Source organism: Oncorhynchus nerka, linkage group LG10 (assembly GCF_034236695.1).
Source record: "Oncorhynchus nerka isolate Pitt River linkage group LG10, Oner_Uvic_2.0, whole genome shotgun sequence".
Taxonomy (NCBI): domain Eukaryota; kingdom Metazoa; phylum Chordata; class Actinopteri; order Salmoniformes; family Salmonidae; genus Oncorhynchus; species Oncorhynchus nerka.
Genome location: NC_088405.1, coordinates 53,058,583 through 53,119,318, shown reverse-complemented (window position 1 = coordinate 53,119,318; position 60,736 = coordinate 53,058,583). Strand labels below are relative to the sequence as shown.

The following is a 60,736-nucleotide window of genomic DNA, read 5'->3' as shown; positions in this document are numbered from 1 at the left end:
GTCAAAGAAGCAAAGAGAAACGACAGCCCATCCTTACTTTAAGACATGAAGGTCAGTCAATGAGTAAAATGTAATGTTTCTTCAAGTACAGTCGCAAAAAACATCAAGCGCTATGATGAAACCTGCTCTCATGAGGACCGCCACAGGAAAGGAAGACCCAGAGTTACCTCTGCTGCAGAGGATAAGTTCATTAGAGTTAACTGCACCTCAAAAATTGCAACCCAAATAAATGCTTCAAAGAGTTCAAGTAACTGACACGTCTCAACATCAACTGTTTTGAGGAGACTGCATAAATCAGGCCTTCATGGTCAAATTGATGCAAAAGAAACCACTACTAAAGGACACCAATATGAAGAAGAGACTTGCTTGGAAATTTGTCCTTCGGTCTGATGAGTCCAAATTTGAGATTTTTGGTTCCAAACGCCGTGTCCTTGTGAGACGCAGAGTAGGTGAACGGATGAGCTCTGCATGTGTAGTTCCCACCATGAAGCAAGGAGGAGGAGGTGTGGGGGTGCTTTGCTGGTGTCGTGATTTATTTACAATTCAAGGCACACTTAACCAGCATGGCTACCACATCATTCTGCAGCGATGCTCCATCCCATCTGGCTTGCGCTTAGTGGGACAATCATTTGTTTTCAACAGGAAAACACCTCCAGGCGGTGTAAGGGCTATTTGACCAAGAAGGTGAGTGATGGAGTGCTGCATCAGATGACCTGACCTCCACAATCACCCGACCTCAACCCAATTGAGATGGTTTGGGATGAGTTGAACCTCAGAGTGAAGGAAAAGCAGCCAACAACTGCTTAGCATATGTGGGAACTCCTTCAAGACTGTTGGGAAAGCATTCCAGGTGAAGCTGGTTGAGAGAATGCCAAGAGTGTGCAAATCTGTCATCAAGGCAAAGGGTGGCAACTTTGAAGAATCTAAAATGTGAAATATTTTTTGATTTGTTTAACACTATTTTGGTTACTACATGATTCCATATGTGTTATTTCATAGTTTTGATGTCTTCACTATTATTCTACAATGTAGAAAATAGTAAAAATAAAGAAAAACCCTTGAATGAGTAGGTGTTCTAAAACCTTTGACTGGTACTGTATGTTCATCACAATAATGAATGTATAATTAAATGTCATTTCACCAATAACAAATGTATAAATTAAAATAAACGTTTTATTTTAAGCTAATATGATATAGTATTTTTACTTATATTCACTGATTTGACAGACACATGCATGTATACATTCATTTTCATGCACATTTAAATTCATACTACTCACATTAACTAAATGTATAAACCAGTGAACAAAAAACAACTGTCCATTACAGTTCGGGTTGCAAACGGAGAGTATATTACTGGAAACTTTCAAAGTTGACCAGTAAACTACCACCATTTTTTTAGTAACTTTTTAAAGGATTAAATGTAATTTATCACAAGACATCTAGTGGCCCTTTTTGGGTACTTCAGATTACCACAGGTGTCTGTCATTATCTCTGGCCATCTGTGTGGCCTTACGACATGTAAAACATTTAAAATACTCAAATAAGATGATTCTAAAATTATACAAATCTGTAAAACATTATCCTAAATATAAACCAGCAATTTAATGAATGCCATTGGTGTTTAATATGAGAGTTTCAGCATCAAATATCCATTATATTTTCTTTACACACTTTTATTTATTTTACTATTTCAATATGTATTTGTAGATTTTTTGGCACCAAACTGGTGGCAGTTGTGAAAAAAGTCAATTGTTGGAAGAGTTGCAGAGTTTCAGAGTTAATTGAAATGAATGTCATTGGTCGATTAGATGCTGTTAAAAATTAAATTGGGCGATTTTCTCTTGAACCATAGTCTATCCACTAGAAATTCATGGACAATATGGACACATATATATGAAGAAAAAAATGATTACTACATATGGCTACATTTTTTCAAAAGTTATTCAAGTATAAATGACCAAAGTTACCATTGCCATAGATGACCTGTTAATGAATGTGGCATTTCTGGTGAATTACCAGTATGCAACCCTAATCACAATAGAAACACTCCCATGAACACTACCACCAACTTCCCATCTGAATGCAGATTTCTAATAAAAAGCAGGTTTACTCAATAGTCTCTTTTCTTCAGTTTGGCTTGACAGTCCAAAACTCCCACAATGCACTCTGGTAGACACCAATGGTTAAGGTCATAATCCAATGGGTGGCAGAATACAACGGCTTGATGATGATGCTGTTGTCAGTGTGAATAACCTATTAGATCATGTATGGTAGTATAATTCTGCAGTATAATTCTGCAATACAGTTCTGTAGTATAGCTATGTAGTGCAGTTATGCAGTGTAGTTCTGTAGTATAGTTCTGTAGAATAGTTTTCTAGTATAGTTATGCAGTGTAGTTATCTAGTATAGTTATGGAATATAGTTCTCTAGCTCTATGGTTATGTAGTATGGTTCTCTAGTATGGTTCTCTAGTATGGTTTTTCAGAGTAGTTCTGCAGTGTAGTTCTGCAGTATAGTTCTCTAGTGTAGTTCTGCAGTGTAGTTCTGCAGTGTAGTTCTGCAGTGTAGTTCTATCAATATTTATTAGTAGAGTACACACTCATGAGTACAAGCTCCAGTAGATGATGTTGAACATCAGGTAGGTCATGGGGAAGACGACTCTGGAGTAGGAGTCAATCATGTAGCTGTTACTCATGATGAAGCTGAGGTTGTGTTTGATGGATTTTTTGCGTCGTAGCCTGGTGCCCTCTGTGGGTGGGGGCTCTGCAGCAGAGTTCCTCGACGTGGCCGTCCGACTCCGCTCTGTGTTGGGGGTGCTGGGGAGCTCTGGGAAGGGTGTCAGGTCAATGTCATTGTCATGGTAACATCCGTCAAAAGCCATAGTTTGAGTGGCATTGAAATCTGCAGGGATCTGTGGAGAGAGGAGGGAGTTTACGGTATATGATTTTCTGACAGTGGAACACATTAAGACCAGTAGGGGGAGATACAGACATAGTTTGTGTCACAGCCTAATGTGGTGCCATTATCGTGGCTCTGACATTGTGGTAGCATGGGTATATTCCATGTTTTATAACACACCAATTTACAAGAACCCAACTGTGACTTATTTGACCCCACACTCTATAAGTTTCAGTGACCTTTCCCCCTTTGAGCTTCTTCATCTCCTCCACAGTGGTGAAGTAGTTGACAGCGGCGTACTCAATGACGGACAGGAAGACGAACAGAAAGCTGGCCCACAGGTAGATGTCCACAGCTTTTACATAAGACACCTGAGGCATGGAGGCTGACACGCCTGTGATGATGGTGGACATGGTCAGAACTGTTGTGATACCTGGAGGGGGAGAGAAAAAAAAGGGAGATTAGTTGATTATTATGTTGATAAGGTATACATCTTGATCAATCCGTTTCTTTTTATTTAAAGCCTTATTTTACCACCACAACCTTTCGGCCTTTGATGATGAAAAGAGGGTGGGGCAAATGCATGGAAAATAATTAGCTGTGTGAGGGTTTAGCATAGATGGATGGAAGGTCAAACAAGGGCTAGAGAAAACCGTGTAGCAGCTACATCCCACTGGGCACAAACTGGTTGAATAAACGCTGTTCCAACGTCATTTGTAAATGTATCGTGACGTGGAATCTACGTTAAATATACATTGGATTGGAAAAAAAGGCATCAACTTTTGTTTTGAGGCTGATATTTAAAAATACAGGATTATGTCAACATAGACAAACCTTGTATAAAATAGGTTGAATTTGTATCTTTGAAACAACGTCAGACCTTTAACCGTCAGATCCACTATAAAAAAAAATACATAAACTGGGAGAATTGATCTATATCTACAGCAAACTTTTTCTCCGCAATTTTGTGATATCCAATTGGTAGTTAACGTCTTGGCCCATCCCGGCAACTCCCGTATGGACTTGGGAGAGGCGAAGGTCGAGAACCATGCGTCCTCCGAAACACGACCCTGCCAAGCTGCACTGTTTCTTGACACCGCTAGCTTAACCTGGACGCCAGGCGCACCAAAGTGTTGGAGGAAACACCGTGCAACTGGCGACCGAAGTCAGCTTGCTGGCCCACCACAAGGAGTCGCTAGAGCTTAATGGGACAAGGACATCCCGGCTGGCCAAACCCTCCCCTAACCCAGACGACGCCGGGCCAATCATGGGTCTCCTGGTCACGGCTGGCTCAGATGGAACTATCCAAGTAGTAGACACATTTAAATGTTGATATTTGGTTGTGGTGTCAACCAAAGACAATTCAATATTACTTTTCTAATAAAGTAAATAGCCTAAAGTTAAGGCTATCTTACAAGCAATTACTTTTATTTATTTAACCTTTATTTAACCAGGCAAGTCAATTAAGAACAAAACTAATGTGACATTCAACCTTAAAATATGTTTTTGTGGACTGTCGTATACTGTAGTATTAACTGTAATGTTTTTGTGTTATTGTTTTTGTGTTATTATCTTTGCCATAGAAGTGTGGACTTTCCCCTTGAGGAAACCTACTGGAGAAATAGTGAAAGAGCACATTTTCCATAACCTGTAGGTAGGATTGGAGTCTGAACGAATAGTTCAGTGCCTCTGCTCTTTTCTATAACGTGTATGGAACACAATCTATGGTCTATACTTGGCATGTACTTATGGGTGCCACAAATTGTGATATGGCGGAGGGGAATAGGCAGGGTATATGCAAATTCAATATTGTGGTATTTACTTTAGTTAAAGAAGTGTAGTGTTTTTGAGGACATTACCGTAGTATTTAGTACAGTGTTTTTAGGGGGATAATACTGTAGTATTTACAATAGTATTCCACTACAACATTATATAGTACTAAACATGATCGAAGGATACTACTAGTATTTTACAGTATACTACAGTTTACTACATCATTCTACAGTAAGTACTGTAGTATTGAGTGTTGCAGAGTGAAATAAGGCCAGCCTTTGTTACGGCATCCTGATCCTCCAGCAACCTGCCGTACTCCAAGCACACTCCCCTCACACACACACACACACCCTGCTGCATTAGCAAAGTCAACATCTATTCACAAATCTAAGTGCAGCATTTACTCTATCCTTTTATCTCGCTCTCTCTTGCTCTTGCTCTTCCCTCGCCCTCCCCCTTTTCTCTTTCTTTCCGACACAATTGCACAAACAAGCTCTGGCACACATGCACACACAGGGACCTCGCCTGGTGCAGGTGCCTTGAGTCATGCGCAGAACTGAAATGCTTTGTCACTGTGCTCAGTTTCAGTTGTCCTCTCTCTGGGTTAATGAGTCTCTGAGCAGTTCTGCAGCAGGCTCAAAGCAGCAGGCTCACATTCACTCGCCCACATAAAAGGAACACAACAGGAAATTGTTGCACAACCCTCCCCCCTTTTCACCTTACAGTAATCACAGAGATGTGACATGGCTGAGGAAGGTAAAGCCCCCACCACCCACTTTACTTTCTGGAGATGAATCAAGTATGTTGTGCAGAAAATGATGGCTTTGTGATCCGTCTCTGCTCAGTCTTTAAGCTTTGATTATTTTACGGAGATCCCCCCCCTCGAAACCCCACATACAAGTGAGAGTATCAGTACTGTACCCAGTGACACTCTGGCAGGCACAGCCCTCCTGTCAATCCAGAAGGACACCCAGGAGAGCATCACCATCAGCATGGTGGGGAAATAGGTCTGCAGCATGAAGAAGAAGATGTGCCTTCTGAGGATGAAGTTTATGTAGAGCCTGTTATACCAACCTGAGAATGAGAGAGCGAGAGAGAGAAGGGCTCTGATATCTCATTTTTGGAGGAACAGTTTACTCACCATCCTTCTGGGTAATCAGAGGTCATGATGAGACACAGGAGGGTAATCTAGTCAAAATTATAGTCACATGGGACCTCACATGGCTATGATGTAATGGACACTGGAACTACTGAGAGTTGGGCAGAATTCCACACTGACACTCTGTGGAGGAAAATCTCCTAACCTCTCCCTGTCCTCAGACTGTCAGAGTGGAATCAGAAGCAGGAGGGTTTGGGGTGTTGGCTTTGGATCTTACAGAGCCGTTTTACGTAATAATACGGAGGAGTTGGACAGCGGAGAAGGACAGAGAAACAGCACCGTAGGCCCCAATGCACCAGGCTACAAAACAAGCACACATACCCGTGCTGCTGTAGAAGGCAAGCCCGTAGGAAGGGTGGAATTCTTCAATAAAAAACTGCGAGAGAACGATCTCATCAGTCCTTAATGAATCGTTCCCGTTCTTCCAGTAGAGCATGAGGTCGTTCTCATTGTACGCATCTTCAAGAGAGGAGAGAACAGGGGGAGAAGGTGACTCCTTCATGTGGCCTCTCTTAGAAGAATCATGGGCTATGTCCCTCAGAGGAGAGGAGACACTGAGATTCACTACTACCACTACTACCACCTCTCGTCTGAGACCAGACCCATGCTTTCTGTGCGTGCGTGTTCGTTTGCCGATCATTTGTGTGTGTCCGTGCGTGTGTCTGTCTGTCTGTTTGTCTGTGTGTCTGTGTTCTAATCTGGGTAAGGTGCACTGCCTCCTGAGGCTGGGTTTAACACAATCATGACAATTGCAACATCAGTGTGACAGAATGTCTCTGATGAGAAATGACCGACTTCAATTCAACTGTAGCTGCTGCTCCTTATACGGATAAATCAGGACAGGTAAATCCTGCATCAAAAAGACATGCATTACAGACACAAACTGACCTCACCCCGACTTTTGAATGTTATTTCACCTATATGAAAAGAGGAGGGTCAATGCTACCATATTGCGTGCTTATTGTGTTGCACGTAGACATATGTTAGGTATATGTGAGGACGTACATGGCATTACACCCAGGGCAACCACATAGCCTTATTGTTTTATACTCACAGCTCTCCAGTTCCAGAGAGCATTTCTGTGTGTCCAAAGGAAAACTACTGAAGTCCATGGCGCAAAGAGCAGTCACAGTGATCCTGAAACACAGGGCCTAGTTAATGATACAGCAGTTGCAGAAAACATACCGTGGCAACATAACGTGGTCTGCAGAGAGATCAGAACTCTCTGTGATAGGCGATGCACTTCCTCTTTTCTTGTTGATATTGTAGGCTGAAAGACACAAGATGGTCTACTCCCCCCATGTTTTTTATGTGTACAAAGCACCAATACTATAGAATAGTACACGCTAAAGGCCTTATGGTCCCTGTGTTAAAGGAGGGCCATTCTCCGTGTACCTGACACTGTAGAGAATGTTGCCATCAGGGTACACCCTCAGCATGATGTTCTCCATGGTCGTGTCATGGATGAAGGAACGTTTGGAGTGGACAAAGAACACATCCGGCACCCAGATCTTCTTCACCAGCCGAGCGTCAAATGTCCGGCTCTTTTTGCTGCTGGAAGGAAAGGCCAGCCGGTCGTCCTGCCAGTAGTGTCTCAGGTACAGAGTCATGGTGAAGTCCTGCACAAACACACCAAAGCTCAGGTCCAATGGACAAACTGTCACATAATCAAAACGTGGGCAATTGTGCAATGATGGCAGTAAGACTCAATAACGGTTCACCCAGATTCTTTGTATATAGGGTGACGAGCGGCAGGATCCTGCAGGTTAATAGTGTTTACAGTGCTAGTGTTAATTGGGACCAGAACATCAGTGATCCATTGAAGTTAGAGTCTAGAACATAGTGGAAACAATAACACAACAGTAAACGGTTTTGGTAAAAAGCCGAGGGAGGGGCTTGGAGAAATGTGACCACTCTTAAATGGACGCAAGGACCGACCATCCGTGATATCAAAATGATAGTTTTAAACGTGTTTGGAGGCTATGTAGTGTTTGTTTACATGTACATTGTTTACAAACATTGGAGTAAAACCATGCATTATTCTGGGTTCTGACGGTGTATGACAGTATGACTAAGCTTATGAGGCATTTATAAGTTATAATCTTCAAGAATTAACAGGTATAAAAAATATATATATGTAGCAACTAAGTATTCTAGCTTCAAAATCAATACATGTTTTGACTGTTATGCCCCGACAGTAAATTGGGGGCATTAGAGTGGAGCGGGGTTCCAGTATGAGAGAGAGCATGAGAAGTTGTCTCACTGTGAGCGAGAAAGAGAGTGAATGGCAGTGTGTTAGTCACACACACACACACACACATCGTTTACGATGGTTATAGACACTTACCATGTTGACTTCAGATATACTGTCAATGCTTTCCACCTGCACGTCTATGCCCACAGGAATAGCTGCCCCTACAGGGGTGAATAAACAGCCCGAATCAGTAAACAGCTTGAGATGTCATACGTCTACCCTGACAGGGCAAGCACATTGAATGTTAGGCTTTTGGCCGTGTCATAGTCATATGGTAGTCATGATGCAAGGCCTTAGAATGTCTGACTCAGCCGGGAACGATCTTTTATGACCCAGTCTCACTGGTTTCGATTAGCCCAAGACCTATCATCCATATATCATCTCATCTGTCTGCATGTGGTCTTACTTACACCAGTTTTTATATTTATTTGATTTAAATATCCTCTTTAAGACCTAAATATTTGTAAATCCACCCAAACACTATAAAGTTAAGACAAAACAAATAGTCAGTAAGAGAAAACCCCCAAATAATGGTTTCACAGAGGATCTTGGCGCTATGCTGGGCCTCAAAGGACATCCTGAAACCCTGTGGTCACACTGGAGGCTGTGGTGTTGAAGGACTACATCAGCTAAGCCCTATGTTGTGATTATCCTGTCCATTTCCGTGTACATGCAGGGTCATGACATCACTCTTCACGCTAAACACAGCTGCAGGCTAATGGGGTCCCACACAACGTCCAAGACACACCAGTAGTCCCACGCCTCCCCTCCAGACAGACACAGCCTTCTCCTTACTCAGGGACGCAAGAGACGCCGTGTCACCAATCTCACGAATGCCTTTTCTCTCCTTATCTCCTTTCCTTCATAAATCCTAACCGTATAATACCTGTTGCATTAATCTACAATCAAGTCACAGCCATCTATAATCACAGCCTTGTTCGGGAGGTTTTCCTGATCATGTGACCAGTCCAGAAATGGCTAAAAAAGGGTTCTTCGGCTGTCCTTAATTTAGACCACACAGACACAAACACAGACAACGCACAGGGATAGTTCGGAATAGAAAATGTCCAAATGGAAACACAAATGGACAGAAATCCATAACACGTCATCACACTAGATTTACAAATATGTACCTAAACAGCTATTAGTACTGCCTACGACATAGAATGTTATGTAAATACATGTTTCAATGACAGTTGATTTACAGTGGGACCCCACACACTGACACACATGCAAGCATTCAGAAACGTGATCAATAGTTCATTATAAACTGAGTGGTTTGAGCCCTGAACGCTGATTGGCTGAAAGGCATGGTATGTCAGACTGTATACCACGGGTATGACGAAACATTCATTTTTACTGCTCTAATTACGTCGGTAAGCAGTTTATAATAGCGATAAGGCACCTCGGGGTCTGTGGTATATTGCCAAAATACCACGGCTAAGGGCTATATCCACCAATAGAGTAGTGGCCTGAGGGGACACACTTAATGTGTTGTGAAAAGTGTTATGAAATGGAATGTCACGTAATATTTTGAATTGTATATAACTGCCTTAATGTTGCTGGACCCCACGAAGAGTAGATGCCTTGGCAACACCTAATGGGGATCCTTAATAAATACAAATACAAAATCCAGGCACTCCAGGTTGCATCGAGCATAAGAACAGCCCTTAGCCATGTTATATTGGCCATATACCACACCCAATCGGGCCTTATTGCTTAAATCTAACATTGTCTGATCATCACCCAATGAACACACTGTTGTAGTACTGTATGCATGGAACTCTTTGCTGTCCTGGACTTTCCAATAAGATGCAGCATTTGGTATTGTTTCAGAAAGCGTGGCTTATAATCCAGATTACTCTAGTTCTAAAAACATCTGTGTACTCGGCCGCAGGCTGTCATTGTCTGCTAGGCTCTGCAGACAATCTGGGTCAGTGACTTTTTTGGGGGGGATGGGGTGTTATCGAAGATGACACTATAACCTACATTCTGTTCCAGGAGAGAGAATACAAGCTAGCGTCAAATGCTGCCTATTACAGAACCTAAACTCTATGGCACGTTATGGACTATCTATAATTTTATATCTGTAACAAATGACGGTAGGTAGAGCTCTATTACCCCCCCTTCCCACCCCTCTCTTTCCTCTTCCCTCTCTCTGATAATGACCCTTGATTTTCCCCATTCAGGCCTAATTAATGAGTCCAACCCAACACATGGTGGGAAAAAGCACACACATACCCAGTCACATCCAAACCGCACATTATCATAGTTCAACCACATGAAAATACATTGATTGCCCATCAGGCCAAAGGATATTGGGTGGGTGGTCTTACCTCCAAAGCCAGGCCGCATTGCAAAGTCATGGTCCTCGATACGGAGCAGCTGTTCAGATTTAATTAGCAGGGACTTGGTGCTGTCAGACTTTTTCATCTTATAGTCTATTCGTCTACGGAGCAAAGAGGACACAGATCAGCATATCAGATGTTTTATTTCCTAAGAAATACACACTCACACCAAATGGCAAGCGCACGTGCACACACACACACACACACACACACACAACACACACACACACACACACACACTAAAGGAAGCAACATCTGCTCTGGGGTTTTTGCTGTTGAGAATAATTAACTGCACTTTAATTAACCATCTGATTAAAACCAAAAGTAAGAGTATACGTGACGCTCTTCACTAATGATTTAGCAGCAAACTGAGTCAGTGCTATGACGGTACAATAATTGGTCCTGGGAGATTATATAGACTTCCCAAAGCTCTCATATAACAGTTAGTCTGGGTCAAAGGACATAATGAATATCTCCAATTTGGTTGACAACACACTCATTACTCGCAAAGTTTCTAAATAGCATCATACGATAAACTTCCGTAAACTGATACTTTTTCATAATACATAAACATATCTGCTCCAACAAATCATTCCCATACCACCCAAACACAATCATCTCCCCTATTATTGCAAATGATACTCAAGTGTACAGTCCAACCCCTTATTAACACAACTCCCCCCTATCATTTCCCACAAACTACTGCTTTTCTCTTACGTGGTGCCCCCAACAAAACACAGCTTCCCTGACATTACCTCTAAGCCCCTGTGGTCACCTCAGCTGCCCTTTATCCAGAATGCACTGCTGTAATGTCATCCGTCCCAGCACACATTGGAGATCGCGCATGCCACCATGGTAAATTCACCATCAATATTCTATTTTTTTCTTGAATTCATAAAGATTAGATTAATGCCAACAATCCACGAATAGTACTGATGAACAATACATCTCCCCAAAATAACCTTTTAACCATATCAATCAGAAAACAGATCAACAGAACAGTAACATCCTGTGGTGTGCGTATTACCAAATGTAACTTTCTACCAGAACTAAACACAATCCGGTTTCAAACCAAACAGAACAGACAAGCAAACTGAACCCTTGACAAGAACATAACACAACTCCAGTGGGACCGCACCCCTAAACTCTGGCTCACCCTCCGTGTTGGTTCTTGCTGTTCTCCCCAAGGTACACGTCCTTGTGCCTCCTCTTGTTGGGTTGGTGGCTGCCGTTGTGCAGAGTGACAGGCCACAGCCAGGCCAGGCACATCAGCCTGAAGGCCAGGAGCACCAGGTTCATGTCTGAGGCTGGAAGAGCAGAAGCAACCAGGAGGTGCTCCCACTGCGTCTTGAGTCTATCTCACAGAAATCCTCCAGGTCAGTGGGACGCCACTACTGTCCCCATCCGGCGGCCCATCCATATCCCAGCAGCAACCATATACACCTCACCAAAAACACATGCAGAGCTCTGAAAGATCGGTGTTATCCAACCCTCTGTTACATGCTGCACGTTGATCCAAGCATCCAATGATCGGCTCCAGTGCCACAAACTGTTCCCCCAGCTTGTGTTTTCGCCTGCCCGTGCCCTAGTGCCAGTTCCCCTGACTCGTGTTTCTATGCTACTCAGGGCACATCCTGTTGTTCCTGCCCTCCTCTCTCCACTCCCTCTGATTAAAATCAAATATCAATATATTCATATAATGACAAAGGAATGACGTTAATTCCTCTGTAATCTTCTTATCTGTAGTCGCTGAAATCTTTCAGTAACCTACAAACTGGAGCCAGGGGAGGGCGGGGTGTGGATAATACAACCAACAGTTTCTAAACATGATTCCCCCCCTCCCAGATAAAAATAAAAAGCCTGTAGCCCACATTCAGTGTATGCATCAAGGGTTTTCCATGGAATTGCACGGAGATTGCGACGGCAACATGAATAGATTTCAACACGCAGTGATCAGAACTATTGGGACAGCGACACATTTGTGTTGTTGTTTTGGCTCTGTACTCCAGCAGTTTGGATTTGAACTGATACCAAAAGTATTGGGACAAATTCACTTATAGGTGTATTAAACTAGCCAGCTTGTGACTCTACAAACTTGTTTCTAAACACTTCTACGTTAAATGTTGACTCTACAATGATTACTGATAGTCCTGAATTAATTATGAATAATGATGAGTGAGAAAGTTGCAGATGCACAAATATCATACCTCATTCTATTGTTATTTACAATAAAGGTGATTCCAAAATGACACAATACATTATTTACCATACATTTCTATTGGGCACAATAGAAAAATATCTGTAACACAACCAAAACAAACAGCAAATGCATCCAACAAGTGTGTAGAGTCACAATCTTGATGTAATCATTGCGTGCTAGGAATATGGGACCAAATACTACACTTTTGACTACTTAAATACACCTAGAAGTGAATTTGTCCCAATACTTTATGCTCCTAAAAATGGGGGGACGATGTATAAAAAGTGCTGTAATCTATAAACGGTTCACCCGATATGGATACAAATACCCTCAAATTAAAACTCACAGTCTGCACTTTAACCCCATAGTCCAAAGTGCTGGAGTAAAGCGACAAAACAACACAAAATGTGTCACTGTCCCAATACTTTTGGAGTTCACTGTATGTCTGTTCCACATGCTTATTCTGAACTGATTTGTATAGAAGCTGCTATGCTTTTCTGGATAGCTTCTATGGATTTATTTAAACCATTGATCATAAAAGAGGTTAAAATATGCCAATATTTTCAGTTGCTTTCCAGTCTGCACAACAAAACTATTTATTGTACTCCTGTAAACCTATCCTATTTTCCAGTGTCTCCCAAATGCCAGTGGTTTTAACCTCACTGTCATGCAATCTGCTAACTCCAAATATTTACATCATATCACTTCATCCTCCTAGATCCTCCTCTTAACATCCGCAAAGCATCAACATCCAGCTAATCTGGAAGAATGGGGATAGATTGCCAAATGCCAACCATCGAATGTTGAGCATCTGTTAGCCAAAATGAGGTAAGGGAGAGATAGAGGAGCTATTTTTGAGATAATGAGCACGGATAATGAAAGAGGAACAGAGACCTCTAAATTGGTGGATTATTACAGGAATATTAATAGTAATAAGTAATAGTGCTTACAGGGGCATAGGCACAGGTGGGCCTGGGCCCACTGGGGTGCCAGGCCCACCCAATCAGATTTTTTTCTCTACTTGACAGTGTTCCAAATGGGACATAATTAGTATTTTTACTTAAACACAGTACTTTACTTGTGCCCTCAAAGCTCATCACTAAGCTAAGGACCCTGGGGCTAAACACCTCCCTCTGCAACTGGATCATGGACTTCCTGACGGGCCACCCCCCAGGTGGTAAGGGTAGGTAACAACACATCCGCCACGCTGATCTTCAACACGGGGGCCCCTCACCCCTCAGGGGTGAGTGCTCAGTCCCCTCCTGTACTCCCTGTTCACTCATGATTGCATGGCCAGGCACGACTCCAACACCATCATCAAGTTTGCCGATGACACAACGGTGGTAGGCCTGATCATCAACAACGATGAGACAGCCTATACAGGGAGGAGGTCAGATACCTGGCCGTGTGGTGCCAGGACAAAAACATCTGCCTTAACGTGATCAAGAAAAAGGAGATGATTGTGGACTACAGGAAAAGGAGCACGCCCCCATTCTCATCGATGGGGCTGCAATGGAGCAGGTTGAGAGCTTCAAGTTCCTTGGTGTCCACATCACAAACAAACTAGCATGGTCCAAACACACAGTCACGCCCTGACCATAGAGATACTTTTATTCTCTGTGTTTGTTTGGTCAGGGTGTGACTCGGGTGGGAGAGTCTATGCTTTCTGGTTCTTTGTTTTCGGCCGGGTATGATTCTCAATCAGGGACAACGGTCTATCGCTGCACCTTGGTCCGGTCATTTTCAAGACGACGTTCGTGACAGAACAACCCACCACAAACGGACCAAGCGGCGTGGTCGGGAGGAGCAGACAGAGTGGACATGGGAAGACATTCTGGAAGGAAAGGGATCCTGGACGTGGGAGGAGATCCTGGCTGGAAATGATCGCCTGCCGTGGAAGCAGGTGGAAGCAGCGAGGAAGGCGGAGGCAGCTAGTAAAGGGGCCCAGCGTTACACAAGGGTCACGGCTGGCAAGGAAGACTGGGAGGCCACTCCAAAAAAAGAATTTGGGGGGGCACACGGGGAGGTTGGCGGAACTAACGCCCCGTGCTCACGGTAGGGAGCGTGGTACTGGTCAAGCACCGTGTTATGTGGTGAAGCGCACGGTGTCTCCAGTGTGCGTTCACAGGTCGCTATATTCCAGCTCCTCGCATTGGCCGGGCTAGAGTGGGCATCCAGCCAGGACGGATGGTGCCGGCTCAGCGCTCCTGGCCTCCAGTGCGTCTCTTCGGCCCAGGATATCCTGCGCCGGCTCTGCGCACTGTCTCTCAGGTGCGTCTGCACAGCCCAGTGCGTCCTGTGCTAGCATTTGCCGGGCGAAAGTAACCATCCAGCCAGGACGGGTTGTGCCAGCTCTACGCTTGAGACCTCCAGTGTGTCTCTACGGCCCAGTGTATCCGGTGCCTGCTCCACGCACCAGGCTTCCAGTGCATCTCCCCAGTCCGGTGAGACCTGTTCATGTTCCACGTACCAGGCCTCCAGTATGTCTCCCCAGCCTGGTAAGCCCTGTGGCAGCTCCACGCACCAGGCTTCCAAGATGTCTCCTCAGTCCAGTGAGACCTGTTCCAGCTCCACGTTCGAAGCCTCCAGTGATGATCCATGGCACGGCGCCTGCAGTGAGGATCCATGGCACGAAGTCTCCAGCATTGATGCGTGGTCCGGAGCCTCTAGCGACGGTCCCCAGTACGGGGCCTGCAACGAGGGTCCCCAGTCTGGGGCCTACAACGAGGGTCCCCAGTCCGGGGCCTGTCACGCCCTGACCGTAGATATCCTTTTATTCTCTATGTTTGTTTGGTCAGGGTGTGACTCGGGTGGGAAGTCTATGCTTTCTGGTTCTTTGTTTTTGGCCGGGTATGATTCTCAATCAGGGACAGCTGTCTATCGTTGTCTCTGATTGGGAATCATACTTAGGCAGCCTTTTTCCTTTTCTCATTTGTGGGTTGTTGTCTTCATTTAATGCATGTATAGCCTTACGGAGCTTCACGTTCATTTTTGTTGTTTATTGTTTTGTTGGCGACATTTAAAAATAAAGAAAATGTACCTTCACAACGCTGCACCTCATTTTCAAGACGATGTTCGTTACACAAACTAAGACAGTCGTGAAGAGGGCACGACAAAGCCAATTCCCCCCTAGAAGACTGAAACGATTTGGCATAGGTCCTCAGTTTATACAGCTGCACCATCGAGAGCATCCTGACTGCTCGGCCGCTGACCACAAGTCACTACAGAGGGTAGTGTGTACAGCCAAGTACATCACTGCGGCCCAGCTTCCTGCCAACCAAGACCTTTTATGGGGCGGCAGGGTAGCCTAGTGGTTAGAGCGTTGGACTAGTAACCGGAAGGTTGCAAGTTCAAACCCCCGAGCTGACAAGGTACAAATCTGTCGTTCTGCCCCTGAACAGGCAGTTAACCCACTGTTGCTAGGCTGTCATTGAAAATAAGAATTTGTTCCTAACTGACTTGCCTAGTAAAATAAAGGTAAATAAATATACCAGGCAGTGTCAGAGAAAGGCCCTAGAAATTGTCAAAGACTCCAGCCACCCTAGTCCATGGACTGTTCTCTCTACTACTTTATGGCAAACGGTACCGGCGCGCCAAGTCTTGGTCCAAAAGGCTTCTTAACAGATTCTACCTCAAGCCATAAGACTCCTGAACAGCTAATCATAGGGTTACCCTGACCCCTCTTTTACACTGCTGTTACTCTCTGTTTACTATCTATGCATAGTCACTTTAACTCTACCTACATATACATATTACCTCAATTACCTCGACAAACCGGTAGCCCCTGTATATAGCATTGTTATTGTTATTTTACTGCTGCTGTTTAATTATTTGTTAATTTTATTTTAAATGTTTTGCTTATCTATTTTTTACTTAAAACTTAAAGCATTGTTGGTTAAGGGCTTGTATGTAAGCATTTCACTGTAAGGTCTACTACACCTGTTATATTCGGCGCATTTGACAAATACAATGCGATTAGATCTTTTTTTGATTTGATAGTGCCACCACCATGCTTTACCGTAGGGATGGTGCCAGGTTTCCTCCATATGTGATGCTTTGCATTCAGGTCAAAGAGTTCAATATTGGTTTTATCAGACCAGAGAATCTTGTTTCTCATGGTCTGAGAGTCCTTTAGGTGCCTTTTGGCAAACTCCAGCAGGCTGTCATGTGCCTTTTACTGAGGAGTGGCTTCCGTCTGGCCACTCTACCATAAAGGCCTGATTGGTGGAGTGCTGCAGTGATGGTTGTCCTTCTGGAAGGTTCTCCCATCTCCACAGAGGAACTCTGGAGCTCTGTCAGAGTGACCATCTGGGTCTTGGTCACCTCCCTGACGAAGGCCCTTCTTCCTCGATTGCTCAGTTTGGCAGCCAGCTCTAGGAGTAGTCTTGGTGGTTCCAAACTTCTTCCTTTTAAGAATGATGGAGGCCACTGTGTTCTTGGGGACCTTCAATTCGGAAGAAATTTTTTGGTGCCCTTCCCCCGATCTGTGCCTCAACACAATCCTGTCTCGAAGCTCTACAGACAATTCCTTCGACCTCATGGCTTGGTTTTTGATCTGACATGCACTGTCAACTGTGGGACCTTATATAGATAGGTGTGTGCCTTCCGAAATCATGTCCAATCAATTGAATTTACCACAGGTGGACTCCAATCAAGTTGTAGAAACATCTCAAGGATGACTAATGGAAACAGGATGCACCTGAGTTAAGAATACGGCTGTAATGTAAGAACATTTTGAAAAAGTCATGTTAGGCGGAGCGACACAGGGGAACCCAAGAGCAGACTCAGATGAGGAAACAGGGATGAATGAACCAATATATTTATTGTAACACAGGGAGATATGGAGTGCAGATCCAGGGAAGCTCGGATGAGTTGTAGAAAACCAGATGTGGAGACTGAGGTTGAAATGAGCTGGGTAGAACCGGGTAACCTGGTACGGAGGGGAATCCAAGGTAGTGGTGGTGAGCTAAATCCAGAACAGGGTAGAAGGGTGGTGAGATGTGGAACGGGATACAGGAGCCAGAGACAGAGCGGTAAACTGCAATGAGAGGATAAACAGTGTCAGGCAGGGAAACAGGAACAGCAGAGTAGCAGGATCTTGAATAATCATAAATAGCTAGAAGCATGAACTGACTGAGCAGAGATTACGATCTGGCAGAGTGGAAGTGGTAGGACTGAGTATTTGTAGAGGTCTTGATTATGGAACGTGTTGCAGCTGGTAGGGATCTGCTCTGACTCCAGCACACCTGTCTCCAACCACACAATCACACAGAGAGGGAGAGAGAGAGAGTGTGTACTGGGGGAGTAACTGCAGGTCAAGAAGACACCGGATGAACACAAGAGGGCGAAGCAGGAGCAGATGTGACAAATCAAGGGGTCTGAATACTTTCCGAATGCACTGTATATACACTACCGTTCAAAAGTCTGGAGTCACTTAGAAATGTCCTTGTTTTTGAAAGAAAAGCACATTTTATGTCCATTACAATAACATCAAATTGATCAGAAATACAGTGCAGACATTTATAAATGACTACTTGTAGCTGGAAACGGCAGGTTTTTTATGGAATATCAACATAGACTTTCGGAGGCCCATTATCAGCAACCATCACTCCTATATTCCAATGGCACGTTGTGTTAGTTATCATTTTAAAAGGCTAATTGATCATTAGAAAACCCTTTTGCAATTATGTTAGCACAACTGAAAACAGTTGTGCTGATTAAAGAAGCAATAAAACTGGCATTCTTTAGACCAGTTGAGTATCTGGATCATCAGCATTTGTTGGTTCGACAGGCTAAAAATGGCCACAAACAAAGACCGTTCTTCTGAAACTTGTCAATCCTCAACTGGCAGCTTCATTAAATAGTACCCACAAATCAATTAGCCTTTTAAAATGATAACTTGATAATGATAACAAATTGCCATTGGAACATGGTTGCGGATAACGGGCCTCCAAACGCCTATGTTGATATTCCATAAAAAATGTGCCGTTTCCAGCTACAATAGTCATTTACAACATTAACAATGTCGACACTATACTTCTGATCAATTTGATGTTATTTTAATGGACCCCTATCAAAGTTATCATTTAGTAGCTACAACTCCCGTACGGGCTCGGGAGAGACGAAGGTTGAAAGTCATGCGTCCTCTGATACAGAACCCAACCAAGCCGCACTGCTTCTTATCACAACGCCATTCAACCCGGAAGCCAGCCGCACCAATGTGTCAGAGGAAACACCGTGCACCTGGCAACCTTGGTTAGCGCGCACTGTGCCCGGCCTGCCACAGGAGTCGCTGGTGCGCGATGAGACAAGGATTTCCCTACCGGCCAAACCCTCCCTAACCTGGACGACGCTAGGCCAATTGTGCGTCGCCCCACGGACCTCCCGGTCGCAGCCGGTTACGACAGAGCCAGGGCGCTGTACTGCAGCGCCCTTAACCACTGCGCCACCCGGGCGGCCTTACAAGGACATTTCTAAGTGACCCCAAACTTTTGAAAGGTAGTATATATTATTAATTTATTTTTAATTAAGCATAATGATAATGGCACTAAATTGCAGGGGAAAGCTTGGCTTTTGAAAAATGCACAATTCTCCAACTTCCGGGGGCTTGTGGTATAGGGTAGCCTAATTAAATGATGGCCCTGCTGGCCCTGCTGGCCCTGCCATCAATGGATTTCTGCCCATGCCACAATAGTATAGTAATAGTACTCTTCCATGATCATGATCATTCATAGAATACACCCGTGAATATATCCACGAAGGGAACAGAAATGTGCATGTTACTCTCCATGTTTCTGTGCTGATTGTGTGGATTATAAAGTTGAACTAAAATAGTGGTCTCATAGCTGCTTTTATATGATTAGATATTGGCTATGCGAAGTCTATAGTTCAAGGCTATCAGTGCATGTTTTCCAGTTATTTACAACAATGATTTCCTTTACTGACTAATGTAGGCCAGTCATGAATGTCAGGCCAGTTAAATCTTGGCTCTTATCAACCAGAGAGTCTACTAATGTCACCACAAGGGGTTTTGGATTACTGCTGGTAATATGCATAGGTATAATTGCCTGGGAATGGATGGAAACAAGGTTTAGTCACTGGAATATAACCAGAATTAAACCACATTACACAGAGAGAAAAGAAAATACATTATAGTGATGACTAAACACACATTATTAGAAAATGTAAAAAAGAATACACCAGAGGAAGTATAAAAGTGAGTCAGGAAGAGACTGGTAGAGAATCAATGATCAAATGAAAGCGCCCACAGCATAATCCCAGTCCAGTGGCATGCTCCTTTAATCTGGGATTAGCGTTGATTGAGGGCAGAGATGAGTGCCGCCATCTTTAAGAGGCATTGACGTGGAGCTGGGGTTTCCCCTCACACGCGCCTCCTAAGGACCGCAAAGGAGAGGTGTAGCTACACATCATGGAGTAAATACATGATCATCTCTCAATCACTCGCTGTTGGTTAATCATGGCAACAGAGTAAGGCCTCCACACTAAAACATGTTTGCTATGATAGACAGATACTCTGGCGCATTAAAACCCCAACCACTCATTATTGACACACAATTCTGCTTTGAAATGATTGTGTTTCTTTTCTGTGCTCATCTCTGTTTATCAGCTACTATGGGATAAATAGGACACTTATCATTAGTGACTCATCATAGTGTGGCATTGTTATGGTTTTATTTCACCCCTTGGAGGCCAATGACACTGAACACAAGGAACTAACGTGAGAAAACACGTTGCATCATCCAACGCGAGGGCAAACTTCCTGAAAGGTTCCTGAACGTTAGGTGCCTTCAGCCACAGCAATAAATAGATTAGGATTCAGGTTTAGTGTGGTCTGTGATCGTGTGTGTATAACACAGTGGCAGTAGTGCCCAGTGGGAGGCAGACAGAAACAATGACTGAATACGTTCCACAATGAACTATAATTGGCCTTGTGGTTAACCTTATGCCTGGCTGCTAGTGGCAGGGCACTTTGACATCCCACTTTTCTTGTCCAAACCAGTTCTCCATGATTAATGAAGGTATTGAAGGCTTGAGAGGTAAAGAACATGCCTTTCATGGAACTAGAAGATACAAGAAAATAAACTGTTTCAGTGGAAACTACAATATGAAAAGAACAGTATACCTAGTCTACTGTGTGCACAGTTATTACTCAGAGAAGGTGTGAGATGTAAAAGGGTGACATACAGAGTGACATGGAAAGAAATCAATCAGATGACAAGAGGTTCTATGAGGCACTGAGTGTGAGGGGTGGGGAAGGGGTGGGGAGGTTTGACAGGGAGATAAGAGGGAAAGAGACATTTCCAAGTAACACAGTGTAACCATTGATTCCACCGTGCCTCGATGTCTCTGTGGGTCTCTATGGGTTTGTATTTCAGAAAAGCCTGTCTGCCCTGCCACTCCCTCCTTCTCGCTCTCTCTTCCTGTTACACACCCTCTTTTCTCCCTGTGAGAGGAGCTAGTTTCTCTGACAGGGAAACTGCTTTTCTGCTCTGACACAAGTGGTTCCAGGTGGGCCCTTTCGTATGTCTGCGGCAGTGCGTTTCAGACGCATTGGCTCTCATTTGTATTAATAAGGATATTTTCCATCTGGATCCTTTAAAGTGACAGCAAAGCAAAGTGACAGGCAGGTAAGAAGCAAAGAGGCGTTTCCAAGTAACACATTGTAACCAATGATTCCACCGTGCCTCTGCCTCTGTAGGAGGGGGTGTATTTCAAACCAGCCTGTCTGCCCTGCCGCTCCCTCCTTCTCGCTCTCCCTTCCTCTTACAGTCCCTCTCTTCTCACTGTGAGAGGAGCTAGTTTCTCTGACAGGGAAACTGCTTTTCTTCTCTGACACAAGTGGTTCCAGGTGGGCCCTTTCGTATGTCTGTGGCAGTGAGTTTCAGACTCATTGGCTCTCATTTGTGTTTACAAGGATATTTTCCATCTGGATCCTTTAACCTTTAAAGTGATAGCAAGTGCTTTTGATCTACACCATCCCAGAGGCTGAAATGTGAGATCTAAGAGAGACCAAGACACTAATTGTGATTCAGAGCTCCTAATTGCTTTAAGATTGCTACTGATTGGAATCAGGACGGGAGTCAACAGCAACTTTGTGACTTTGTGAATGAATGAGAATGGTAAAGGCACTTGCTCAAGCTTTTTTGAGGTTGCTGTGGATTCTCACCTTGGCAAAGTGTAAGATCCCAGGTAAGGATAAGACCTCTCTATCCTCTTTTAAAGGTAGTACTGCAAGAATTGTCAGGATAGGCTCATGGGTCAAGGTTAAAGGCATGGGATGTCTTTAGTGTAAGGAAACAAATAATCTGACTACTGTATGCCTTTAAACACTTACATTTGATCTAATCTTAAAATACATCTATATCTAAAAACATTTCTTACCCCAGGACACTTCAATGGGTGAGTGTCCAGGAAAATAAAGACAAGCAAACTTGACTTACCTGGTTCTGATGGAGGTGATTACGCCAAAATGTAAACCTGCTTGCATGATGTGTCCCGTCAATAAATCATCAGATCTATGCAGAAACAATGTACTCCTTTTTCTTTATTTTCCTGGATAGTCACCAGTTTGAAGTGTCCTGGAGTAAGGAATGATAGTCACCAGTTTGAAGTGTCCTGGGGTAAGGAATGATAGTCACCAGTTTGAAGTGTCCTCGGGTAAGGAATCATAGTCACCAGTTTGAAGTGTCCTGGGGTAAGGAATCATAGTCACCAGTTTGAAGTGTCCTGGGGTAAGGAATGATAGTCACCAGTTTGAAGTGTCCTGGGGTAAGGAATGATAGTCACCAGTTTGAAGTGTCCTGGGGTAAGGAATGATAGTCACCAGTTTGAAGTGTCCTGGGGTAAGGAATCATAGTCACCAGTTTGAAGTGTCCTGGGGTAAGGAATGTTTCCCTTTTTGTTCAAGCGGGGCTGAAGAGTGTTTTGGTACACTTTTTTCTCTCTACATCTCTTGTTCATGGAACAGATGCTTTTTGCATTGTGTCCCTTTCACTGCACAAGAAATCACAGTTCTTCTGGGCAAAACTAAAACGAGACAGACATCTGAAAAAAGAACAAGAACTACTTTAACATGTGGTCCTAAAAGGAGAGGGATTTTCCATAAGACAAATCCAGTGTAAAGTATTAGTTTAAAGATGATGTTTTGACCAGGAGTTTTATGAATACAAACAACCATTCATATACAACAGAAATTACATGTTGTCACTGCACTCTTCCTGTAACTTGTCGATGAAGTCTCTATCCATCCTCAGCAAATCTGAGAATGTATGAAGTAAAAACATCCTTCAAGGCAATGCTGAGCCTCTATTGCTGTGCATGTGGAAATACGTTGTCCACATCCCTGTAAATCCTTGAGAGGTGGTCAGTCAGTGGGCAGTGAGCAGGAGTCGAGATGTGTTCTCTCTGAGGAATCCAGTTGCCCATGGCGTCTGGGATAGCTGGCCCTCTGGCCCTCGGCATGCCTCTGTTTGTTCTGGTTGGGAGACTAGGGAGGCTGGGCCCCACTGCCCTGTTCAGTATTTAGACTGGCCAGACCACGCTGGGGCCCAGGTCAGCTGTCTTTTCGGTTTGGAATGTTGCTGAGGAGATGAAAGACATCTACTCTGAGGAGAAGCTCACAGTCTCACAGGGACGCCCTTGACTCTTCACACATTTGCACACATGCTAATTCTATATAGTCATGCACTCTATTTGACTCTGAGTGGGTGCCCTGTCTGTGAAGGACTTCACTGGTGTTACCACTGTTATTTTGGCAGTAAAAAGCCCATACATTCACCTGTGAACATGGATGTTACATTTATTCATTCACAGTGCAATGTCTTGTCGCAACCACATTTAGTGCAAAACAAATGACTGAAAAGAACGGATGTTGAGAATAGACTGTGTGATTACCAGTTTCAAGGGTATTATCTAGTACTTATCCAGTGTCAAACTCTGCATTTAACTCAAAAATTGTAATGTATGTATGTAATGTTTGGCTTTAGAAGTGCCACCGTAACCATAGGTGCCGGCGCTCACTGTGAGTTGTGTGGTGGCTGAAATGCTGGGACTGCATGTTACAGTTGGGTAAGACGAAACATAGTGAACGTTTCAGAACCGTGAGAGTAACACAACCTATAGCAAGATGGTAAGAGGGGGAGAAAAGTTCACTCATTACCATGAGGATTCAGTACACGTCATACGTGATATACCGGAATGGAAAGGACACACTGTGAGTAGGTGTTGTGGGCTGAAAGAAAAAGATAGGAATGGAGAGAACATTTTGTTCATTCCGCCTTCTACTGCAGTAGGCTAAATAGGGGGTCACACACAGTGTTTCTTGGTGGTTTTAAATCTACTTTGAAACAAAATGATATACCTTAAACACATAGTTATGGGCTTTAAAAAATAATACACCTGTACCATATCAGATATGGAGTTGAAATGTATTACATTTTGAGTTTGCATCGAAATATTGCACTTTATATACGTCACAGAAGACTGAAATAAAAAAATATAACAAAACCGTTTGACATAGCAACACTGGATTTTTTGCGTTTAAAAAAAAAAAAAAAAGAATGTTAACTAATTATTAAATTTTCCCAAACTGTTCTCTCTCTGCTTCTCCCTTAGATGCCCATTTGACATGCCTGTTCTCAGAAGACTGTGTGCTACCCTGCAGCTTCAAACCCAGCGGAAATGAGATCATCAGCTGGTACCGCCAGGAGTTACTCCTCCTCAGCCACTCACATCAGGGTGGAGACCAGTCGGACCAGCCTCCCAAGGGCCACCGTACCAGGATGTACCTGCTTCAGGACCAGCTCTCCCGGGGCAACGCCTCGCTCCACCTCAGCCAGTGTGGCATCAAGGACCGAGGTCGCTACAGGTGTCTGGTCAACAGCACTCTGGGACAACAGGAGTCCTTTATCATCATGAAAGTGGAGGGTTAGTAGTACCGCTGGCGCTAGTATCGAAGCTAGAGTATGCTGCTGAGTATCCACTTCACATATCAAATTCTTTCAGCATAGCTTGTGGTAAAATACCCTCTGTTAAGAGACATGAATCATTGTTTGTCGACCAGCTACCGCTGTATTGGAGCTAGAGCCAAATTGCTAAACTGATGCCAAGCCAAGAGTCGAGTATTTGCTTTTGCTATTGGTTTTGTAACTTTGCTGTACAAAAACCTTTTGAATGGTTTTTGCTCTCAAATTCGCTGTTTGTAGTGAAAGGCTATTACTCTCTAACCTTGGCTCTCTGTCACTGTTATTCCAGCTCCCATCAAGATGGTTACTATGGAGATAAGTAAGAACACAGAGATTCAGTGCCTGTCTAAGGATATCTTCCCTGCTCCCCGTGTACAATGGTCCACTCTGCCACCTAAAGCCAACCTGAGATCCACCACACATATGGCACCCAACACTGAGGGCCTCTACTCTGTTCAGAGCAAACTGAGAATGTTTGGAAATACCCCCACTTACGTCTGCACCGTTAATTCCACATATGGATCACAGTCATGGAAGAGCTCACTACAAAAAGGAGGTACGGCATAATCAGCATTGTCTTTCTCTTTCTCTCTTTCTCTCTCATTTTGCAGATGCACAGTTTATGGTTGATAAATGATCATTTAAACAGTAATACACTGCTGAGAGTGACTGTTATTACAAAAATAAAACGATTATTTAACCTTTATTTAACTAGGCAAGTCAGTTAAGAACAAATTCTTATTTACAATGACGGCCTACCAAAAGGTTACAGGCCTCCTGCGGGGACGGGGGCTGGGATTAAAATGAAACACTACATAAAGAGAGACCTAAGACAACAACACAGCATGGAAGCAACACAACATGACAACAACATGGTAGCAACACAACATGGCAGCAGCAAAACATGGTAGCCTCACAAAACAGGGTACAAACATTATTGGGCACAGACAACAGCACAAAGGGTAAGAAAGTAGGGACAACAATACATCCCGCAAAGCAGCCACACCTGTCAAGATGGTCACCATTGTTCCTATAACCAAGAAGGTAAAGATAACTGAACTAAATAACTACCGCCCCGTAGCACTCACTTCTGTTATCATGAAGCGCTTTGAGAGACTAGTCAAGGATTATATCACCTCCACCTTACCAGTGTCATGACGTGGCCCTTTCTGGGTGTAGATCGTGGCTCCCCCCCTCGCTCTCCCTCTCTCTCCTAAACCCAGGTTTTGTTATCTCAGGTCATAAATTCCTGGCAGAGACTCTCTCCCCCTGGTCATGCAGAAAGAGAGGGAGAGAGCATAGGGAGAGAACAAAGGACTTCACTTGGCAAAACTCCTAAATCCCCAAAATGGGGACATTTTGAGAATGTGTAAATGGTCCGTGGACACTTAAGGGACAGTTATGACAAGTGTGTTTCATTTGGTGATCTCATGAAGGACAGGAAACACACATAACGGTATCTCTTAAAGTGTACATTTCCCAGCTGTCAGGTTTACATCTAAATATTGTGAAAGGTATGTGATTAAACATTAACCTATTTGTGAAAAGATGTAATGTGATATGAACATTCTAAATGAGAGTTTGGATTTTCATATGAAGATTAACTAGTCATTGGCCACACCCCCGTGAGCCCAGACATCACATTAGGCATCGACAAAGGATTAAACCTGCTCCTGAAGAAATTCACACATGATCATAACATGCCAGGTGACGCTGGAAGTGGTTTAAACTACAACTCTATCAAAAGACAAGACTATACCAACGTGGAGCATTGGCTACACGGCTGGAAATGATTCAACTCTGAAAATGGTTCAACTCTGGGACTATCGATTCACTACAGAAGGAGCCAATTCTAGACGACACTAATTACTAGTCTTCAGCTAGAAATGACGTAAACATTGAACGTGAATAAAGAGAACTGCTGAAGCATCTATTCTATGAGAAGATTTCTGAATGGTACTATGAAGTTTCCATTCTAACCACCTACAACCACCTACGACTTTGATCTTCCGGGAAACACAACCAGAGACTTTTCTGTTGACTCTCTCCAGCAGATGGACCTGCGACCACAGAGAGAGACAGCAAGAAATACACCCGGAAATATGTAAATTGCAATTTATTTTCGGATGAGCGGTCGTTCATGTAAAGTATTAGCAATTTATATGAGTGTAGTAATCCTCTATGAGTTTCCCGCACTTGAACTGCCACACCCCTTTTCTTTGTCTACCAAGCCGTCATATCGGTTTCGTCCGCTAGAGACCTTTTCTTTGTATTATGTAGCAACCCAATGTATGAACTAATTGTGTGTGTTTTCATTTATTTCTATAATTAGTTAGTTAGTAAATAAATACCCAAGCCAATTTGTATATCGCTGATTCATAATTTACGATAGGGATTGTGCAGAGAACCAAGACTTTTACGACGTTTCGAATGAGAATGACGGAAGGTAAAGATTAATAATCATTAATAGAAGACTAGATAAGATATGAAAATATCTGAAGAGTCGATTCGGGAAATAGAGACTATAGCATTTTCCCGTGGTGCCCCGACTTCCTAGTTGATTAAAGATTACATGATTGGTTTAATCAGGTAATAATAGTTACAAATAGAGAACTGATTTGATAAAATAACAGTCTTCACATTTAATGATAGTAAAGACACGACACCAGCCACCCTAGACCCTCTTCAGTCCACAGACGATGCAATCGCCATCATACTGCACACTGCCCTATCCCATCGGGAGAAGAGGAATACCTATGGAAGAATGCCATTCATTGACTTCAGCTCAGCATTCAACACCATAGTACACTCCAAGCTCATCATCAAGCAGGAGGCCCTGGGCCTCAACCCCACCCTGTGCAATTGGGTCCTGGACTTTCTGATGGACCGCCCCCAAACAACATCTCCACCGCGCTGGCCCTCAACAGCGAGGTGGAGGGTGCGTGCTCAGGGTGCGTGCTCAGCCCCCTCCTGTACTCCCTGTTCACCCATGACTGTGTGGCCATACACGCCTCCAACTCAATCATCAAGTTTGCAGACGACACAACAGTAGTGGGCTTAATTACCAACAACAACGAGACAGCCTACAGGGAGGAGGTGAGGGAACTCGGAGTGTGGTGTCAGGAAAACAACCTCTCACTAAACGTCAACAAAACAAAGATGATCGTGGACTTCAGGAAAGAGCAGAGGGAGCACCCCCTATCCACTTCGAAGGGACAGCAGTGAAGAAAGTGGAAAGTTTTAAGTTCCTCGGTGTACACATCAACGACAAACTGAAATAGTCCACCAACACAGACAGTGTGGTGAAGAAGGTGCAACAGCATCTCTACAACCTCAGGAGGCTGAAGAAATTTGGCTTGTCACCCAAAACCCTGACTAACTTTTACAGATCCACAATCGAGAGCATCATGTCGGGCTGTATCACAGCCTGGTATGGCAACTGCTCTGCCCTCAACCGCAAGGCTCTCCAGAGGGTGCTGCGGTCTGCACAACGCATCCCTGGGGAAATTACCTATAGCACCCGGTGTCACAGGAAGGCAAAAGAAGATCATCAAAGACAACAACCACCCGAGCCACTGCCTGTTCACACCACTACCATCCAGAAGGCGAGGTCAGTACAGGTGCATCAAAGCGGGGACTGAGAAGCTGTTCTTCAGTCTCTATTTCAAGGCCATCAGACTGGTAAACAGCAATCACAAACTCAGAAAGGCTGCTGCCAACATGGAGACCCAAACACTGGCCTCTTTAACAAATAGATCACTAGTCACTTGCACTGTCGGAACCAGAAGCACAAGCATTTCGCTACACTCGCATTAACATCTTCTAACCATGTGTATGTGACAAATAAAATTTTATTTGTCAGTGTGAGTGTCCATGATTGAGTCTGATTGAGTCTTTGAATTAAGAGCTGCTGTGAACTGAAAAGACGAGCGACCGAAGGATGTTTGTGCTTTGGGGACCTTTAACAGAATGTGACTGGCAGAACGGGTGTTTTATGTGAAGGATGATGGCTGCAGTAGATATCTCAAATGGGGGAGTGAGGCCTAAGAGGGTTTTATAAATAAGCATCAACCAGTGGGTCTAGCGACGGGTATACAGAGATGACCAGTTTACAGAAAACTTTGGTCGAGTAACAGAAAATCTGGGGAGGGGCTAGTGATGATGTCATCCTATAAGGACATTGGTGGCATTGGTGGCAAATCTGATGGCCGAATGGTAAAGAACATCTAGCCGAATGGTAAGAACATCTAGTCATTTGAATCAGGGTTAGTTTGGCAGCTGGGGTGAAAGAGGAGCTAATTAGCATAACGATAAATATTCCTAGAAACCAAGTCTAGAAATTTAACTTTAGCCTGCAGCTTTGATATGTGCTGAGAAAGGACAAGTGCATTTGTGTAAGCCATACTCTCATAGCATTTTGTATGAGGTGACTACCTCAAAAAGCAATCAAATAAACCCTCAGAGGGAGTAATCACACCAGTGGGGAGAGGGACATTCTTCTTACCAAACCACAATGTCCTTTGTTTTGGAGGTGTTCAGAACAAGGTTAAGGGTAGAGAAAGCTTGTTGGACACTAAGAAAACTTTGTTGTCGAGCGTTTAACAGAAAATCTGGGGAGGGACTATTTTCTGTAGTATAAGATTTATGAAATATCATCTGCATATAAATGGATGCAAATAAATACTTCCTTTTTTTACTTTAGCCTGAGCTATGTTGTTGATGTAAATTGAGAAGAGCGTGAGGCCTAGGATTAAACCCTGGGGTACATCCTTGGTGACAGGAAATGGCTAAGACAGCAGATGTTCTGACTTTATACACCGCACTCTTTGAGAGAGGTAGTTAATAGTAACTCCCCATCCCGGGTCCGGGAGCGTAATCATCGACTGACACTAATTAGCATAACGCAACGGACATAAATATTCCTAGAAAATATTCCTATTCACGAAAATCACGAGTGAAATGTATTGAGACACAGCTTAGCCTTTTGTTAATCACCCTGTCATCTCAGATTTTCAAAATATGCTTTACAGCCAAAGCTAGACAAGCATTTGTGTAAGTTTATCGATAGCCTAGCATAGCATTTTGTCCAGCTAGCAGCAGGTAACTTGGTCACGGAAATCCAGGGAAATATGTGACCAGGGACGGTGAAGGACAGGGAGAGGTTGAAGGAGGCCAGCCAGAGCTTACCAAGGAGTCTTGTTCTGAGCACAGACAGTGCAGGCGGCGACGAATGCGGAGATGTCCGGAACTATGGTGGGCCACCTGCCACCCTGGCTCCAATGGGGGCAATAACGGCGTGAAAGCGCGTCTGGCTTAACATTCTTAGACCCCGGGTGGTAGGAGATGGTGAAGTTGAACCGGGTGAACAACAGTGCCCATCGAGCTTGCCTGGAGTTGAGATACTTGGCGGTGCGGAGATATTCCAGGTTCTTGTGATCCGTCCACACTATGAATAGAAGTTCCGCCGCCATCTAACCATTGTCTCCACTCCTCCAAGGCCATCTTCACGGTGAGTAGTTCTCGATTCCCCACATCATAATTCCTCTCTGTGGCGTTAGGAGAAGAAGGCGCAGAGATGCAGCTTAAGTTCCAGGGCAGAACGCTGGGACAGGACAGCCCCCACTCTGACATCCGAAGCGTCTACCTCCACCATGAACTGACGGGACGGGTCCGGATGGATCAATATGGGAGCTGTGGTGAAGCGGTGCTTAAGGTCCAGGAATGCCCGGTCAACAGCTGGGGACCACATGAACGGGACCTTCGGAGATGTGAGTGCTGACAAGGGAGAGGCCATGGTGGATTAAACCGTGATAGGAATTGGCAAATCCTAAAAAACGTTGCAATCTAGATCCATCTGCACATTCCCAGAAGTGATGTATCCAAGGAAGGAGATGATGGAGCGATGGAACTCGCATTTTACAAACAGCTGGTTCTCCAGGAGATGCTGGAGGACTTGTTGGATGTGGAGAATGTGTTCTTGAGCTAAGCGGGAAAAGACGAGGATGTCATCGAGGTAGACGAAAGTGAACTGGTTCAACATATCCCGGAAAACGTCATTAACCAGGGCCTGGAACACAGCAAGAGCATTGGTCAAACCGAATGGCACCACCAGGTGTTTATAGTGTCCACTAGCAGTGTTGAAGGCTGTCTTCCACTCATCACCTTCCCATATCCGTACCAGGTGGTAAACGTTCCCCTAACTTAGAGAACATAGTAGCCCATTGGAGCGGCTCAAAACCAAGGCGATGAGTGGTAGTGGGTAGCGGTTCTTAACCGTGATGTCATTGAGGCCCCGGTCGATGTACGGGTGCAGAGTTTCGTCCTTCTTCTCCACAAAGAAGAACCCTGCGCCGGCGGGGGAGTCAGAAGGACGGATACCCCTTGCAGCCAGGGACCCGACAGTGAATACAGCCATCCCCGGGGTGGTAGTGCCCGAGAGAATGTCATTCCTGCAGTCATAGGGTCAATGCAGAGGAAGCGAAGTGGCCCGGGCCATGCTGAAAACCTCCCATAGATCCTGGTACTCCGCGGGAATGGCTGGTCCGAGGCTTCTTCCGAGCCCAAAGGAAGACGTCCCGGGGCAGGCTGCGCTGACTTCAGGCAATGGGCGTGGCAGAACGGGCTCCAGCCCATGATAGTACCAGCAGTCCAGTTGATAAGGGGATTGTGGCGCTGGAGCCAAGAAAACCCCAATACAACGGGAACCTGAGCATAAACTGTATAGATCACTGTGGTTCCCGGACACACACAAGTGGATAGGAGTAGTATTGTGGGTAACCCTGCCTATAGAGTGCCCATCCAGTGCTCTAACATCCACGTGACTGGAGAGGGGCTGAGTGGGGATGCCCAGCTCAGACACCAGGGTGGCGTCCATGAAACTCTCATCGGCCCCAGGGTCAATGAGAACCCAGGGAGATTTAGATTGGTCACCCCACAGCAGGATGGCATGGAGAGGGGTGTGAGTAAGGGGAGAAGAAAAACTCTCCGTATGGCCCACCAGAGTACTCGTACCTACTGATGAGCCTGGTCTTCTTAAAAGACAGGTTGACACATAATGACCGGCAGTTCCGCAATACAGACAACTCTGGGTGTTAAGTCTGCGTAAGTGTTCAGCCTAGCTCTGCCAAGTTGCATCGGCTACGAAAAAGGGGAGTCGGCAGACCTCAGAGACTCTCGGGGGAACTCTCGTAAGCTTGGATTCTCTCGGGGACGTAGACGCCGGAATCTTCCGGAGTTCCTCGGAGGCAAGTTGGGATCCTTAGGGCAAGAGATTGGGACCGGAATCAGACCTCCTCTCCCTCCTATGTTCCCGTAGCCGCCCATCGATACGGATGGTCAAGGCGAAGAGAGAATCGAGATACGTAGGCAGTTCCCGGGCTGCAAGCTCATCCTTAACGTCCTCCGATAATCCATGAAGGAATGTGTCAAACGGTGATTCTGAGTTCCAGGCACTCTCGGCAGCCAATGTGCAGAAATCAACTGCATAGTCCACCACAATGCGGAAGTCTTGGCGAAGCTGGAGTAACTTCTGGGCAGCCTCTCTCCCAGAAAATGGAGAATTGAAACCTTTTTCACCTCATCCACGAACTCCTTCAGGCTGAAACACTCGGTAGATTGTTGCTCCCACACCGCAGTAGCCCAGGCAAAAGCCCTCCCGGACATTAGCGGGGGAAGGACGAGGGCAGCAGCTCAAAGATGAGGGAACACTGGGAGAGAAACACCCGACAGGTTCCTGACCGTCCAGCGAAGTGTTCCGGGGGAGGTAAGCAAGGTTATTGGGAAGCCAGGGTGGCCTGGAGAGACGCACTGCTGACAGCGGTGTTACTGGGGGGCTGGGAGGCTACTGTCGTGGCCGGTGGACTCACAGATAATCTGCAGAATTGTTCCAGCAATGTATTCAAGGCACAGTCATGGCGTTCTGCCAAGGTCTGGAATCCGTCCATAAGACCTGGGAGTAACTCCTTGTGTCTCCCAATGGTGGCTCCTTGGGAGGAGATGGTCCAAGTCTACTGCGTCAGTCATGGCCAGGTCGTACAATCGGACCTCAGGAGAAGACCCAGATGCAGACAGTTCGAAGCAACAAAGTTTATTACAAAAACAGGTGGCAGGCAAACGACAGGTCAAGGGCAGGCAGAGGTCAGTAATCCAGAGCAGAGTCTGAAGGTACAGAACAGCAGGCTCAGGGTCAGGGCAGGCAGAGGTCAGTAATCCAGGGCAGTGTCACAGGGTACGGAATAGCAGGCAGGCTCAGGGTCGGGGCAGGCAGAATGGTCAAAACTGGAAAAGCTAGAAAACAAGGACAAGAGAGAAAAACAGGAGTACAGGAAAAATGCCAGTAGGCTTGACGAGACAAGACAAACTGGCAACAGACAAACAGAAAACACAGGTATAAGTGCACAGGGGATAATGGGGGAAATGGGTGACACCTGGAGGGGGTGGAGGCAAGCACAAGACAGGTGAAACAGATCAGGGTGTGACAATGACAGCTTTGCACACTCTTGGCATTCTCTCAACCAGCTTCATGATGTAGTCACCTGGAATGCATTTCAATTAACAGGTGTGCCTTGTTAAAAGTTCATTTGTGGAATTTCTTTCCTTCTTAATGCTTTTGAGCCAATCAGTTGTGTTGTGACAAGGTAGAGGTGGTATACAGAAGATAGCTTTAAGCAAAGAGATAGTCATAAGCAAAGGGAAATGACAGTCCATCATTACTTTAAGACATGAAGGTCAGTCAATCCGGAAAATGTCAATAACTTTGAAAGTTTCTTCCACTTGCAGTCGCAAAAACCATCAAGCACTCTGATGAAACTGGCTCTCATGAGGACCGCCACAGGAAAGGAAGACCCAGAGTTACCGCTGCTGCAGAGGATAAGTTTATTCGAGTTAACTGCACCTCAGATTGCAACCCACATAATGCTTTACAGAGTTCAAATATCTCAACATCTCAACTTCAACTGTTCAGAAGAGACTGTGTGAATCAGGCCTTCGTGGTCGGAATCCTGCAAAGAAACCACTACTAAAGGATACCAAAAATAAGATGAGACTTGCTTGGGCCAAGAAACACGAGCAGTGGACATTAGACCGATGGAAATGTTCCTTTGGTATGATGAGTCCACATTTGAGCCTTTTAATTCCAACTGCCGTGTCTTTGTGAGATGTAGAGTAGGTGAACGGATGATTTCCGCATTTGTGGTTCCCACCGTGAAGCATGGAGGAGGAGGTGTGATGGTGTGGGTTTCTTTGCTGGTGACACTGTCTGTGATTTATTTAACCAGCATGGCTACCACAGCATTCTGCAGCGATATGCCATCCCATCTGGTTTGCGCTAAATAAGACTATAATTTGTTTTCAAACAGGACAATGACCCAAAACACACCTCCAGGCTGTGTAAGGGCTATTTGACCAAGGAGAGTGATGAAGGGCTGCATCAGATGACCTGGCCTCCACAATCACCAGACCTCAACCCAATTGAGATGGTTTGGGATGAGTTGGACCGCAGAGTGTAGGAAAAGCAGGCAACAAAGTGATCAGCATATGTGGGAACTCTTTCAAGACTGTTGGAAAAGCATTCCTCATGAAGCTGTTTGTGAAAGAATGCCAAGAGTGTGCAAAGCTGTCAAGAAGTCATTTTGTCATTTAATTTTTTCCCCCTTTTCATATCCAATTGTTTTAGTAGTTACTATCTTGTCTCATCACTACAACTCCCGTACGGGCTCAGGAGAGACAAAGGTCGAAAGCCATGCGTCCTCTGAAACACAACCCAACCAAGCCGCACTGCTTCTTAACACAGCACACATCCAACCCGGAAGCCAGCCGCACCAATGTGTCGGAGGAAACACCGTACACCTGGCGACCTGGTTAGCATGCACTGCGCCCGGCACAGGAGTCGCTAGTGCATGATGAGACATGATATCCCTACCCAAACCCGGACGACACTAGGCCAATTGTACATCGCCCCATGGAACTCACGGTCACAGCCGGCTGCGACAGAGCCTGGGCTCAAACCCAGAATCTCTGGTGGCACAGCTAGCACTGCAATGCAGTGCCTTAGACCCTTTGAAGAGTCTAAAATATATTTTGATTTGTTTAATAGTTTTGATGACCTACAATGTAGAAAAAGGTTTAAAAAATAAAGAAAAACCCTTGAATGAGTAGGTGTGTCCAAACTTTTGACTGGTACTGTATATTTTAGAGGCTATTTATACAGACAATTGGTGTAAAACCTGTATAAACTGTATTTACAATTATTTGACAATATTTTATATTGACAATAATTCTATTACACCATTTCTGATATATCCCATGTCTTACTTTAATTTTCCTGCAGGTGTGTTTTGAGTCAAATCTGGATGATATGCCTCTATTGCCATTCGTTCCAATTAGAGTGGTTTGCATTTCGCCCTGACCCATATGGCTGCCATTTCCCCACCGTTCTAGAACTTTGAAGGTTTATGAAACCCCTCGAGGAATTTAATAGGATCTCTATGGTAACAACGCCCTCTAGTGTTTAAGAGAGTGACTACAGCGGGAAGTCTGCTAAGGGGACAGTGATATATACCTTTTACATTTAGCAGACACTCGTATCGAGAGCAGCTTACATAAGTCAGTGCATTCATTTTTGTCTTTTTTTGTACTGGTCCCCCGTGGGAATCGAAACCCACAAACCTGGCGTTGAAAGTGCCATGCTCTACCAACTGAGCCACAAATAACATGCTTGCCCTGGCTCACAATTCATAAACTTATTTCATCAACAGAGTTGATTGGAGAGGCAGGGCGAGAGCTGTCCATCCCTTGCATGGCTCCACAGAACTTCCAGAACTTTTTCCTCACCTGGACCTTCACTAGAACCAATGATAACTCCAAGGTCATCCTCAGCTATGTCAGCCAAACCAGACGGACCTCCAACCTTTGGGAGGGCCGGGTTGAACTGGAGCAGGACCGAGTTTTGATGGGAGATGGATCCCTCCTTCTTCACAACCCAGAGAGTCAGGAACACACAGGAACCTACACCTGTACATTCTCAGGCTTCCAGAGCAGACACATGGTTCAAACCCAGGTCGCCATCAGGTCAACATCACGGCGGTCGTTGACAGGTACACAATTATACCTTTAAATGATTTACACCCTATGTGCTTATTATGCATGCAAGGTTATTGATGCTAAGTGTTCACATCTTTCCATAATGCTGAATTTTTAACACATTTACATTGTCCAAACGTCTAGACAATATGCCAAATGCTGAAGACCAGGTTGGGCGTACAGGGGAAAGTCACTCCAAGATGTGGGTTATTGCTGTAATAGTTGCAGTGGTTGCACTAGTAACAACAGCTATACTACTGTATAGAAAACAAAGAGGTAAGTATAAAGACAGGTCTTGACCCGGGCCTGCAGTGGGAGTATATCAGCGTATCAAAGAGATGTCTGCTATCCTACTGTTCAATCTACTATAACTAATGTGATGGAATACCTGAGAGTAAATTAATCACTTCTGAACACCATGCATTCTGTACTCATACTCACATGGCAATGAAGGAAGTAATGACTCATATGATTTATGAACTCCCTAGCCAACCAAGGGAAGGCTGATAGGACCACTCTGGAGGACACAGAGATGCAGCCAATGAAAACTAGTAAGTGTAGGTCTATTTTAGTAGTTGTCAGGACTCATCATTATACAGTATGGCCTTTGTCCTATTATAATCCAATCCAGAAATCTTACACTATATATACAAAAGTATGTGGACACCCCTTCAAATGAGTGGATTCGGCTATTTCAGCCACAACCGTTGCTGACAGGTGTTTATAAAATCAAGCACAAATCCATGCAATCTCCATAGACAAATATTGGCAGTGGAATGGCCCGTACTGAAGAGCTCAGTGACTTTCAACGTGGCACCTAAATAGGATGCCACATTTCCAACAAGTCAGTTTGTCAAATTTCTGCCCTGCTAGAACTGCCCCAGTCAACTGTAAGTGCTGTTATTGTGAAGTGGAAACACCTAGGTGCAACAACGGTTCAGCCGCGAAGTGGTAGGCCACACATGCTCACAGAACGGGACCGCCAAGTGCGGAAGTGTGTAGTGCATAAAAATGGTCTCTCCTCGGTTGCAACATTCACTACGGAGTTCCAAACTGCCTCTGGAAATAACTGTTTGTCAGGAGTGGTGTCCAGCTTGCCGCCATTGGACTCTGGAGCAGTGGAAATGTGTTCTCTGGAGTTATTAATCACGCTTCACCATCTGGCAGTCCGACGGACAAAACTTGGTTTGGCAGATGCCAGGAGAATGCTACCTGCCCCAATGCATAGTGGCAACTGTAAAGTTTGGTGGAGGAGGAATAATGGGCAGTGGCTGTTTTCATGGTTCGGGCCTTAGTTCCAGTGAAGGGAAATATTAATGCTACAGCATATAGTGACATGCTAGACGATTTTGTGTTTCCAACTTTGTGGCAATAGTTTGGAGAAGGCCCTTTCCTGTTTCCCCATGACAATGCCCCCGTGCACTAAGCGAGGTCCATACAGAAATGGTTTGTCGAGATCGATGTGGAAGAACTTGACTGGCCTGCACAGAGCACTGACTTCAACTCCATCGAACACATTTGGGATGAATTGTAAAGCCGACTCCGAGTCAGGCCTAATCGCCTGACCTCACTAATGCTCTTGTGGCTGAATGGAAGCAAGTCCCCGGAGCAATGTTCCAACATCTAGGGGAAAGCCTTCCCAGAACAGTGGAGCCTTCCCAGAACAGAACAGCCTTCCCAGAACAGTGGCAGCAAATGGGGGACCAACTCCATATTAATGCCCATAATTTTGGAATGAGATGTTCGAAGAGCAGGTGTCCACATACTTATGGCCATGTAGTGTATCTGATTTTATCCCATTCTGCAAGGCCAAAACAAAAGTGACTTGTGTAGCCTTCAGCCCAGATACCTTTAGCATTAACAACATTCATAAAACTTCAACTGTTCTATCATTTGAATGAATGTATCTGTTATACTAAAGTTCTTATTTATTCATGTTTGGTTGAAGTACACTGAAAGGAAATACTGCTGGCTTTAGTTATTTTTTCATTGGCTAATACCTATTGCCCTGCCTTACTAATTGGCCTTTCCATTTCTCCCTCACAGTTAAAACATCTGATGATCTGCCAATGGATAACTGCCAGCTGACAGCAGGACAAAACAACGGCCATACATAGCTCTGACTGACAAGACGTACTAGATGACAGTCATACTGTTTCTAATCACAGACCTGACATCATCAATCAACCATGCATTTGTAGCTTGACTGATAGTTAGAAAATGTGCCCATGGACAACAACCCACATGTTTTGCTCAAGGGGGGAAATTATATCATTGGAGAGTACTGTTCTACAGTGGAGCACATCTGTGTTCTAAACAATTGAATAACTGTACCGTCTTCATAATTTACATTAAAGTTTTGAATTAAGTATTCATTGTAGCAGTCATCTGTGAGTGTCTGAACAGTTGTCAACTCTGAGATACCTTACCCTTCTAAGGTATCTAGCTAGCTACAGCAGGCTACCGAGACAGAAATAGACATTGCCATGCTGTTCGTAATGGAGCGTAACATTTTCGTCCTGAATTTGAGCTTTCATTTTAACAACATGACCACACAACTTTGGAATTCTATATTGGACAAAATGCGTGGTGCAGGCATATTTTGATATTTAAGATTGTGAAAATGTTGTACAGTCATTCCCTCTTAGAAAAAAACGGTTCCAAAAGGGTTCTTCAGCTGTCCCCATAGGAGAACACTTTTTGGTTCCTGGTAGAACCCTATTTTTGGGTTCCATGTAGAACCCTCTGTGGAAAGGGTTCTACATGGAACCAAAAGGGTTCTAACCTGGAACCCTAAAGGGTTCTACCTGGAAGCAAAAATAGTTATTCAAAGGATTATTCTATGGGAACAGCCGAAGAACCCCTTTAGGTTCTAGATAGCACCTTTTTTTTTCTAAGAGTGTACACCTAGATGTGTGAGTAGAAGTATACTAGTAGGTAAGAATACTACAAATTTTGATTATCAGAAATGTTTGATTGCAATTATATAACATTATCCTCTGGAATCTAAACTTCTATTAAAGAATATGTAGGCATTATTTTAAAAAAGGCCATGTCTTGTCTCTCTGGTGACCTGTCTCTACTCTGAGGACTGTGTGCTGCCATGTAGCTTCAAACGAAATGAAGACAAGGTGATTCATTGGTACAGACAGCAAACACCCGTCCATAGCTACTACGATGACATTGACTAGTTACAATTTCAGACTGAACATTTCAGTGGAAATACATCTTTGTTTAAAGACCAGCCTTTTCATGTAAATAAATCAGTCCTACTCAGGAGTGTAGATGTTTCAGATGAGGGTATATACACTACCGTTCCAAAGTCTGGGGTCACTTAGAAATGTCCTTGTTTTTGAAAGAAAAGCCAATTATTTTGCCCATTAAAAAAACATAAAATTGATCAGAAATGCAGTGTAGACATTGTTAAAGTGGTAAATGAATATTATAGTTGGAAACGGCAGATATTTAATGGAATATCTAACACTACTGTTCCAAAGTTTGGGGTAACTTAGAAATTCCCTTGTTTTTGAAAGAAAAGCACATTTTTTGTTCATTAAAATATCATAAAATTGATCAGAAATGCAGTGTAGACATGGTTAATGTTATAACTGACTAATGTAGCTGGAAACGGCAGATTTTTTTAATGGAATATCTACATAGGCCCATTATCAGCAACCATCACTCCTGTGTTCCAATGGAAAGTTGTGTTAGCTAATCCAAGTTTATAATTTTAAAAGGCTAATTGATCATTAGAAAACCCTTTTGCAATTTTTAGCACAGCTGAAAACTGTTGTGCTGATTAAAGAAGCAATAAATCTGGCATTCTTTAGACTAGTTGAGTATCTGGAGCATCAGCATTTGTGGGTTCGATTACAGGCTCAAAATGGCCAATAACAAAGAACTCTTCTGAAGCTCATCAGTCTATTCTTGTTCTGAGAAATGAAGGCCATTCCATGCAAGAAATTGCCAAGAAACTGAAGATCTCGTACAACGCTGTGTACTACTACCTTCACAGAACAGCGCAAACTAGCTCTAACCAGAATAGAAAGAGGGGTGGGAGGCCCCGGTGCACAACTGAGCAAGAGGACAAGTACATTAGAGTGTCTAGTTTGAGAAACAGACACCTCACAAGTCCTCAACTGGCAGCTTCATTAAATAAACAAAAAAAGAAATGTTCTCTCACTGTCAACTGCATTTATTTTCATCTTAAACTTAACAAGTTCCACAGACATGTGACTAACAGAAATGGAATAATGTGTCCCTGAACAAAGGGGATGTCAAAATCAAAAGTACCAGTCAGTATCTGGTGTGGCCACCAGCTGCATTAATTACTGCAGTGCATCTCCTCCTCATGGACTGCACCAGATTTGCCAGTTCTTGCTGTGAGATGTTACCACACTCTTCCACCATGGCACCTGCAAGTTTCTGGGGGGAATGGCTCTAGCCTTCGTCCTCTGATCCAACAGGTCCCAGATGTGCTCAATGGGATTGAGGTCCGGGCTCTTCGCTGGCCATGGCAGAACACTGACATTCCTGTCTTGCAGGAAATCACGCACAGAACGAGCAGTATAGCTGGTGGCATTGTCATGCTGGAGGGTCATGTCAGGATGAGCTTGCAGGAAGGGTAACACATGAGGGAGGAGGATGTCTTCCTTGTAATGCACAGAGTTGAGATTGCCTGCAATGACAACAAGCTCAGTCTGATGATGCTGTGACACACCGCCCCAGGCCATGATGGACCCTCCACCTCCAAATCGTTCCCGCTCCAGTGTACATACAGGCCTCGGTGGAACACTCATTCCTTTGACGATAAACGCGAATCTGACCATCACCCCTGGTGAGACAAAACCTTGACTCGTCAGTGAAGAGCACTTTATGCCAGTCCTGTCTGGTCCAGCGATGGTGTGTTTGTGCCCATAGGCGACGTTGTTGCCGGTGATGTCTGGTGAGGATCTGCCTAACAGGCCTACAAGCCCTCAGTCCAGCCTCTCTCAGCCTATTACGGACAGTCTGAGCACTGATGGAGGGATTGTGCGTTCCTGGTGTAACTCGGGCAGTTGTTGTTGCCATCCTGTACCTGTCCCGCAGGTGTGATGTTCGGATGTACCGATCCTGTGCAGGTGTTACACGTGGTCTACCACTGCGAGGACGATAAGCTGTCCGTCCTGTCTCCCTGTCTTCGGCGTCTCACAGTATGGGCATTGTAATTTATTGCCCTGGCCACATTTGCAGTCCTCATGCCTCCTTGCAGCATGCCTAAGGCACCTTCACGCAGATGAGCAGGGACACTGGGCATCTTTCTTTTGGTGTTTTCAAAGTTTTCAATGTCAGTAGAAAGGCCTTAGTTTTCATAACTGTGACCTTAATTACCTACAGTCTGTAAGCTGTTAGTGTCTTAACATCCGTTCCACATGTGCATGTTCATTCATTGTTTATGGTTCATTGAACAAGCATGGGAAACAGTGTTTAAACCCTTTACAGTGAAGATCTGTGAAGTTATTTGGATTTTTAAAAGAATTATCTTTGAAAAAGGGACATTTCTTTTTTTTGGCTGAGTGTAGTACCCGCAAAACACCAGTCTCAACGTCAACAGTGAAGAGGCGACTCCGGGATGCTGGCCTTCTAGGCAGAGTTGCAAAGAAAAAACGATATCTCAGACTGGCCAATAAAAATAAAAAGATTAAGATGGGCAAAAGAAAACAGACACTGGACAGGTTAATCTAAGTTTGAGGTGTTCGGATCACAAAGAAGAACATTCGTGAGACGCAGAAAAAAATGAAATGATGCTGGAGGAGTGCTTGACGACCTCTGTCAAGCATGGTGGAGGCAATGTGGTGGTCTGGGGGGTGCTTTGGTGGTGGTAAAGTGGGACATTTGTACAGGGTAAAAGGGATCTTGAAGAAGGAAGACTATCACTCCATTTTGCAATGCCATGACATACCCTGTGGCCGGCGCTTAATTGAAGCCAATTTCTTCCTACAACAAGACAATGACCCAAATCACAGCTCTAAACTATGTAAGAACTATTTATGGAAGAAGCAGTCAGCTGGTATTCTGTCTGTAATGGAGTGGCCAGGACAGTCACCGGCTCTCACCCCTTTGAGCGGTTGTGGGAGCAGCTTGACCGTATGATACGTAAGAAGTGCCCATCAAACCAATCCAACTTGTGGGAGGTGCTTCAGGAAGCATGGGGTGAAATCTCTTCAGATTACCTCAACAAACTGACAACTAGAATAGGCTGTAATTTCTGCAAATGGAGGATTCTATGACGAAAGAAAAGTTTGAAGGACACAATTGTTATTTCAATTCAAAATCATTATTTATAACCTTGTCAACGTCTTGACTATATTTCCTATTAATTTTGCAACTTTTTTCATGTATGTTTGCATGGAAAACAAGGATATTTCTAAGTGACCCCAAACATTTGATCTGCCCCAAAAACACTACAGAACAAAAACACCATCAAAACCCTCGACTCCAAAGGTCTGTACACATTGGAGAGCAGAGTGAGGATCCTGGGTAATGTCTCTGACTACCCCTACTTCTGTTTGGTCATCTTTGCAGACAAGGCCCAGGTGTGGAGCACCTCCATAAAGCAGACAGGTATCCTGATCCTTCACCCATTTTTCCACCATAACAATATTAAGGCCCCAAAAGTTGGACAAAACCAGCCTGTGACACTTTGGGTGAATGTGTCTCTATTTCAGAGGAATGTATTGGAGTGGCAGGCTAAGTGCTGTCCACCCCCTGCATTACTCCACAGAACCTCCAGAACTTCTCCCTCACGTGGACCTTCACCCGAACCAATGAACCTACCACAGCAGAACCAGACTGACCTGTAACTTCTGGGAGGGCTGGACTGGAGCAGGACCAGGTTCTGATGTGAAATGGAGCCCTCCTTCTTAATTAACAACCCAGAGAGTCAGGAACACACAGGAACCTACACCTGTACATCCTCAGGCTTCCAGAACAGACACATGGTTCAAACCCAGGTCACCATCGCAGCCAGATGAGCCACTGCAGGTAATATAGGATGTATATTAAAAGTAAAATTACCATGATATTTCCAATTACTGGTGTAACATGCTGTGAATGATTCCTGCAGTGTCAGCACTTCTGTGGCAGTGCTTATGGTACCATATATATTAATGTAAATAAATCATATATTTCTGTACTTTTCCTTATGTGGTGTGATTTCACATGGAGGAATTCACAATTTGGGAAAGAGGTTAAATGCCAGCAACCTTTTTTAAAAGGTAAACAAAGGCCAGACACACACTTACTCTCAGGCAGTTTTTATGGCACACGCTGCATGGTTGATTGGTCTGTGAACTCAATTACTGTAGCCTGGTTTAATGGAGTAGTGTGTAATGTGTACTGAAGCAGACAGTGGTTTGGGAGGTGCACTGTAAAAAAGGACACCTTAGGTCAACCTAAAAAAAAATGGTTAAACTGGTTACAAGTAAATGAGTTAGGTTTTCTCTATAAAACAAAAACGACATTTGTTGAAAACAAATATATGATTCAAAGTCAACTGTTATATTTGATTATTAATAAACATATATTTCAAGTTGTAACCTATTTAATTAATAAATAACAAATACAAACAAATATTTCATGTAAATACAACTCGTTCTTTAATCTGGTTCCAAGTCACTTTTTACTTAGGAATTACCGATCCAGATTTCTTCAACTAGGTTACAAGCAATTGAATCAATTCCTTGTAAATTAAGAAATAACATTTTGTTCAATATCTTAAAATAATGTTTTCAAACATATTCTTTAAAGAAGACTTTCAAATGTAGTAATCACAACATAATAACTAAGCATTGCTGCCTTAATACAGAAACCTTATCTGACTCTCTAATGTCACATGCATTACCAGTGGTGATTTTAGACACAATGGAGTGAATCCTTACCATCGCTACACCTGGCTATCAGCAGAGCCTTGTCTGGCAGTGAAACAGTTAATTCAGCCTCATTTACTGCCTTTTTTAAAAACATAGCTGATATGACTGATTTGCATAAACAAATGTGGTTTCTACTGATAATTGAGATGTACAAACTATGGCATAAGGGAAAGATGAGTGGATAAGAGGCAATCCGTAATTTCGATTAAGACATTAAACAGCGAGCTAAGATGGACGTAGTCAATATAACTATTTGTTCAGCTCTTTTGAAATGTACAGTGACAAAATTCAGAACATGAGCCATTCTTATAGTATTCTCCCTGTACACCAAGTCAGAACCGTAGGATAAATAAAGGGGACATATAAGCAGAAATTGAAAGCTCTTACAATATTCAATGATGACATTTCTCTAAAACAGGCTATAGACTACACGTGCACCACCAAGACAGAAAGGGACCAAATTATTAGGGTGAGGCAAATGGGCTACTAACAGCTTACTACACAATACACACTTAGTAATACTTTCTTAGCTACAGTATGCATATCTCCCTGGCATATTACATCATTTATGCAGCAGCATGCAATAACACATTTTGTGCTCACTTGAACAGGAAGATGGCACAGCAGTCCTTGCGGGCAAATTTTGTCATCAAACTCTGTCATCAAAGTTTGGCATTCTTTGGATTTATGGTGCTTTCAAGACAACTGGGAACTCGGAAAAAACAAAGTTGAATCATGACGTCAGTGATCTTCAGGTCGGAGCTCTAGAAAGAGGTCCGACAGATGACCAGTTGTCTTGACCTCACTGAAGTCTGAGATTTCCCAGTTTGGAGTTTCCAGTTGAACTTAGCAGAAGTCATGCTGGATTGACAGCATGGCCAATGTATTCAACATTTTCTGGCCCATGGTGTTTACATGCGAATGTTTATCCTTTAAGCTTGTAAAAAAGACTCTTAAACCCAGACTTGGACCACACACCTCTCCAACGAAAACTGTAGTAGGCTAGTGATTGCTTTGCAATGCTTGCAGTTAGACACTGATTCCTTCCAAACCAGTCGTTGTTGAATTTGTGATTTCCAACTTGTTGTGTAATGTTTATGTCCAAAGGCCGATGAGCACCAATACGTTTTATCTATAATTTCTCTTCATATGACAAGGTTTGAAAATGATTTGCCAATAGATTGTTGACTTGATTAAATAAGGATTTGTTCTTAACTGACCTGCCTAGTTAAATAAAGGTCAAATAAAAAATTAAATAAATGTATTCATGATGATGAATGCTTCCTAACTAAGATTTTGAAAGTATGATGTTGACATGATCAGTCCAATCAAAGTTTCGTGATATAATGTGATTTTACGTCATTTTACATGTGGCCAATGACCTTGAGCCTTCTTGGAATGGCATTTCCAATATAAATCTATGGCAGCACCAAAGGGGCTTGAACTTTCTGGCTCTCCCTGTAGATTTTGAGGCGACTTAGTGTCCCCATGAGTGACAGAACACTGAGCCAATCACGGCACATCAAGAGAACATTACCAATCCCTACGCTCTGTTTTTTCTGATGGCTGCCCCATCACCATAGAAAACACTGAGCAAGGCTGAAACACCTGCATTTTGGAGTTGACTTACTCAAGAAAGCAAAGCAGAGACCATGTTTGTATGTGGCTTTATTAACTCAATGATTTGTTTTACATTGTTAGAAAACTGATATGTGACACGTATTAATGCCAAAATAACATTACATTTTACATTACATTACATTTAAGTCATTTAGCAGACGCTCTTATCCAGAGCGACTTACAAATTGGTGCGTTCACCTTAAGACATCCATAACATGCAAAACAGGAAACAACAACTGTATTTTTTGCTAAACAGGTGAGCTCAACAGCTGCCCTGAATGACAGGTCACCACTTGTCATTACAGCTGCTGGCAGTGCTTATGTTTTGCTAATAAATAGAGTAGACCACAATAACTGGAATGACATTTACACTCACTGCTGGGCAAAAAGCCACGCCCCCAATAAGCCACGCCTCCAACTATTCTGATAAGCTGCCTCTGCTACATTGTCCTCACCACTATTCAATGTGCATGCGCATGAGGTGCTGAAAGGAATTGAGAAGCTTTCATTCAACGGAAAAAATTACATTGATACTGTATGACGATTTTTTTGTTATTTGATTTCAGACAAATTGAATAGAATTGGCTGGACGAACCAAAATGTAATTTTTGGTCATTCCAATCATTAAAAGCACTTGAGATTAACAACAGTGCAGTCCCACTTTTTACAGTGTGCACAGGTTAATGGAACAACAGCTTGATTGGTTGAACAAAGTGCATACTCAGGAGCACTCTCAAACGTAACACACACACAAGCATGCGCGCACACATGCAAACACACTCTCAGAGGCACGTTGTCCTTTATATTTGACACAATTTGAGATGACATGTTCTGCTATCTCTCTTGAAAAGCAGTTTTATTTTATGTAATTATGTGTGCAACCACTGTGGTGTACACATCATGTCCATTCATGGGTAGGCGGGTTAAAGTTTTACTCGCTTAATAAGACCTTGTTTTATCAAAGCAAGAGCCAATGAGACATGGATTCAAGATCTGGAAACAGACTCTCTAAGATGGCGCTGACACATGGACCTGCCACTGTGTTCCTGATCTTTCTGAGGATATTGTCTATGACTGACTCTAAAGGTACAGTATGACTAAACCGCTTCTCTCTCTCTCTATCTCTCTGTTTGTAAGCGGAACAAACTCTATGGATATATTTCAGGGAAGAGCCATTGCTAAGCTCTCCCCCTGCCTTTTGGTAGGCCGTCATTGTAAATAAGAATTTGTTCTTAAATGAGTTGCCTAGTTAAATAAAGGTTACATACAATCAAATCAAATAAGTAGGTGTCACGACTTCTACCGAAGGTGGCTTCTCTCCCTGTTCGGGCGGCGCTCGGCGTCGCCGGTTTACTCGCCATCACCGATCCCTTTTTCCTTTTCTGTTTGTTTGGTCTTTGGTTCTTTTTCACACCTGGTTTCATTTGCGTTCATTTCTGTGTGTATAATTGTAACCTGTTGCCTGCCTAAGTTTGTTCGGTTGGATTTACAGTTATTTGTTTTCACAGTTACGTAAAGTGTACGAGTGTCGGAACTTTGTTTGTTCCTCCGTTTCGATTATGCCATTCCTGTGTTGGTGGACTGTCGGATTAAAACATGCTTCTCAAGACATCCCTGCTCTCCTGAGCCTGACTCCTACACCTACCACCTAGATGCACCTTATCACAGTAGGTATCGTTACTGGGGCCCTGTGAATCTCCTGACATGAAACATTTGAATGATCCATATCGACACAAAATGCTATAATAGCAGTTCAAATCATGATTCATTGTATTCTAATTGGGACATTATAGGCGACATCTCTATTAGGAACAAGTTTGAATGCCCATAAAATAATTTATGTACAAGTATCTGTGTATTGGTGTCTTAATTTAGTGTCCAGTACATAGTGTTGAGTGGATAGAACTGCAGTGAAACTTTCCAAAGCAAAGATAAGAGACATTTCTTTGGGAATAATGTCTCAGGTAATGGCAGGAAAGGAAGTGCATTTATTCATGAATAACTTTAATAAATCGTTTCATTGAACATCAGCAGATTAAATATCAATGCCAATATGTTGGCTCGTACTTTTATTTTACATTTGATTGTATATGTACATAGTCTCAATCAGATGACATCGAAAATGTTTACTTGTTTTTCTTCTTTTTTTTCATATTAGTGCACAACAGTCTTATTATAGTGTGGGAGGAAAACCTCTATGGGGATTTGCTGTTGGCCATTGATTTCAATAAGGAAAAAGAGATCAACTGAAGATGTAACACAGTGCATTCGGAAAGTTTTCAAACCCCTTGACTTTTTTGCCATTTTATTACGTTACAGCTTATTCAAAAATTGATTAAATAGTTTTTTTTCCGTCTTCAGTCTACACACAATACCACATAATACCACAAAGCAAAAACATGTTTTTAGACATTTTTTGCAAACGCATTACAAATAAAAAGCTGAAATATTAGATGTATATACAGTACCAGTCAAAAGTTTGGACACACCTACTCATATAAGGGTTTTTATTTATTTTTACTACTTTCTACATTGTAGAATAATATTGAAGACATCACAACTATGAAATAACACGTGTAATCATGTAGCAACCAAAAAAGTGGTGAATAAATAAAAATATATTTTATATTTTCAATTCCTCAATGCAGCCACCATTTGCCTTGACAGCTTTGCACACTCTTGACATTCTCTCAACCAGCTTCATGAGGTAGTCACCTGGAATGCAATCCAATTAACAGGTGTGCCTTGTTAAAAGTTAATTTGTGGAATTTCTTTCCTCAATGCGTTTGAGCCAATCAGTTGTGTTGTGACAAGGTAGGGCTGGTATACAGAAGATAGTATGGACTTGGTCTTTTACCAAATTAGGCTATGGCAAGAACAGCTCAAATAAGCAAAGAAAAACAACAGTCCATCATTACTTTAAGACATGAAGATAAGTCAATACGGAAAATTTCAAGAACTTTGCAGTCGCAATGCGCTATGATGAAACTGGCTCTCATTGAGGACCGTCACAGGAAAGGAAGACCCAGAGTTACACCTGCTGCTGCAAAGGCTAAGTTCATTAGAGTTAACTGCACCCCAGATTGCAACCCAAATAATTCCTTCACAGAGTTAAAGTAACAGACACATCTCAACATCAACTGCTCAGAGGAGACTGCGTGAATTAGGCCTTCATGGTCGAATTGCTGAAAAGAAACCACTACCAAAGGACACCAATAAGAAGAAGAGACTTACCGGTGGAAATCTGACTTTTGGTCTGATGAGTCCAAATGGGACATTTTTGGTTCCAACCGCCGTGTCTTTGTGAGAAGCAGAGTAGGTGAACGGATGATCTCCGCATGTATGGTTTCCACCATGAAGCATGGAGGAGGAGGTGTGATGGTGTGGGGGTGCTTTGCTGGTGACACTGTCGGTGATTTATTTAGAATTCAAGGCACACTTAACCAGCATGGCTACCACAACATTCTGCAGTGATACGCCATCCCATCTGGTTTGCGCTTAGTGGGACTACCAACACACCTCCAGGCTGTGCAAGGGCTATTTGACCAAGAAGGAGAGTGATGGAGTGCTACATCAGATGACCTGGCCTCCACAATCACCCAACCTCAACCCAATTGTGATGGTTTGGGATGAGTTGGACCGCAGAGTGAAGGAAAAGCAGCCAACAACTGCTCAGCATATGTGGGAACTCCTTCAAGCATGTTGGAAAAGCATTCCTCATGAAAATGGTTGAGAGAATGCCAAGAGTGTGCAAAGCTGTCATCAAGGCAAAGGGTGGCTACTTTGAATAATCTAAAATCTATAATATATTTGGATTTGTATAACACTTTTTTGGCTACTACATTACTCCATGTGTTATTTCCTAGTTTTGATGTCTTCACTATTATTCTACAATGTAGAAATAATAAAGAAAACCCCTTGAATGAGAAGGTGTGTCCAAACTTTTGACTGGTGCTGTAAGTATTGAGACCCTTTACTCAGTACTTGGTTGAAGCACCTTTGGCAGCGATTACAGCCTTGAGTCTTCTTGGATATGATGCTACAAGCTTGGCACACTTGTATTTGGGGAGTTTCTCCCATTTTCTCTGCAGATCCTCTCAGGCTCTGTCAGGTTGGCTTAGGAGCGTCACTGCACAGTTATTTACAGGTCTCTCCAGAGACTTTCGACTGTGTTCAAGTCTGGGTTCTGGCTGGGCCACTCAATGACATTCAGAGACTTGTCCCGAAGCAACTCCTGCATTTTCTTGGCTGTTTGCTTTGGGTCGTTGTCCTGTCAACCTTCGCCCCAGTCTGAGGTCCCGAGCGCTCTGGAGCAGGTTTTCATCAAAGATCTCTCTGTACTTTCCTCCGTCCATCTTTCCCTCGATCCTGACTAGTCTCCCAGTCCCTGCCACTGAAAAACCTCCCCACAGCATGATGCTGCCACCACCATGCCTCACTGTAGGGATGGTGCCAGGTTTCCTCCAGACATGTTGCTTGGCATTCAGGCCAAAGAGTTCAATATTGGTTTCATCAGACAAGAGAAACTTGTTTCTCATGGTCTGAGAGTCCTTTAGGTACCTTTTGGCAAACTCCAAGCAGGCTGTCATGTGCCTTTTACTGAGGAGTGGTTTCCGCCTGGCCACTCTACCATAAAGGCCTGATTGGTGGAGTGCTGCAGAGATGGTTGTCCTTCTCGAAGGATCTCCAATCTCCACAGATGAATTCTGGAGCTCTGTCAGAGTGACCATCGGGTTCTTGGTCACCTCCCTGACCAAGGCCCTTCTCCCCCGATTGCTGAGTTTGGTTAGGCGGCCAGCTCTAGGAAGAATCTTGGTGGTTCCAAAATTCTTCCATTTAAGAATGTTGGAGGCCACTGTGTTCTTGGGGACCTTCAATGCTACAGGCATTTTTTGTTACCCTTTACCAGTTGTTTCCCGACACAATCCTGTCTCGGAGCTCGCCGTACAATTCCATTGACCTCATTGCTTGGTTTTTGCCTTGACATGCACTGTCAACTGTGGGACCATATATAGACATGCGTATGCCTTTCCAAATCATGTCCAATCAATTTATTTTCCCACAGATGGAAACAGGATGAGCTCAATTTTAAGTTTCATAGCAAAGGGTCTGAATACTTTTATTTTTATTTTGAATACATTTGCATTCGCTTCGTCATTATGTGGTATTGTGTGTATATTATTGAGGAACATTTTTTATTGAATCAATTTCAGAATAAGGCTGTAACGTAACAACATTTGAAAAAAGTCAAGGGGTCTCATTACTTTCTGAATGCACTTGTTCATCAAGTTAAAACACAAATGACAAATGCTGTGGTTTTCCAAAAAAAGGCCAGTAGATGGCATTTATTCCCCTTGATCAGATACGTACACAACAGTGATTGGACAATTGCAGGCTCAAATTTTCAAACATTGCTTTTCAGAGGTCTTTGTGACCTGTCTATTCCATGAGGACTGCATGCTGCCCTGTTTAAACCCACCGGTGCTGTAGTCATCCACTGGTACAAACAGCAGATCCCTGTCCATAACTACTCCTAGTTTATTCCTCTTTCATGCAGCATTTCTCAATAGACAGTTCACCACCTTCTTTCTGCCTACGGTATGATTCCACATTTCAAATTCTCTCCAGACGTGTAAAGCATTAAAAAGCTGGCACCCACTGGACACCGTTTTGATTTACATTTGCTTGAGTTGACAACTAAACACAATTTCAACGTGAAATCAACAAAAAATATCACCTTGTCATTGGATTTAGGTTCAAAGTTGATTACTTTTTTTCAATATCACATGACAATTTTGGGGTTGAAATGACGTGGAAACAACGTTGACTCAACCTGTTATTTCACAGTGGGCAGGCTTTGTAAGCCATGTCTACATCTGTTCCAATATCCCTATGTTAAATTTGTCTGTTTATTTGTTTTGTAATATTTGTTCTTCAAACCTCTTTAGGAGAGCCAAGCGGAGTGTGATGATCTATAGGGTTTAATAAAAGCTTGAGCCTAGTATTGAAAATTGGGACAGTGTTTGTTAGTGTTCTATAATTAATTAGTCTACCCTCATGGTCGTGACTGCAGAGTGGAATAAAACACTCTTTTTCCACTGTAACACTTAACTGGGCCCTGCCGGCAGTAGTTTACAGGGCGCACAATGTTTCCATAGGGACCGTGGTCATATTTCCATGAAAGCCGAAGTTGTCAGACTAACAATGCAAGCATCCACTCGATAAAACAAAAAACATGACTGATTTACAATAATATGCCATGATTGGCCATGGAAACTCTAGAGGGCTAGTGAACTAATGTTATCAATGTAAAAATAAAAAGAACACTCATGGTTCATACTTTATTCAACACTATCAATAACACTTTATTTCTATTTTGCAGCTCTCATCCAGTCAGTGAGAATAGAGATGACTTGGGAGGTCGTCTCCTGTTCATCTCAGAACGTCTATCCTGTCCCTCAGGTGGCATGGACAACAGACCCAGTGTCTGCCCCAGAAACACAGAACTCCACCAGCAAAACCCCAGACTCCAAAGGTCTGTACACAGTGGAGAGCACAGTAAGGATCGTGGGTCATGTCTCTGACCACACCTACTTCTGCTCTGTCATCTCTACAGACAAGGCCCAGGTGTGGACAGTCTCTATGAGGCAGCAAGGTATGGATCAACATCCTTGGAATGCAGTGTTATGTTTATAAAACCAAGTCTCACGAAAATTCACAGTGAGCAAGTTGTTCTCTCCTAGATTTAGCCTGAAAAGGCATTTTACCAAGAACTGACGAAGCTTGTATTTGATATGCTCCTTGGAACAGGAACTAGGAATTATTGGTCAGTCTATTTAGTGTCTTTAGAGAAAACCTTCAACCTGTCCAGAGATATAGTGACATTTAAAGGCACTTTAAATATGTGCCTCATAAAAGTGTGACATTTATGGTTAAATATTGTGCTTTTTAGGGGTCATGAAGGTTGTTGACAAAGGAGAGAGGTATCATTGACACAGGATTTGTGATGTTTAAACATGCAGAGAAATGGATTGGACAGTCAAGAGCTGTCCATTCCTTGCATGGCTCCACAGAACCTCCAGAACTTCTCCCTCACATGGACCTTCACCAGGACTAATGAGCCCACAGTCATCCTAAACTACGACAGCAGAACCAGATGGACTTCCAACCTCTGGGAGGACCGGGCTAGACTGGAGCAGGACCAGGTTCTGATGGGCAACGGATCCCTCCTTCTTCACAACCCAGAGAATCAGGAACCTATAACTGTATATTCTCAGGCTTTCAGAGCAGATACGTGGTCCAGACCCAGGTCAACATTACAGTTACTCCAATAGGTAGGTAGCATACTCGTTAAATGTATAGGTTTTCTACACTATTCTTGTACATCGCTACAAACAAACAAAGACAAGCAGATAGTTAATGAAGAAACACAATCTGTTTCACAGTGGAGGATGAGCACAACAGTGAGAGGTCATTGTGGGGAACAGCAGCCTTTGTAGCCTTCTTTTGGCTTCACAGTTTAAGACACAGAGGTAAGCGACTACAGACCTCTAAAAATAATGTGACACCTGATTGTACTTTCAGCTATCTTTCCAGTAGGATAGCAAACGATGGACAATCGTAAAGACGGGCGACCGTTGCTTTTAATAAAGACCCTCACATGCAGGTAACCGAAGACTAGAGGGTCAGAACAGTAACACGTTTTAAACCGTTCTTGAGGAGGATGACTTGCTGTTCTAAAACGCTGTATTGTTGTGGTGTAGATACAGCAATAATCATGATTGGATCAACTTTACGACCAACAAAATGGAGCAGGTCTGGATGAAACAGGATCCGCTGAACATAGACCACATACACCAACAAAATGGACCAGGTCTGGATGAAACAGGATCCGCTGAACATAGACCACATACACCAACAAAATGGACCAGGTCTGGATGAAACAGGATCCGCTGAACATAGACCACACACACCAACAAAATGGAGCAGGTCTGGATGAAACAGGATCCGCTGAACATAGACCACATACACCAACAAAATGGAGCAGGTCTGGATGAAACAGGATCCGCTGAACATAGACCACATACACCAACAAAATGGAGCAGGTCTGGATTAAACAGGATCCGCTGAACATAGACCACACACACCAACAAAATGGAGCAGGTCTGGATGAAACAGGATCCGCTGAACATAGACCACACACACCAACAAAATGGAGCAGGTCTGGATGAAACAGGATCCGCTGAACATAGACCACATACACCAACAAAATGGACCAGGTCTGGATGAAACAGGATCTGAAAGATATCAGTTTGTCTCTGTGAATGGTTTGTCCTCTGACAAATCAACTGTAAATTTCGGTGTTCCTCAAGGTTCTGTTTTAGGACCACTATTGTTTTCACTATATATTTTACCTCTTGGGGATGTTATTCGAAAACATAATGTAAACTTTCACTGCTATGCGGATGACACACAGCTGTACATTTCAATGAAACATGGTGAAGCCCCAAAATTGCCCTCGCTAGAAGCATGTGTTTCAGACATAAGGAAGTGGATGGCTGCAAACTTTCTACTATTAAACTCGGACAAAACAGAGATGCTTGTTCTAGGTCCCAAGAAACAAAGAGATCTTCTGTTGAATCTGACAATTAATCTTAATGGTTGTACAGTCGTCTCAAATAAAACTGTGAAGGACCTCGGCGTTACTCTGGACCCTGATCTCTCTTTTGAAGAACATATCAAGACCATTTCGAGGACAGCTTTTTTCCATCTACGTAAAATTGCAAAAATCAGAAACTTTCTGTCCAAAAATGATGCAGAAAAATTAATCCATGCTTTTGTCACTTCTAGGTTAGACTACTGCAATGCTCTATTTTCCGGCTACCCGGATAAAGCACTAAATAAACTTCAGTTAGTGCTGAATACGGTGCTAGAATAGTACTAGTTAGTGCTAGAATCCTGACTAGAACCAAAAAATTTGATCATATTACTCCAGTGCTAGCCTCTCTACACTGGCTTCCTGTCAAAGCAAGGGCTGATTTCAAGGTTTTACTGCTAACCTACAAAGCATTACATGGGCTTGCTCCTACCTATCTCTCTGATTTGGTCCTGCCGTACATACCTACACGTACGCTACGGTCACAAGACGCAGGCCTCCTAATTGTCCCTAGAATTTCTAAGCAAACAGCTGGAGGCAGGGCTTTCTCCTATAGAGCTCCATTTTTATGGAACGGTCTGCCTACCCATGTCAGAGACGCAAACTCGGTCTCAACCTTTAAGTCTTTACTGAAGACTCATCTCTTCAGTGGGTCATATGATTGAGTGTAGTCTGGCCCAGGAGTGGGAAGGTGAACGGAAAGGCTCTGGAGCAACGAACCGCCCTTGCTGTCTCTGCCTGGCCGATTCCCCTCTTTCCACTGGGATTCTCTGCCTCTACCCTGTTACGGGGGCTGAGTCACTGGCTTACTGGGGCTCTCTCATGCCGTCCCTGGGGGGTGCGTCACCTGGGTGGGTTGATTCACTGTTGTGGTCGGCCTGTCTGGGTTGGCGCCCCCTTGGGTTGAGCTGTGGCGGAGATCTTTGTGGGCTATACTCGGCCTTGTCTCAGGATGGTAAGTTGGTGGTTGAAGATATCCCTCTAGTGGTGTGGGTGCTGTGCTTTGGCAAAGTGGGTGGGGTTATATCCTTCCTGTTTGGCCCTGTCCGGGGTGTCCTCGGATGGGGCCACAGTGTCTCCTGACCCCTCCTGTCTCAGCCTCCAGTATTTATGCTGCATTAGTTTATGTGTCGGGGGCTAGGGTCAGTTTGTTATATCTGGAGTACTTCTCCTGTCCTATTCGGTGTCCTGTGTGAATCTAAGTGTGCGTTCTCTAATTCTCTCCTTCTCTCTTTCTTTCTCTCTCTCGGAGGACCTGAGCCCTAGGACCATGCCCCAGGACTACCTGACATGATGACTCCTTGCTGTCCCCAGTCCACCTGGCCATGCTGCTGCTCCAGTTTCAACTGGCCTGGGCCCTAGGACCATGTCCCAGGACTACCTGACATGATGACTCCTTGCTGTCCCCAGTCCACCTGGCCATGCTGCTGCTCCAGTTTCAACTGTTCTGCCTTACTATTATTCAACCATGCTGGTCATTTATGAACATTTGAACATCTTGGCCACGTTCTGTTATAATCTCCACCCGGCACAGCCAGAAGAGGACTGGCCACCCCACATATGCTCTCTCTAATTCTCTCTTTCTTTCTCTCTCTCGGAGGACCTGAGCCCTAGGACCGTGCCCCAGGACTACCTGACATGATGACTCCTTGCTGTCCCCAGTCCACCTGACTGTGCTGCTGCTCCAGTTTAAACTGTTCTGCCTTATTATTATTCGACCATGCTGGTCATTTATGAACATTTGAACATCTTGGTCATGTTCTGTTATAATCTCTACCCGGCACAGCCAGAAGAGGACTGGCCACCCCACATAGCCTGGTTCCTCTCTAGGTTTCTTCCTAGGTTTTGGCCTTTCTAGGGAGTTTTTCCTAGCCACCGTGCTTTTACACCTGCATTGTTTGCTGTTTGGGGTTTTAGGCTGGGTTTCTGTACAGCACTTTGAGATATCAGCTGATGTACGAAGGGCTATATAAATAAATTTGATTTGATTTGATTTGATTTGAACATAGACCACACACACCAACAAAATGGAGCAGGTCTGGATGAAACAGGATCCGTTGAACATAGACCACATACACCTACAAAATGGAGCAGGTCTGGATGAAACAGGATCCGCTGAACATAGACCACACACACCAACAAAATGGAGCAGGTCTGGATGAAACAGGATCCGCTGAACATAGACCACATACCTACAAAATGGAGCAGATCTGGATGAAACAGATGCAACAATATCATATGCCCAAGAAGGGGATATATCGGGACGATGTACATCAGGAGAGGATGAAGAAGTAGGACTTTGTCACCTCCACACACATAAGGAGGTCCCGTCCGACCAAACACCAGAGGAGTCGATTCCTCTGGACCAGATGACTCAGAAAGAGGTGCACATGTCCAGGACAGGACCTTCCATAACATGGGGTGGTCTACCAGAACTAGACAGCATATCATATTGGAATAGCGATTGAGGAGATACAGTACTTCTCACAGTGGTCACAGCTGATGGATACATGGCTACATCAATATCCTCACAGAGTCCACGTCTAATGCAGACCAATGTGTCCAGACCCATAAACAAAGCTACTATAGTTGCCTGAGAAAAGTTTGGGATGGGTTGGAATAATGTTGGAAAGTAGCACAAATTCCTTGCCCTGTTTGATATTTGCCTTGAGTTACGGTAACCTACAGACATATTCTGACTAACATTTTAATACATTTATTAAAGATATCTGGGTCAAGTTGTGTATTTTCCAGACTCCTTGTTCATTGCTTGGGCAGAGTCACAGGAAATGAGACTGCAGGCTGCCCTGTGTTAAATGAGGTCAACGTGTGCATGTTTATCCTGGCCCCTGCAACTTGTCCCACAAAACACGTATTTTGCATTGACCCTGTCATATCTATTGATAACTGAAACCCCAAAGTTAATGTAAGGAGATGACAAGCCGTCTGGAGGAAGAACTAATGAAAGATGCGTGTGTGATCCTTGGGTCAGCAGAAAGGGGACATTTGATCTCCCTACAGAACATACAATCTCCTGCTTTTGTTCTAACTGCACTGGGCAGTAAGGAATAAGCACTGTGTGTGTGTGTGGCTCAGGGGTATAGTGATCACATGTACTCTGTGACCATCACATGAACAGAAACAACACATGAAGTAGTCGGAGAGAATTGCTTGAAAGCATCAGGACATTTAGCGCACAGAAGATACAGGAAATTGGGATCGAAATCACATGAGTTGAATTATCAGTTTCACTTCTCACTTATATCTTCACAACACACACAGCCACATCCATTTTTCCTTAAAGGCACCTAATCACATGCACCCTCAAGCAAAACAGACACAAACTCATCCTTGCAACACTACGTAGTTATGTGCTCTCCAACAGAGCACAGCCCAATTGATCCTTTGTGGGGGTTTTGAATGCAGCTGTGACTTTTTTTAGCTTTTTAGCTTCAAATCAAGTGACTCTGTTGTCCTTTTGACCCTACTGGGTTTTCACAGAAAGACTTCTGCAATTAAAGTGAGTAAACTGGCCTTTCTGGACACTGTGGCCATGATTCCAAAAGGATGGTCAGGCTAAATTGTGCCAGGACAACCCTTCCCACTGGGCAAAAACGGGTTGAATCAAAGTTGTTTTGCAAGTCATATTTTTCTTCAATGTGATGATGTTGAATCAACGTGGAAAACTGATTGGCTTTGCAAAACATCAACATAGGGGATTTGTCTTTTTTTCACCCAACTTTGGACCTAAATCTAATAACATGGTGCAATTTTTTTGTTGCTTTCACATTGAATTCACGTTAGTTGACAACTAAACCAAATGTAAATTAAAACTAGACATCGAAATGGCGTCTGTGCCCAGTGGGTTATCCCTGTGTATACACCGGAATTAGGATTAATGTACAGAACCAGTCAAAAGTGTCGACACACCTACTCATTCAAGGATTTTTCTTTATTTTTTTGTTGAATGAAGAGGACCAAAATGCAGCATGGTGAGCATACATATTCCTATTTCGGATGACGCCAACAAAAAAAAAAACAATAAACCATACAAACCGACCATGACGCTACAGTGCTACAAACAAAGACAACCTCCCACACAGAAAGGAGGGAAAAGGGCTACCTAAGTATGATTCCCAATCAGAGACAACGATAGACAGCTGTCCCTGGTTGAGAACCATACCCGGCCAAAACATAGAAATAGAAAATCATAGAAAAACAAAAACAGAACGCCCACCCCAAATCACACATTTTTACTATTTTCTACATTGTAGAATAATAGTGAAGACATCAAAACTATGAAATAACACATATGGAATCATGTAGTAACCAAAAAAGTGTTAAACAAATCAAAATATATTTTATATTGTAGACCAGGGGTTCTTAAACCTTTTCATCCTGGGACCCGAAGGAGAAATTCTGTGTTTTCTGGGTACATTTCATTGCCCTTATACCTCAAACAAATGCAATATAGACAATGAAATACCCTATTCATATTTATTTTTCCCCATTAAAAACACACATATCTGTCTAGGTTGGAACTGTTGCTGTTAAAACACTTCTGAACTGGAATAAACTGATTGATCATCTAACACATATGTAGACCAGAAAACACACATGCACACAGTCCTAATGAGAGAAATTTTCAACAAGCAGGTCTATTCCGGGCTCTATTCTGGGTTTTTGACATGTGCAACCCTGAAGTCATGCTCAGCAATGAGTTTGTGTCTGTACTTGTTTTTTTTTTAAATATGCCAGAGTTGAGAACCCTGACTCACATAGGTATGTGGTGCCAAACTGGATCAGAACATCTACTGCTTTCTCAGACAGGCAGGAGACAGCTTCCTGCTGTAGATGAGCAACCCAGAACTGTGTGAGTGTTTGCCTCAAAAAGCATCTCGCTTCAATCAGTTTATTCCAGTTCAGAATAAAACATATTACTTGTATTTTAACAGCAACAGTTCAACAATAATTTCTACAGCAAGATGCACAGTAGACCTGATCATGTTTCATCTTCATATGTACTGTTACTTATGGTTGCACTATCGGTAGCTAGCTAGCTTGCTTTGGCTAACGTTAGCTAGCTGGCTATTAGCTGTGTACAAGGGGATTGTTTGAAAGAGAAACTCACATCGACTACTACAAGAGATAGTAAGAATTAACACTAAACAAAGCAAACTAGAATGGTATTTGGCCTTAAGCAGAGAGTTCACAGTGGCAAAATACCTGACCACTATGACTGACAAAAAAATAAGGAAAGCCTCGACTATGTACAGACTCAGTGAGCATAGCCTTGCTGTTGAGAAAGGCCGCCGAAGGCAGACCTGGCTCTCAAGAGAGGACAGGCTATGTGCACACTGCCCACAAAATGAGGTGGAAACTGAGCTGCACTTCCTAACCTCCTGCCAAATGTATGACCATATTAGAGACACATATTTCCCTCAGATTACACAGATCCACAAAGAATTTGAAAAGAAAATCCAATTTTTTATCAACTCCCATATCTTTTGGGTGAAATACCACATTGTGCCATCACAGCAGCAATATTTGTGACCTGTTGCCACAAGAAAAGGGAAACCAGTGAAGAACAAACAATTGTAAATACAACCCATATTTATGTTTATTTAATTTCCCTTTTGTAGTTTAACTATTTGCACATCGTTACAACACTGTATATAGACATAACATGACATTTCAAATGTCTTTATTCTTTTGGAACTTTTGTGTGTAATGTTAACTGTTCATTTTTTGTTTATTTCACTTATGTTTATTATCTATTTCACTTGCTTTGGCAATGTAAACATATGTTTCCCATGCCAATAAATGCCCTTGAATTGAATAGTACTCCCTTATTTCTGCTTATGTTATAAAATGACAACAATGCCTTGCTAGCTGACTTACTCTTCCACTGTCGAAGCACTGTTTCCTGAAGCATTCTGCCCTGTTCTGAAAGAACTCTCTGGGTTTACCACCATACTGTGGATGTTTGGTCAGGACATGTCATTTTAATTTGTTCCGTTTTGAGAGGCTCATTACTAAGTACTTCCCTGCACAAAACACATTGTGGTTGCTCCTCGTTATTTCTCAAAGTTTGTATTAATCCGTTCACCTACTCTTCGCCTCACAAAGACAGAGGTTGGAACCAAACATCTCAAATTTGGAATCATCAGACTAAAGGACAGATTTCTACCGGTCTAATGTCCATTGCTTGTGTTTCTTGGCCCAAGCAAGTCTCTTCTTATTAATATGTGTCCTTTGGTATAGTGGTTTCTTTGCAGCAATTTGCACATGAAGGTCTGATTCACGTAGTCTCCCCTGAACAGTTGATGTTGAGATGTGTCTGTTACTTGAACTCTATGAAACATTTATTTGGGCTGCAATTTCTGAAGCTGGTAACTAATGACCATGTCCTCTGCAGCAGAGGTAACTCTGGTCTTCCTTTCCTGTGGCGGTCCTCACTAGCACCAGTTTCATCATAGCGCTTGATGGCTTCTTTAAATTTTCCGTATTGACTAACCTTCATGTCTTAATTAAAGTAATGAAGATGGTGCCGGAGTGGATGCCTGCCATTGTATGGGTTTTTAATTAATAACACTATTTTGTTTGTTTTTTCGCATTGTTTCTAACTTATTTTGTACATAATGTTGCTGCTATCATCTCTTATGACCAAAACGAGCTTCTGGACATCAGAACAGCGATTACTCACCTCGAACTGGATGAATCTTTTTTATTTTAATGAGTCGGACGAGAGGGATTTACTCCAGACACCCGACTAGGCCCTCATCCCCGCCATTTGCAGGAGAAAGAGACGGAGGTATCACGGAAGGAGATCGGGGTGCCTTGTAAGGATAT

The 60,736-nt window shown here is 43.5% G+C and overlaps 2 protein-coding genes and 2 pseudogenes across 2 annotated transcripts; 3 read left to right on the top strand and 1 right to left on the bottom strand.

The window, feature by feature from the left end:
- Window positions 1–1,155: 1,155 nt before the first annotated feature.
- On the bottom strand, window positions 1,156–13,946 carry LOC115135567 (gamma-aminobutyric acid receptor subunit rho-3-like). The gene is made up of 9 exons (XM_029670383.2): window positions 11,592–13,946; window positions 10,424–10,536; window positions 8,181–8,248; window positions 7,229–7,452; window positions 6,888–6,970; window positions 6,155–6,292; window positions 5,596–5,748; window positions 3,141–3,334; window positions 1,156–2,914 (listed from the first exon to the last, which is right to left on the bottom strand). The coding sequence occupies exons 1-9, from the start codon at window positions 11,732–11,734 to the stop codon at window positions 2,603–2,605; spliced, it is 1,428 nt and encodes a 475-aa protein (XP_029526243.2). The 5' UTR covers window positions 11,735–13,946; the 3' UTR covers window positions 1,156–2,602.
- Window positions 13,947–21,400: 7,454 nt separating this feature from the next.
- LOC115135566 (uncharacterized) lies at window positions 21,401–38,071 on the top strand. Its single transcript, XM_029670380.2, has 7 exons — window positions 21,401–21,845; window positions 24,270–24,581; window positions 24,909–25,175; window positions 35,374–35,712; window positions 35,843–35,974; window positions 36,187–36,249; window positions 37,745–38,071. The coding sequence occupies exons 1-7, from the start codon at window positions 21,767–21,769 to the stop codon at window positions 37,813–37,815; spliced, it is 1,263 nt and encodes a 420-aa protein (XP_029526240.1). The 5' UTR covers window positions 21,401–21,766; the 3' UTR covers window positions 37,816–38,071.
- Window positions 38,072–41,727: 3,656 nt separating this feature from the next.
- Window positions 41,728–42,847, top strand: LOC135573711 (uncharacterized; annotated as a pseudogene).
- Window positions 42,848–46,241: 3,394 nt separating this feature from the next.
- LOC115134937 (uncharacterized) lies at window positions 46,242–52,570 on the top strand (annotated as a pseudogene).
- The last annotated feature ends 8,166 nt before the right edge of the window (window positions 52,571–60,736 follow it).

Coding starts and splice junctions, on each gene's coding strand:
- LOC115135567 (XM_029670383.2), bottom strand. CDS start 11,734: ATGAACCTGGTGCTCCTGGCCTTCAGGCTGATGTGCCTGGCCTGGCTG. Junction 8,249..10,423: donor AATGCGGCCTGGCTTTGGAG/GTAAGACCACCC, acceptor TCACCCCTGTAG/GGGCAGCTATTCCTGTGGGC. Junction 3,335..5,595: donor GCCTGCCAGAGTGTCACTGG/GTACAGTACTGA, acceptor CTCCCCCTCCAG/GTATCACAACAGTTCTGACC.
- LOC115135566 (XM_029670380.2), top strand. CDS start 21,767: ATGAGAATGGTAAAGGCACTTGCTCAAGCTTTTTTGAGGTTGCTGTGG. Junction 25,176..35,373: donor GAGCTCACTACAAAAAGGAG/GTACGGCATAAT, acceptor TTTCATCAACAG/AGTTGATTGGAGAGGCAGGG. Junction 35,713..35,842: donor ATCACGGCGGTCGTTGACAG/GTACACAATTAT, acceptor CCAAACGTCTAG/ACAATATGCCAAATGCTGAA.